This window comes from Acomys russatus, chromosome 2, assembly GCF_903995435.1.
Source record: "Acomys russatus chromosome 2, mAcoRus1.1, whole genome shotgun sequence".
NCBI classification, from domain to species: Eukaryota; Metazoa; Chordata; class Mammalia; order Rodentia; family Muridae; genus Acomys; species Acomys russatus.
Window position 1 is genome coordinate 8,537,728 of NC_067138.1, and position 71,555 is coordinate 8,609,282.

Here is a 71,555-nt window from a genome sequence, read left to right on the forward strand (position 1 = left end):
TTTTCATGGACTGCTAGGTGGCCAGCACCAGCTATCAGTGTGTTATTCCAGCTACGGGCACTATCCCCGCATCGTGCCACTGTGGTGTCTGAGTGAGAAAGGCCCCCATCGGCTTACATGTTCGAATATTTGGTCCCCAGTTGGGAGCACTGTTTGGGAATGGCTGGGAGCCGTGGCCTTATTGGAGGAGGTGTGTCACCGGTGGGGGAGTGACAGCTGAAACTGCCTCTCTTTTTTTTCTTTTCTTTTTTTCTTTTTTTTATTAATTTATTCATATTACATTTCAATTGTTAGCCCTTCCCTTGTATCCTCCTATTCCTCCCTCCCTCCCACTTCCCCCCTTCTCCCCTCCCCTTTCTTGATGCCTCATACCTCTCCTCTCCCAGTCCACTCCAGTGTCTACCATCCAGGAGGCTATGGAGTCATAGACAAAACCCAAATCAAACCAGGAGGATTTACGAAGAGAAGACTCAACCCTCAATGCCAAGGAAGCAGGTGCCAGAAGAAACGGAAAGCATGCCAGCCTGCCAGTGTTCACCTCAGTCCCCAAACGCCACTGATGCTCGGGCTGCACAGATAGCACACTGCCTAATGCCTGACCGTGAACTCGACCAGCCCCACTCTTTCCTAGGCATTTGCCAAAGATGTACCTGATTTATTCACAGACATGGCCATGCTGTAATTATAGGAGAAATGTGTTGGCTGTTTAGATGCCAATCAAAACCAACAGAGAACTCAGAGCCTAGATGGACACCAGGCCTTCATGTCCAAATGACCAAAGAACTAAAAAACTGGGGTAAACTAAGGAAAGGTACCACCCACACACCAGAACATTCTAAAGACAGTGAGATAAAGAAGGCAGAAACCAACGCCCACTCGCTGCCCTGAGACAGTCTCAGGAGAGAGAAAAGAGGAAGACTTAATTTCTGAAACACCCCTCTTCCATCAGTAAGCCAGAAAGGTGGGACAGTGAGGGCGTGGGTGGGGTGCGGCGGGGGGGGGGGGGGGGGGGGGCAGGGTGGGCGTGGCAAGGCGGGGAGGAGAAGGCAGAAGAGGAGTGGCAACCCAAAGCGTTAGCACTGTTGGAGGAACCATATCTTCCTAGGGTAGCATGACAGGTCCGGAAACCATGGTCAGCACTGCCTAGAAGCTGGACAGGAATCGGGGGCACTTCCAGAGATCTCCGCTCTGTGAGGCCTCAGGCAGGAGCAGGCCCTGAACTTCCTACGGGATTGAGACCAAGACAAATAGGTACTGCTGCAGGGCTTCCTGCCTCAACTGCGGCTCCAAAGCCTTAGGCACTTGGGAGATTTGCCAAATGTCCTGAGGGAGAAAAGAATCTCTGTGGGGCCTGGGAGGAAGTGTCTGTGCATTCCCTCAGACTCAGAAAAGACTTCAGGAACATGCCAGGGGCTCCTGAGCCCAGAGAAGCTACACACTGAGCCCAGGGCTCTCTCCTTGGCCATGCTTGTAGTCAGCGAAAAAATGCCATGAAGTTCCTGACTGCACAGCCGAGTGCTCCGTGTCCAGCACAGCGACAGCAAAACTCAGATCTGAACGTCCTGTCCCGGGCAAGCCCACAGATAATTGATACAGAGGGAGATGTTCCTCAGTGATTAAATGCTTAAAGTTCTGTAAAACCCCTCTTTCACCAACACAAAATAAAAGAGGCCATTAATTCTTCACCCATCTAATGTGGTGAGGCCCAGAGTCAAAACTAAGGCAACAGGGTCAACTGAGAACTTTAAGTGTACTGGGTCCCATGTACCTGAGTCAGATTCGCTGCAAGTCTGACCTGTGCTCTCATAAATTTCTTCAAAAATTAGTTATAAGCTAGGCACAGCAGACACTTAGGAGCATGAGACAGGAGAATTAGCACAACTGCGAGTATAGTCTGGATTAACGACTAAGTTCCGGTACAGCCTAGGCTAGTGTGAGGCCCTGTCTTCAAAAACAAATAATACAGCCCAGTGATGGCAGTGCACGCCCATAGCTGATAACAGCCTCCGGAGAGGGCGCGTAATGTTTGTCAGCTGGAAACAGACTCGAGAGAGGGCCAAGTGATCTTTGTCAGCTGGGGACTGCCTCATGCAGGGGCGTGGTCTTTGCCAGCTGGGAAACATCCTGTTGCTGATTCTGAGCGGGTATGAATAAGAGCCCAGAGACAGAGAGAGTTCACATCACTTGACTTCACATCTCTTTGCTTCACTTCAGAAACAGAAACACTCCGGAGAAAACTTGGAAGAGGCTGCTGGTGATTTGGTCCATTGTTGCTGTTTCTGTTTACTGTTTCCAGTTTGATGCTGCTGTTTACTCTTTGACTGGACTGCTGTGATCCTGAAGATGAACAGTGGAATCACCCCCAAGGAACTGAATCTAAAAAGGTCTACATCCCTTGTCCTTCCTAACCCTACCTAGGGTCTGTGGGTTGGAAGGGAGAAAGAGGCATTAAGAAACCCCAAATAACATAGATTAAAAAAAAAAAAAATAGAAGCCTACACCTCTTGTAACCTGTACCTGCTCGAAAGGGACAAAGGGCTAAGAGATTTGTCTGTACTAGAAACAAGTCTAGCTGAGACCTAAAGGGACTAAAAAAAAAAATGACGCTAACAGAAAAGAATGTTGTGACAAAGTTATGGTGACAAGAGTTGAAAAGAAAGGGCTGGAGATGTGTCCGTGGTTATTGTTGCTCTAGCAGAGGACCTAACACCAGCTCTCGGCACTGACATGGTGGCTCACAACCATCCATAACTCCAGGACCTGATGGACTCTTCTGACTTCTGCTGACGCCAGGCACGCACAGGGTACACATGCACACACAAGCAAAATGTTCGTACACCTAAAACCAATAAGCCTTAAAAAAAAATTTTTTTTTTTTGAAGAGTTGAAAAGATTGCAGAGTAGAATTAACACAGCAGAAAACTAAATCGGTGTTTGGATCATTCTGAGATGTTTCTCAGAAATGTTAAAAAAAAAAAAAAAAACAGGAACAGAATTTTTTTTTAAAAAATGATGAGAACAGAAATAGGAATCACTAATGGACATCCTGGCAGCCACCTATAATCCTAGCAGAATTGGGAAGCAGAAGCAAGACAGTCACAGGTTCAAAGCCAGCCTGGGCACTAGGGCTAAACTCTGTCAAAAGGGGGGGGGAGGGTGTTATATGACCTACTTAGAACAGGACCAGAACCTCAGTACTTAACTTGTATACCTAAGGAAAGGACCAAAGGGGGTGGGTGGGGGCAGGAGGGGGGTGGGGAACAATCCTTATGAGAAAGGAAAAACTTGTTTGAACTGGGAGCAGGGAGGGAACTACATGCTCTTGGAGAAAAGGACTCATTAAGAGTCACATAGAATTAATGACCAAAGGCTAACTCCCAGATTTTTGAGGATACAAATAAGGAATTTCAAGATAAATCAATCAGTGAAACATCAGGGAATTAAAATCAATGTTTCTCTGCAAAGAAAGGACAGTGAAGCAAACTTTTACCACAACACAAAAACCAAGAGATCAGAGGGTGAACATTGTAATTCAGACACTCCCCACTGTCAAGCTGTGTTTCCCAAGAAAAGCAGCATGCCTTGCTGAGATGTGCAAGGCCCAGCAAGGACACTACCACCTACACAGCCTTCCCTGGTCACTCCTCAGCAAGCTGCCTGAGCGGACAGACAGAACGCAGAGCCTGGGAAGTCACAGGAAAACCAGACCATGGTGACCACTGTAGCAGTGACAGGACAAAAGTTCAAATAATTTTAGATGTGCTATTTATTCAAAATGTCAGGGCTATAAAAGATGCACAGTGTGAGAACTAGTATCGTAACTCGGTCGGTACACTGCTTCCCTCGCATGCACAAAGCCCTGGGTTCAGCCCTGCACAAACCAAGGGGTGCATGCCTCTACCCCCAGAACTCACAAAGATGGAGGCAGGAGGATCATCAGTTCAAGGTCATGCCCAGCTACATAGTGAGTTCAAAGCCCATACAGGTGACATGAAACTTGTATCAAAACAACAACAAAAAATATGGTATTTTACATCATTTACTTGTAAAAAAAACATACATGTAAATGAGATTCTGAATTTTTCAGGGGTGAGTGAACATGTTTCATGTTCATTTATATAAGATTTAATAATGAGAGGGGGGAGCATCTCATGCTATAGGAGATCGATTTAAAATCATCTGAGACTACAGGAAAGTTTGGGCTGTTTTTGTTTTGTTTTATTTTTTACCCTGAGGCTCATTTCAAGTTAAATAATGTGAATTTCTGCCACAACCATACTTTACTAAAGAAATATAATGCACTGTGCAAATATTAACATACAAACATATATGTGTCACTGCTATTGTGAGAAAATTTTAAATTATGAGCATATATGGAACAAGAACCCATGCTTCAGAAGGTATACACTGTTTGAAAACACAAAGGGGCAGACATCCCATCATGCTCTGCTGTGTGGAATGGCTCCAGTCTTTCCCATAGCAAAGTGCCAGAGACTGCTTAGTTCAGATAGCTGCTAGGAAGCCCATGATGAAGGTGATGGGAGATTTGGTTCTTACGAAATGTCTTCATCCTCACTTAAAGACAGCTAGCTGTCTTCTCATGATGGGCTCATGTGGACTTTCCTTGATACATATACTTGGAGAGAAAAATCTCTGCCTTTGCATGCGCTTGCATTTGTATGCATGTGTGTGTGTGTGTTCCTGGGGACTGAACTCAGGGCCTTGTGCGTGCCAGACAAGCACACTACCTCACACTGAGCTACGTTCAGTGGGGGGAAAAGGGGCAGTTACTCTGCAGGAGGGGAAGGGGAAATGGGCTTCAGTGAGGCAGGAATGTTGCAGTCTAGCCTAAGCATGGCTTCTGTCCCTACAAGGAGAAAGGCACCCAGTCAGCCACCTACACAGATGACGCCAACTGCGACCAAGCTCATCTGTCTTCAAGCCTAGAGCGTAGGAGGGAAAATGGAGGGAAAAAAAGAGAAAGAAAAGCTGGGGAGAGGGAGGTCCTTCTGCCCTGGGTTTCTCAGGGGGGCAGAGGTGACACTGAGAGCACATGTGCAGGAAGCAGCACTGAGAACACACGTGCAAGAAGCAGATGCCTGCTCTTGGCCATAGGTGCTGACTAAGCTTACAATGAGTCTGTCTTGTGCTCTGCCTTACCTTTAGTTTAGCTTACACTGTAAGCTGGGGCTACCCATAACCAAGCAACAGGTCAAGAATTACTCTTTTGTATTGTAGAATACAGCTGTATGCCACTATTGTATAGAATCTACTAGTGTACTGTTGTAGAATAAGCCTGGTTTTACATTTTTATGTCAAGTTTCATGACAATTCACCTTTAAGCCAAGTGTCCCAAGTCTGCAATGTGTTACTTAATATCATTTTGCTAAGCATGGGGCGGGGCTGCAGCTCGATGTGGTAGAACACAGGTCCTGGGCTCAGTCCCCAGGACAACAGTGACTACAAAAGTCATCGCTGAGAATCATTATCCTTCATCACTAAAACAGACATTAAAATAATGTAATTGTCCTGGTTGGTGGTTTTGTTTTTTTTTTGTTTGTTTTTTTTTGTTTGTTTTTTTGTTTTTTCAACATGACACAGCTAAGCTCTCAATTGAGAAAACAAAACTGGCCTGTGGGAAGCCTATGAGGCTTTTCTTTTTTTTTTTTTTTTTTTAATGAATGATGTGGCAGACCCAGCCCACTGTAGGTGGTGACCTCTAGGCAGGCAGTCCTAAGGTCTATAAGCAAACAAACTGAGCGAGCCAGAGAAGCAAGCCAATAAACAGCCCTTCTCCACGGTCTCCATCCTGACATCCGGTCCTGACTCTAGGACCCTATCTTGAGTTCCTTGCCCTGACCTGAAGGCTCAATTTTCTTAACAATTATACTTTATTATGAACTCATTAACAGAGCGTACCTCATTTACAACCCGACTAACCCAAACAATAGGAAAAGGAGATTAAAGAACACGTAAGGATATCAGTTCTCTCTAGGAGTGTCTGTCTCCTAATCCCAAATCCTCTCTCAAGCCTCTTGTTTTGCTCATATATATATATATATATATATATATATATATATATATATATATATATATATATATATACCTGTGTGTGTGTGTGTGTGTGTGTGCGCGCGCGCGCGCGCGCGCGCACGCATGCGCACAATATATATATATATCCTTTCCAAGTCTCTGCTAGGATGTTTTCGGCTGGCAACACCCAAGCTCCCCCACAAAGTGGTTTGACTTATAAGGGCTTAAACATCCTGCTCTCTCACAAGTCTGTTCTCCGTCCCACACTTGGGATCAATACAAGAAACATGTTTATGTCTTTTACAGTGATCTCGTTATTGTAAGTTGAAACAAACCCTCTCCCCCCCAAGTTGCTTTCAGGTCATGGTGTTTATCACAGCAAGAGAAATCAAAGTAAGACATTAGCATAGATAGTGCAGTGGTGCAGTAATTGTAGCACTTTGGAGGCGTGAGTTTAAGGTCATCCTAAGATACACAGCAAATTCAAGGCCAGCCTGGGCTACAAGTGATCCAGTCTCAATAACAACAACAATAATAATAATTTTTAAATATTGAAAAATCTCTCCCAAGCACTAGATACAGTAAATGAAGCAAAGAGTTTATTGCGTGAACAAGAAAGGAACGAGCAGGAACGTTTAGCAGAAAAGCCCTAATAAGCTCGGCAATGGTGGCCATGCCTTTAGTTTTAACACTCGGAGAAACAGAATGGGTCTCTGTGGATTCAAGGCCAGCCTGGTCTACATAGATAGTTCTAGGACAGCCAAGGCTACACACACACACACACACATACACAAAAAGTGCTTCTCAAAAACCCCCAAAAAAAAGAAGAAAGGAAGGAAGGATGGAAGGCAGGCTTTACTCTTCATGGGTGTTGGGGGCTGGATAGCAGATAGCTAAATCTAAATCAAAACAAATGCTCACAGACTTCTGAACATTCGATACAAAGCCAACAAGCATTTTTGTCTCTTCTTGTAATTTTCTTTTTGAAGAACATATGTAATTTTCTTCCACAAATCAGTTGACATAATTAGAAAATAACATAGTTCCAAGGTACAGGTAGCCTCCACACTCTAAACCTATTCCATGGCATGAAAGGCAGGGATAGTTTCCCTTAATTAACAAGCTCTGAGTAGAAAAATAGAAAACAAGAAGTCAAGCCTTCCATACATATCTAAGTCTGTGGGTCAAGACAGAGCTATACAATATTACAGTTGTATTTTAAGGTGTTCACAATATGTTGGCAAATGGGCATTGGATGGGAGACAATAAAAATCAATCACTATCAAAAAGGAAAAACTCATCATGTCAGTTTGCCTAAAATCTTCAGTACAACTGCCAAGCTACCAAAACTAACCAAGACCCACACTAAGAAGCTAGCTGGAAAATGAATTGCCCAAATCAGTAACTTTTCTATAATGAACAATCAAGCAAATATGTGCTTAAACCAAGATCTGAGAAGATGGCCCATAGGAGCCATCTGGGTTCCCCAGCTCCCACAGAAAGCCAGGACCGCAGCACTGGTTTGGAGGCAGGCAGATCCTTGGAGCTAGGTGTCAAGTCTAGCCAATCAGTGATCTCTAGGTTCAGTGGGAGGCCCTGTTAATAATAATAATAATAATAATAATAATAATAATAATAATAATAATAATAATAATAATATAAAAATTTGAGGAAGAGATTCTGAATTTAGCCTCTGGCCTCCATGTGCACCCCCTTGGGCAAGCACACATGTGCACGCACATGCTCATGCATGTATACACACACACACACACACACACACACACACACACACCAGTTTAAAATATAGATCTATAAGATACCTTGGTAGGAAGGGGTGCCTGATACCTGAGTTCAGTCCCTGGCAGCCTCGTAGTGGAACACAAGAACAGGCCAAGCACGTTGTGCACTGACCTCCATGTGTGTACTACACACTAAAACTAAAATTTAAATTTGCTAAATTTTTTGTTGGTTTGTTTTGTTGTTAGTTTGTTTCGAGACATGGTCTCACTGTATATATATCCCTGGCTGTTCTGGAACTCATTATGTAGACAAGGCTAGACTTGAACTCAACTTCAGAGATCCATCTGCATCTGCCTCCCAAGTGCTTGAAAGGCCTGTGCCACCACACCCAGCATGAATTTACTTTAAATATGAAAACATGGATGCTTCAATTGCCACACTATCCCTTTGTATATAACGAATGACCCCCTGGAATAAACTTAACAAGAAATGTAGAGATTGTAGAGTGAAAGAAAGTACAAAGCTGGGTCACTGCACAAAGGAAGATTTGAACCTGTTGTCATGGGAGTCAATAGATACAAAGATGACACCTCACAAGACCAAAGGTAGTGACTGATGCCAACCCCAAGAAACAGAGATTCCTGGGGGGTTCTAATAATCATGAGTCACTGGACATTGAAGCAGATAGATCTCTGTGACTTTTTGTGCCACGTGCCTTAATGCCAGCACTTGGGAAGTAGAGGCAGGTAGCGCTCTGTGGTTTTTGTGGCCAGCCTGATCAACACAGAAAGTTCCAGGTAGCCAAGGCTACATAGAGAGAGACCCTGTCTCAAAGAAAGGAAGGAAGGAGGGAAGAAGGAAAGGAGGGAGGAAGGGAGGGAAGGAGGGAAGGAGGGAAGGAGGGAAGGAGGGAGGGAAAACTTAAAAGTAAAACTACATGACGCAAATATCTCACTTCTAGATGTATTCTGCCACAGAGATGCTTACACACCCATGTTTATTGCTTCATTCACAATAGCTAAGAAATGGAAGTAGCCTAGCTGTTTGTCAACAGATGACTGGATAAAGAACACTTCTCACATATGCACAACGTAATTTTATACATCCATAAAGAAAACGAAGTCATGACATTTGCAGGAAAATGGGTAGAACTGTAGATCATCGTGTAAGCAACAGACTCAGACAAACACCAAACGTCGTTTCTCTCATATGTGAAACATGTGTGTGTGTGTGTGTGTGTGTGTGTGTGATGAAATTAAAAAGGGAACCATACAAAGAAAAGAATAAGCCTTAAGGAAGGATGGAGAAAATGAAGTTAATGGGATTTATGTGCTGTAGGAGGGGGAAGGGGCCAGGCTGGATGGGGGAGGGCATTGTGGGAGGCGGTGAGTAAGAACAAACTGTAATTGTGTATGTATGTGTGTGTGTGAAAATACCATAATGAAATCCATCTATTTTTTAACAAAATGATTTTTAAATCCTGTCATCCTGAGGGAAAGAGAGAAGAGGCAAATAGAGAGGGTCTCTGTCATCTTTCATGCATGGTGAAATGGTTTGAATGAGAATAACTCTCTCCCCGGATAGCTCATATGTTTGAATACTTGGCCCCAGCAGGTGGAACTGTTTGAGAAGGATTGGGATGCCTAGGCTTGTTGAACAAGGTGTGTTTTTGGTGGCCGGACTTGAGGCTTCAGTGTGCTCTCTGCCTCCTCCTTGTGGTTTGAGATGTGAGCTCTCAGCTGCTCTTGCCACCTTGTCTTCACTCCACTCTTATGGACTGGAAGCTCAATTAAACTGTCTCTTTTATAAGTTGCCTTGGCCATGGTACTTTATCACAACAATAGGGGGAAAAAAACAATACAATCCAATGGCTCCTCTGGTTGCCACGGACATCAACATCACGCAAACAGGAACACATTTTTTAACTTTTTATTGATTTTTTGTGTGTGTGAATTTCACATCACTCACCCCAATCCCACTCATCTCTCCCTCCCCTTGTATCCACCCTCCACCCTTGCAACCTCACCTCCCCCCCCCAACAATAAAAAAGAAGTCTTGTTTTGAAAGCTGTAGTGTGTCACAGTGTGTCCCACCCTCCTGTCTACACTTCTTTGCTTGCAAATGTTCATTGCAATGACTCTTTGGTCTGTTTCGAGGCCTCTGGCTTCTATCAGCACTGGAACCGCACTGGGACTCCTCTTAGATACCCTGCTGTTGCCCTGTGTCTGGGAGACCCGTAGTGTAAGACTGAGACCTCCAGAGAGTTCTCTAGTCTATACCCAGAGTCCCCAGAGAGAAACGGAGTCCGATGTCGATGCAGTACACACAGGAATTTTATTGAGTCAATGTGCATCGAGGTCTGACAAGCTCTTTCAAGCTGCCGACCCCTGAAAGCAGGTGCAAGTGCTTTTTATATCTTTTTGTAAAAGCAGAATTTAGCAGGCTAGCTAGGAGGGGTAAGTACATTCCAGGGGTAGGGGTAGTGGAATATTTTTAGATACAGCTGGACCCTCAGCATAGGTTGGCTAGCTTTGAGTCAAGCTGGACCCTCAGCATAGGTTGGCTGGCTTTGAATCAAGCTGGACCCTCATTATTTTTATACGGCTGCACCCTCAGCATAGGCTGGCTGGCCTTAAGTCAAGCTGGACCCTACAAGGGGCCTAACAGCTACAGAACACACATAGTGATTTGATATTGATACCTTGGTTCAGTATCAATATTGCTTCCTGGCCCCTCCATTTACCCCATTTCCTATTGTAACTATTTCAATCCTGAAATAGAAGTTATGGCTCATTTTTACAGATGAGCCTCATTATCAAGTTTGAAATATTGTTGTCTTAAGATCATGACCTGTACTGTATTTATGCGTTCTTTGATAAAGGCAAGTAACCGATTTAAAATGTAAGGTCCAAAGGTCACCACAACTAGAATGACGAGAAGGGAGCCCAGCAGGATAGAAATCAGTGTAGTCAGCCAAGGTGAACTGTTGTACCAGGATTCGAACCAACCTTGGGAGGCCTCACGTTCTTTTTTCTGTTTGGCTAGTCCCTCCCGCACCTTGGCCATGGAATCTTTAATTACTCCAGAATGGTCTGCATAGAAACAGCATTCTTCTCCTGGCCCCTCCAGTAGTTACGGGTCTACAGTGTCTCCGTGCACTCCAGCAGTTCATCGATGGGACAGACGTCGGGGTGGGCCTTGGACGTGGCTCTGAGAGGTATCTGAGCTAGTCAGCCAGCTCTCCCAAGTGTTGCAGCCAGTGAAAAATGTGGCCAGTTCTCCCATTCTCATGAGCCTAGGGCCAGCCCTCCCACTTGCCACAGATGGCAAAAGGCACGGGTGGGACAGAGCATCCCTCCTGTGCTCACACTGCCACACAGCAGACAAATTGCAGGGCCAGCTGTCCCACACACCCACACCCCTGCTGCTAGGGTCAACTCTACTGTGCTGCGCAGGTGAGGCGCAGGGCCTGCTCTCCTGAGTGCTGCAGCGGCAGGTGGAGGGCAGGAACAGCTCTCCTGCTCTCATGACCCCATAGGGGCCAACTCTCCTGACTGAGGGGAGGAAGAAAGGGAGAGGAGCTCTCCCTCTCTGCACAGAAGGCAAGAGGCAGGGCTGGCTCTCCCCTGGACTCCAGCTTCTCCCAGCATCCCTCAGTCCTACCTGTTACAGGGTATGGCTGGCACACCCCACGCCCTACCCTGAACTCTCCTGTACAGGTTCCCCTTCTTTTTGTACCCTTGGGCCTCCTGGCTTCTGCACTTGGTCCCTCTCTCCCCTCTTCCCTTCCCCTCCCCCTCCCCACAAGGCACAGCTCAGTCTGTCATTTCTACTCTGGACTCTCCTACATGTCTATAGTAAACTATCTCCTCCACCATGCCTAGAAGCAGTCATGTCCTTCCCTGAGTAAAGAACAAAAATGTTCATCATCTGGTGAAGTGGAAGTTTCTGGTTTCTTTGAAGACTCAGTTGTGTCACATGGTATTTTGCTAGGAGCTGTCTTGTGAGAGGGCACAGGATGTTTTTCTGGAAGATGTCTGTCTTGTGGGAGGGCACGTGATGTTTTGCTGGGAGCAGACCTGCACGTGAGAGGGCACGTGATGGTGGGAAGGAATAAATAGAAGCCTGTGGACAGCGGGAGGACGCTTTGTGCATCACTGTGCAGCTCTTCACTTCACAGAGAGAAATGTTCCAGAGAACTGGCTGGTTCCGGCCACTTCCATAGACTCGACTCGACAGCGCTTATGCTGTTCCTGCTGGATCCTGCCACTGCTACGGATCCCTGTTCCTGTTTGGTGTTTGCTGCTGGACTGGACTGCTGGTATCCTGACAGTGCAGAGTGCAATTGATCCAAGGAACTGCATCTAAACAGGTCCACAGCCCCTTTTTCATATTAATCTTCTTTCTCCCCTTCCTCTGGTTGGTGGGTTAGTCGTGAGGGTGAAGTGTTTAAGAACCTTACTAAATAAAGCAGGTTTTGAAAACGCTAAACCTACAATCTGGACTCTTTTTTTTTTTTTTTTTTTAATGTGATTTGATTTTGACTGATTTTTTGTTTGTATTTTTCTTCTGTTTTTAACAGTTGCCAATAAACAATATGTTGATTTATGATATGATACTAGGAAAGAACATAAACCATGCCTCAAAAAGAACCACTTTACAAATAGTTCTATCTGTAGGGAAAAAAAAAATGTTGAAATAAAACAAAACAAAGCTTGGAATATTGCGTAGCAAGAAAACAGACCGGCAACATACTCACACATAAAAATAAAAGCAAGCCGTAAAGTGACTACTGTGGTAGTAATCCTATTTTTAAGAAAGAAATGCGTATGTTTATATATACATAGAAAAGCTATAAAGGAACTGAGAGTAGTTCTTTCTGGGGCACAGAATGACTGAGAACCTTTACCTCTAATGCATTTATCTGTACAATGTTTGGCTAATGTGTAAAAGTATGTTGGCTACTGCTCTATCGCTGTAAAGACAACTTATAAAAGGAAGCATTAGCCAGGCGGTGGTGGTGCATGCCTTTAATCCCAGCACTGAGGAGGCAGAGGCAGGTGAATCGCTGTGAGTTCAAGGTCAGCCTGGTCTACAAAATGAGTCCAGGACAGCCAAGGCTACACAGAGAAACTCTGTCTCAAAAAACCAAAAAAAAAAAAAAAAAAAAGAAAGAAAGAAAGAAAGAAAAAAGAAAGCATTTAATTAGGGCCTTGCTTACAGTTTCAGAGGGTGAGTGTCGTTCAGGGTCCAGCGGCTAACTGGGTTCCGCTTCTGGTGGGGCAGATCCAGGCACTGCTTGCTTCCGGATAAGAACAAATGGACCTCAAGGTCAAAGGTTCCATTTCTTAGGTCACTCAATGAAGCCCCCTGCTCTAGACGAGGTTCCCAGTCTCACAGGAGTTGACAGAAATGAGTTTTCCACAGGGTGCTACAGAGTGCTTTTAGAATGTAATAGCCAGTCTCAGGCAGCAGCAGGAACTCTGGCTTTCCGAAGGCCTGCGATGACATCACAGTGCTGCAGCTCTTTAGTTGAGCTTCTGTGCTAACCGTGGCAGTGGACACCCCTGAAGGCAGGTCCAGTGAGATGCAGACCTGGTGAGTGCTTCACACGAAGTCACCACCCATCTCGCCTCAATGGAGCCAGCTTCACCAGCAGTGACTTTTTTTCCCCCCAGAATAAATGGAGTCTCAGACAGTCATGGCAGAGGAATGGCATGACCGTGAGAGAGAGCAAGCCAGCCTTTGCTAGTGAATTGGGAATATATAAACCTTGGGCAGCGGGAAGGGGTTTGAGGATGAATGTATCTGATTTACATGCAGTGGTACAGCACCTCATTTACATGCGGTAGCACGGGGTCCTATCACAAGAAGGAGAACACAGTACCTAATTATCCTATGGGTGGGGGAAGAACTTCCAGATACAATTAAAGGTCATTTGCTGAAGGCTAAGATCTCTTCAGCACAAGGTCCGGCATTTCTAGGAATCCCCAGGTGCTTTCTGAACAGGTTCTATCAGGAAATCTTCTCTGCTGGCCATGTGACACTCCTTAGAGTTTCTAGGGTTCAGAGAGGGGACCCCCGCTGAGAAATGGAAAGTTGTTGCTGTCTACTGAGCTCAGAGGCTATTCAGAAGTGCCAGACTTTGACCTCTCCAGAAGAGTCCCACGTCTACAATTATCACAGCAAGAAGCACAGAAGCAGGCAGGGGTGTCGCGCTGACATTCTGGTCTACAAGCAGCAGGCAGAAAAAGAGCAAGGCTGAGCCTGGTGAGAGCTTTCAAAACCTCAAAGCCCACCCCACCCTCCAGTGACACGCCTCCCAATCCTTCCTAAACAGTTCTACCAACTGGGAAGAAAACATTGAAACATATGAGACTGGGGGGGGAGGGGGGCGTTCTTATTCAAGACAGCACACCCATTCTTTGTAAATGTAATGTGACAGTTTACATGAGAAATGTCCCCCACAGACGCCCTGGGTAGTGGCACTGCATCCTTATGTGTAGATGATGTGGTCTTTCCAGGGGGAAGTACATCAGTCGGGGTGGACTCTGAGAGCTCACATATTTACTCACTTTCAATTCACTTTCTCTAATATGTGCTTCCAAAAAGAGATGCGATCTCTCAGCTTCCTTCCTCTGCCACCATGCTTGCCACTTGCTTCTAGGCCATCATGGACCTTTATCCCCCTGGGAACACAAGGCAAAAGATGCTCTTTTAGTTGTAACAAGAATAGATTAATAAAAAAAAAAAAAAAAAAAAAAAAAAAAGATGCTCTTTTTTTTCTTTTTTTTTGCAGTAACACCTTGGTCATGGTGTTTTATCACAGCAACAGAGAAGTAATTAATACACATAAAACCAGTAAGGATGCCAACCACATTCAAGCTTTCACCTAGAAGCTTCTGGAAGGTTTAATAACAGCTAAGTGCCCCTCTTCATGCTGCCTTCTAACAAGCACTGGCCCTTCTTATGTCAGGACAAAAGAATATTGAACTCAAAGTCAGTGTCACAGCCAGGGAAGTTTCAGGAACTGTCATCCCCCCTCCTCACCCTACCAGGAGTCTTTGGCCCAGGAATCTGCTGGAAATTTCATTAAGTGGAGTTTCAAGAGCAGCCAAAGCCTTCATGAGCTGTGATAATGAGAGCCATCACTAAGCCACACCGGAACGACAGGGAAAGGTGCATAGCTGGAAATCACCCTAGAAAAACGCTAAAGGTGTTCTGAGATCTGCTTCCATTCCTGATGGAAACGGCCTTCGTTCAGTACACAAAAACAAGTAATGCCACAGAAAGAAAGAAAGAAAGAAAGAAAGAAAGAAAGAAAGAAAGAAAACGCTGTTTAACAGATTACCCCTCTTTTATTAGTGTGTTCTCTGTTGCTGTGATAATACACTGACCAAAAGCAACTTGGAGAGGAGAGTGTTTACTTGATTTACAAATTACAGTCCGTCAATCAATGCAGAAACTTGGAGGCAGGAACGAGGCAGGAACACTGCTTACTTGGCCCACTTTCCCTGCCTTGCTCTGCTAACTCTTATATAATCCAGGCCCACTGGCCCTGAGCTGGAACCAGATCTGGACGGTGGGTTGGAAGGGAGGTAGAGGCATTTAAGAACCGTAAATAAAGTACATTTTTGAACAATCTAAGCCTACAGCCAGTCCTAAAAAACAGCGAGACAGAGCAGTGTATCCCAGTAAGAAGAAACAGTTACATGGGAAGAAATAGGACCATAAAAAGGAATGAAGAATTTGAAACAACAATGAAGTCCTTCAAAACTCGTGTGACTTCACTGCTAATCAATAGCACAGTAACATCTCCATCTTTATATGTAGCTGCTCTTGAAGCACTTCAGGAAGAAGAAAGGAAAAGTGAGATTATTTTGGACACATCTCAGGAAAGAAGGAAAGGCTGAAACAGAACATCCTCCTGAATGGAATTCTTTAGTGGAAATTTAGAATTTAAGAAAAGCTACACAAGAGATAAAGGACTAGAAAATAAAACAAAACCCAGACAAAGACACATTTTTAAGAAAACTATGCAGAGAAGTCAGGCATAAAATGTGTTTCTCTGAAATACACATTTCATTCTTGCATGATCACCTGTGTCTATCATCTGTTATTGATGATTTAGGGCTCTCAACCTTCCTAATGTTGTGACAGGTTAATGCAGTTCCTCATGTTGTGGTGACCTCAAACCATAAAATTAAAAATTTTCGCTGCTTCATAACTGTAATTTTGCTACTGTTACGAATAACAATGCAGATAATCTATGTTTTTCCATGGCCCAAGTGACCACTGTAGAAGAGTCATTCAACTTGCCCCGGGGGACATGACCCTTGCTTGGGAACCACTGCTCCAGAAAAATAAATGTGTGCGTGCGTGTGCATACATGCAAACAATTCTTTCTCAAACTAAGCAGATAAGTGACTCCTTAGAATTTAAACCTTGAAGACAGGGAAATCAAATTAACTTGAAAATCTCACTCATGCCAGGCATGGTGACGCACTCAGGAGGCAGAGGCAGGTGGATTGCTGTGAGTTCGAGGCCAGCCTGGTCTCCACAGAGAAACCATGTCTTGAAAAAAAAAAACTCTCACTCATAGGCTATAAATGGCTCAGCAGTTAAGAGCACTGTCCACTCTTGTAGAGGAGCCAAGTTTAGTTCATAGCACCCAAGCACCCATATGGCAGCTCACAACCATCTGTAACCAATTCCAAGGAGTCCAAGTCCCTCCTCTGGCCTCAGTGGACACCAGGCATGCACATGTAAATGCATACATACAAGCAAATCACTCATACACATAAAAATAAAAAAATAATTTTCTAAAAGCTCACTCCTATAGCTGCTCGGAAAAGGCTGTCTCATGATTGCTACCTCTGAGCCCCTCACGGTTGCTCCACATCCATGACCTCTCTGAATCCCCTCTCACCCATGTGTTCTCTAGCTCATGAGCTATCCTCTCGTCTCACCAGTGTTGTTGTATAAATGAACCAAAGCTGATTGGCTTCTTTCATTATCCTTAATATTTTAGTTTATTCTTTGACAATTTGAATATGTATATGGTACATTTGATCATATTAAACTCCCCCCCTCAGACTCTTTTAGCCTCCTTCTACTTTCTCTGGACCTCTTTTTCCTAATTATTTACCCCCTTTTAATTAAAGAATGGCTCTTTTCTGTTCCCCAGATGTGAGAAGAATGTATAAGAGCAAGCATTAAAGATGCCTCAAAGAGAATAATAAGCATGCATCATTCAGGAATCTAGTACCTAAAATCATCTTGTGAAAATTACTGTTACTATGGCAACCTTTAACTGGGTATTCTGTGGCATTAACATTTTAATGTAAACCTAACTACATTGTTTATTTGGCTTTGATTCCTTTTTAAATACAGACTAATTGGTCTTATAGATTTACTAGACAAACGCTATCATAAAAATCTTGTTGAAATCAGTCCATAACACCAAGAGAGAAGCACCCCAAATTCGTATTTTTCTCTGAAACCAATCTGAAAATACAAATGTTGTAAAAAGCACTATTTATCCTGGCTCAATCATGTAATGACTAGAAAAAGCATTTTCTTAAACAACAACAAACAAACTACCTGGCTTTCATGGTCCTGGAAGGTGCTATGTATGTATGTATGCATGCATGCATGCATGCTCCTGTAGGAGAAAAGTGTCAGTCTTACCCACCTGTGAGCCCTGCAAGCTGTAATAATGAACATTCTGGAAAGACACACTCACTGGCACAATAGTGACATGAACGCCACAGAAATGGCAACCACTTTCTGATTGGATTTAAGACCCACTTTACAAATTGAAACCCGTATCTGTACCTGCCACGGTTAGAGCCAAGAGCCCGCGGCTGGACAGGGCGTGTTCCTGTGGGAGAACCTACCACTGCTGTTTCGGTAAACGGACACAGTCATGGTCTGACCCCTAACAACTCATCCCACACTACGGGAGCCTCACTAACGTAATGGCTAACTTGGAATCAGTCAGCACCCTGCCACGCCTTCACTTCCATGGATGCCGTATGCCCACTTGTTCAGGTACTTGTAACTTTGAGATTTTAAACATTTATTTAAATAAATGTTACTCCTTATAAATGTGCTGATTTGATTCCTGGATTTTGTTTTAAAACACTACATTTCAGGAGGGAAGGCGGATAAGACATAATAAAATGACGGCAGAATGTTGGCCATTCCTGCAGTGGCTGCTGGGTGCTGTTCTCTGAGCTCTTGTGTGTGTTCAGATGTTTTGACGTTATACTCCCAAGTAGTGTAAGTTTTATCATTATTTTTTAAAGTACCTTTCTACTTTCCATTTCTAAGTACAGATTGTTAATACAGAAAAAAATGATGTTTTTTGTTTATTACCTTGAATCTTTTCACTTTTCCAAAATTAAATAAACTCTAATTATTTGTGGAGTTCCTTGAGTTCCTAAAACAAATAACCAAATAATAAACAAGACAAAACATTTATCATTTCCTTTCCAAAGCTTATGGCAACTACTTATTTTTCTTACCTACCTATACTTATGACATGAAACCTAATAATGACAAAAAGATGTCCCTGCCACCTGAGTTCAGTGAGATTGCATCAAGGTTTTGCCATTTCAAAAAATATCTGTCACTCTGTTTGAAGTCATGTTTCTAACATTCTTACTTAACTTAAAACTTTACAGCAATTGCTGTTAAAAAAAAAAAAAAAAAAGAGCTTTGGTTGAGAAACTGTCTGGATCAGGTTGACCTGTAGATGTGGGGGAGGGACTGTCTTCATCATTGATTGGTATGGTATAAGCTACTCTATTGTGGGCGGCACCATTACTGGACATACACTGGACATAAGAATAAAGTCTTAATCCTCCAGCCATGCCATGGTCTTTCTGGTGACCAGCCTTATCCTGAAGCTATTTAGTACTGTAGAAAACACTAAACATGTCTTTGGGCCGCATATCACTTTTCTTTCTTGGTACTAAGGTACTGCACAGGCTAGCATATGCCCTATCTCTAAAGTACATATCTCAGCTCCAGTGTTTAGGTTAGGGTTTCTATTGCTGTGATGAAACGCCATGACAGAAAGCAAGGGGGAAGAAAGGGTTAATTTGGCTTACACTTCCATATTGCTGCTGCTCCTCATCAAAGGAAGCCCGGACAGGAACTCAAATAGGGCAGGAACCTGAAGGCAGGAGCTGATGCAGAGGTCATAGAGGGGTGCTGCTTACTGGCTTGTTCTTCATGGCTTTGTTCACCCTTCTTTCTCCTAGAAGCCAGGACCACAGCCCAGGGGTGCCACCTCCCTGCCCTGGGCCCCCTCCCATCAATCACTAATTTAGAAAATGCCCTACAGGCTTGCCTACAGCCCTGCCCTGCAGAGGCATTTGCTTAACTGAGGCTCCTCCTCTTGGAGGACTTTAGCTGTGTCAAGTTGACATGAATTTTCCATAAACATATGCAAGAGATAATGTATTCCCCCTGCTCCATGGACATAAGGATTTGTGTAGCCCGCATTTGATACTTTGTGGGTTCTTCTTCCTCTCATCCTTCTCCACTCCTTTTCTTCCACCCTTTTAGCCCCCTAACACTGGATAACAGAGAAAAAAGGACAGAGAGGAAAGGAGGCCACATTATCCTTAGACCAATTCCTGCTCATTAGGGACATGAAGCTACTTGGGGAAAATTTGATCTTTGCTGTCAGGAGATCTAATTTCCCCCCTTCCTCCTCCTCTTCCTCATGTTCTTCTTGTTCTTGTTGTTGTTGTTGCTGCTGCTCTTCTTCTTTTCTTCTTCTTCTTCTTCTTCTTCTTCTTCTTCTTCTTCTTCTTCTTCTTCTCCTTCTTCTTCTTGTTTCTTCTTTGTACACAACTATTCAGCAAGTCACTACCAATAGCAACCAACAACCAAACCCACCTCTCAGGGCCCTAGCATTTATATACCCGCTGAAAACTTCCCAGAATTCCAAGAGTCACACAATCACAGAAACTATCTGCAGCTGGGAAAATGACCTCCCCTACCAGAGCACAAGGCAAATTATAGTCAGCTGAAGAAAAAAAAAAAAAAAACCCATACCTCCACACCTGGGATTCAAACAAAAATAAATTCTTATAATATTTCTGTGTTTTTAATGAACACAATCAAAATTTCTGACTGCAGATTATTTCTTCCCTGTCTATCTGAGTACATAGGTGCACACACAGGCACATGCACACAGGAGTTTATCATAGTGTTTAATTCTTGTTTCCTTTATATTAATTTATTATGTGCACATATACATGCCACAATCAGTGTGCAGAGGTCAGAGGACATCTTTGTGAAGTCGGTCCTCCCCTTCTCCCTCTCTGTGTGTTCCAGGGTCAGACTGAGGTCGCCAGACATGTGCCGCCTTTACCCACTGTGACATCCTCTCAGCTGCCAGACGTGTGCAGCCTTTACCCACTGTGACATCCTCTCGGCTGCCAGACGTGTGCCGCCTTGCCCACTGAGGCCCTTGTTTAATTCTTTTATGTCGTCACATATTTTTGTCTCCTGAAAATGTCTCATTTTGATATGTATTCACAAAGATCTCTCCTATTGTTTATCTCTCTAGTCAGTGAGGGTTATAATTAAGGAATTTTACAATAAATTAAGATGTAAGCGCTAAAGAGAGCCCTTTGTTAAGCACCGCATGAATCCAAAAACAAAAAAAGTAAATAAATAAAAGAAGTCCACTCATGTACAACTAAATGGAGCTTAATACACAGCAGATTCGATTACAAGAATTTTTTTCTTTATGCACACACATGCACACACATGCACACACATGCTTCTCTTTCTGTTGGTGTCAAATCAGGTCCCTCAAGACCCAGAACTGACTACCATGTCATTTGCTTCATTACGGCCCGAAAATCATAATTATTTCCCTTGATTGATGTTGGCTTTTGTGTGGTTGAACATGATTATAATTAAGTAAATCTGTTTTTTTTTAAAGTAGGGCTTTCTCTCAAGAAACAAAGCCATAATTAATATGGTGATGAGAAGCTAAAAGGCAATTTGAAAACACGTTTTATTAAAATACGAAGTCCTGCTACACAGGACTACAAGGTAATCATGGGGAGAGCCTGCCTGTATTGTTCCTCGCTAATGAGCTTTCAACCCTTCTATTTGATAACTCCTGCTTCGATTTTAAATAAAGGAGAGATAATATGCAAATTGTAATTACAAATGCCTGTGGTGGTGTTAGCCAGACAAAAAGCAGTGAGGCAAAAAGAAAAGAGGCCCTGACCACCTTGGCTATTAATCACACTGGTTTAAGTTTCCTAGGTTTGTGGGGGACCAAACAGGTGGAGACTGAGAGGAAAGGCCCCCAGACATGAGTATTATAGTAAACTCAGGTGCTTATGCTTTATAAAGCATTTCCTTCCCCAAGAGTACAACAAACCAGCCGGGAGGTTAATCTACACCTGACCAAATGGCTCACTGTTATAGCCAGGCCTGGTGGTGTACACCTGGAATCCCAGCACTCAGGGAGGCACAGGCAAGAGGATCTCTGTGAGTTCGAGGCCAGCCTTGTCTACAAAAAGAGTCCAGGACAGCCAGGGCTACACAGAGAAACCCTGTCTTGGGGGGAGGGGAGACTCACTGTTGCTCTTAAACTTACTTGTCACTCCTGTTGTAGTACAAGAATTACTACACAAACTGTTAGAGCATCAGTCTCAGTGAGATGTTGATGGTTTGTTGAGTGAACGCACACCCCAAGACGAGGCCGATTGTAATCAGGGCCACAGACATGACTCGGGAGCCCAGCTGTGATGCTGGCCTGTTTCTAAGGCGGGCCCTTTTATAAGAAAAACCGTAACCAGGTAACCAGGTGGGAAGCAAGGAGAGGGCAGCATTACATCACTGACTAGCTAAACACAAGAGGAATATGTAAGCAGCTGGACAAAGTACTTCAAGCTGATTAGCTAGGATAAAGGCTTGGGACTTTGCAGTTCCCCTTAGTTCCAGGAGAAAGGAACATAGCACAGTGTTGTGGTTTTGTTTAAGTTAAACATACATCATTAATTCAAGCAGAATGTTCATCAAGTACTGAATTGTAAGTAAAAGGCTATTCAAGCTCCCAGGCAGGCGGAGCCTGAGAATCTAAACTTAATTTCACCTTATGATCAAAATGGAGACTTAAAAAACAGAATAGCTTCTGTTATGCTAAAGACGAAAGCAGGTATAAGCAGGTGACAACAACCCACACACACTTGTGAGGAAATTCACCTCTCAGGTTGTTTCTCCACTTCAGAACGTATAGTCTATATAATGTAGAAACTATGCTGTGTTCTTAACTTTGGAAAGGAAGATAAAAATACATTTTACAACTTTGGTAGCTGAGAAAATTATCTATTTCCTTTAGATTTTACAAGTTGACAGAGTACAGGTTCCTAAAGTATGTCCTTATGCTTGCCTGGGTCTCCTCAGTGTCTGGTATTGTGTCCTCTTTTGTCTCTAATTTTGCTAGTTTGTATCTCCTCTCTCTGCCTTTTAGTTGACTAATTTGGATAAGAGCTTGTAAATCTTAATTACTTTTATTAAAGATCCAACTTTTTTTTTATTGATTCTGTTGTTGCTGTTTCTATTTTCTTGATTTCAGCCCTGAGTTTGATTACTTCTTGCCTTCTACTCCTATGGATTTATTCTTCTTTTTGTTCTAAAGCTTCCAAGTGAGTCATTGAGTTACTGATACGCGATCTCTGCAATTTATATGTATATAGTTATTTACTGATATGAACTGGCATCTTGGAATTGCATCATTGTGCCGCATGGTTTGCCTGTGTTGTTTTCATTTTCATTCAATTCTGAAAAGTGTAATTTATTTCTTAATCTGTCTTGACCCTTTTTTTGTTTTGGTTTGGTTTGGTTTGGTTTTGGTTTTTCAAGACAGGGTCCCTCTGTGTAGTCTTGCCTGTCCTGGACTCACTTTGTAGACCAGGCTGGCCTTGAACTCACAGCAATCTGCCTGCCTCTGCCTCCCAAGTGCTAGGATTAAAGGCGTGCGCCACCACCACCCAGCTCAAAGATTTATTTATTAAGTATACAGTGCTCTGCCTGCATGTACACTTGCATGCCAGTAGAGGGCATCAGATCACATTATAGGTGGTTGTGAGGCACCATGTGGTTGCTGAGAATTGAACTCAGGACCTTTGGAAAAGCAGGCAGTGCTCTTAACCTCTGAGCCATCTCTCCAGCCGACCCATTTTTAAGTTAATAATGAGTTGTTCCGTTTCCATTGTCTGTAAGCCTTCTGTTGTTGGTATCCAGCTTTTATCTGTGGTGGTCAGATAGATTGCAAGGTTTTATTTCAGTTTTCTATTGTGACTTGCTTTGGGTCCATATATATACACAATTTTGGAGAAACTATCATAATATGCTGAGAAGGCATATTCTTTTGTATTTGGGAGAAATGTTCTATAAATATCCAAATATTCACCTGGTTTATGACATCACTTAGCTCCAGCAGTTCTTTAGATTTTGTTTGGATTACCTGTCTTTTGATGAGAGCAGAGTACTGAAGTCACCTACTACCGCCACGATCACTGTGTGAGGGTCAATTAGCTGCAGCAGTGTCTCCTTTATAAAGCTGGGCACCCTTGTGATTAGATGTTCAGGGTTGCAATGCCATCTTGGTGGGTTTTCCCTCTCTTGGTTAGGGGTCTGTTTGTGAGGTATTACACAGCTGCCCTGCCTTGCCTCTTTGGTTGGACGTCTTCTCCACTCTTCTACCTAAGGTCTATCCCTGGTGCTGAGCTGTATCTGTTGGGTGCAGCAGAAGGCTGGATCCTGCTCTTCAGCCCAATCTGTTCATCTGTGCCTTTTTACAGGAACCGAAACCACTGATAGTAAGAGTTTTCAATGATGTTTGTTGACCCCCGTTATTTTGTTGTGGTCACGTGAGTTTTCCCCTCCTCTTCTCATCTGCTGATCTGAGAGTCTTTATTTATTGGTTTTGAGGGGTTGTTTTGGTTTGGTTTTGGTTTTTGGATGTGGTTAACCTCTTCAGGTTGAGGCTCTCCTACAACGGGGGACACAGAGAGGAGGGTGGGGCCAGATACTGCAGCGGGAAGGATGAATATGGTCAAGATGCACCATAGGTATGGCTGGGCGCTGGTGACACAGACCTTTGGTCCTGGCACTCGGAAGGCAGAGGCAGGTTTCAGGACAGGCAGGGCTACACAGAGAAAACCTGTCTCAAAAAAACAAAAGACAAAGTGTCATAACAAAACAATTACTTTGTGCAATTTAGGTATGCTGATAAAAGACTTAAAATATGTATATATTTTACTGTAAAGTGTTGACTCTGAAACAGGAGACTTACATAATAGCTTCCCCCACAACCTTAGGCCACAGATGGTTAAAAATTCTTTGTTCACATGCTGCCACCTGGTGGACAATGTGAGAAAACTCTGAACCGCTACCACAGCAGCAGAAAACCCCTGCATCACCTGGTTTGTTGTCTTCTTTACATCCCCCCCCCCCCACCCTCCTAGCTGTAACAGATACTTTGTCTGTACACAGTGGCCTCAAAAGGCTTAACAGATGAACAAACGGGCTGACAAGACAGCACGCTTGCTGGGTGCATTCCAGCACGAGAAGTCTCTTTATTGTTTGCTTGCAAAGCACACGACACTGGTTTGTTCCCTCAACAAAATCTCCCAGTGTCCCTCATTTCCAGGTAGTCCAAATTCCACTGTGAGGGTGATAAAGGGCCCGTGGGAAACAAACAGGATCCCACCCTGTAAGGTCACAACTCAAGGGAGCTCAGATTAAAGCCTTCCACGTACGACGGGCACCTTCCTCTCATGAAAGATGATGCATGTGGACTGTCAGCTTGTCAGAGGCAAGTTCAGTCAGGTTTACATACTGAGGCCTCCTCCTAAAACCCTGCGTTTCTTCTCAGCCCTGGCCATGGGAATCTGACCTCTTGTAGCTGGAGCCTCAAAAGCTAAAGTGAGTCCCCAGCTACCATGAGTTAGGGAGTGCCTGTGGTGTGGGAATGCTGGCAGAAGCTGCAGGGAAGGACGCACTGGCTCTCCACACAGCCCCCAGAAGCCCCTCCTCTGCTCTGGGCTCCACCCTTACTTGCAGGGTCCAGGCACAGAGAGGTTAGCGGACTGGTGGCCCACGTATGCCCTGCAACCAGTACTCTGAGGACACTTCCTAGCCGGGCATGGTAGCACGTGCCTGTGATCCCAGAACTTGGGAGGCTAAGGCAGGTGGGTCTTGAATTCAGGGGCAGCCTGAGCTACATGAGTTCCAAGCCAGCCTTGGCGACATGGTAAGACCTATCTCAGAATAAGTGTTGTCTCTGATTCTCTGTCCCATGTGGCAAGTAGGCTTTGTGCATGCTTCTACCACTGCAATACTCTGCCTCACTGTGGGCCTAGAGTCAGGACAGGCAAGAACTCTGAAAGCACCAATGTGTGCCCATGGTTGTGCATTTGGTTGCTTTTGTTTTACAGGATGATCTCCAGTGTGTCTGTCTTCCTGCAAAGGACACAATTTCATTCTTATCTATGGCTTAAATAATGTTCCAATGTACACCTCCAAAATTTGAATGCTCTGGTACACAATAAGATCTGAGTGACAGCCAACCCCACAGCCACAGAAGCTGAGGCCTGTTATTCAGTGCTAGAGTCCTAATTGTGGCATACTCAAACACTTTCCTTGAAGAGTGACACCAGGAGCTGGGGCATGTGAGCTGGGTGACACAGTTTCAAGTTGACCTGGATGTGAGGTTAACTAATGCATTATCAACATTCAAAAGGAAAGAACCTTCTAGAGAGGCTCCCACAAAAGGATGCCATATTTCATGATGATATTTCACTCAGAAAACACTGAATTTTATTTAAATAGACAATGTCTACCTAATCCTGTATATTAGTGTGTGTGTGTGTGTGTGTGTGTGTGAGAGAGAGAGAGAGAGAGAGAGAGAGAGAGAGAGAGAGAGAGAGAGAGAGAGAGAGAAACTTCAGAATTAAGTAATTACTTTTTTTAAAAGAATACTTCTGACTTACTGGAGCTCAGTGGGTAAAGACAGTTGCAGCCTGAGTTTGATCCCCAGGACCCACATGGTGGAGGCGACTGACTGACACAAATTGTAGGGAAGGCAAGATGGCTCAGTGGGTAAAGGCACTTGCTACCAAGCCTGATGACCTCAGTTTAATCTATAGGACTGGCATGGTGGGAAGAGAAATCAGCTGCAGAAAGCTGACAAAGTAAGTAAATAAACCCAAGTCCATGTTCATGTACTTGAGATGTGAAACAAATAAATGTTTAAGAAGAATGCCAGAATGCCTACTAAGCCGGGTGGGGTGGTCCACACCTGTAATCCCAGCACTCAGGAGGCAGAGGCAGGACGACCAGAGCATCAGGGTCTGAGGCCAGCCGACACTGCATGAGACCGCCTCCAAAATCAAGAAGTAAACCAGTATTTGTTGGGGTTAGGGATGTGGCTCAGTTGGTAGAGGGCTTTTTTAGTATGCACAAAGTCTCGGGTTCCAATCCCTGGCATTGCATAAACCAGGTATGTAGGCACATGCCTGGAACCCAGCACTGAGACGGTATCCTCAACTATATAGGGAGCTTAAGGTCATCCTGAGACACTTGAAACCCTTTTTTTAAAAAAAGCACAAACAAGCCGGGTGTGGTGGTTCACGCCTTTAATCCCACCACTCAGGAGGCAGAGGCAGGTGGATCCTGTGCGTTCGAGGCCAACCTAGTCTACAAAGTGAGTCCAGGATGGCCAAGGCTACACAGAGAAACTCTGTCTCAAAAAACCAAAAAAAAAAGCACAAACAGCCAGAGGGTGGTGCACACCTGTAATCCTGGCACCAGGGAGGAAGAGACAGGTAGATCTTAGTTCGAGGACAGCCTGGTCTATGGAGTGAGTTCCAGGATAGCCAGGGTTATACAATGAAACCATCTTGAAAAACAAAAACACGGAGGGAACCTGGCCCAAGATGTGGGGCTGCCACTGCTGCTGCCACTCTTGTTTCTTACCCTGCTTGGGGGAGAAGAACGAGGGACTGCCTGAGGGCTTCAAACCAGATGGCAGGCTGGCTAGAGCAGCCTGAGCTCTCACAGGCCCTGCCAGCGATATGCTGCCCAAGCCCAGGACTGCCCTGATTCAGAGCAGCAGCAAGATCTCTGAGGTGAAGAATGGCTCACTTTCTAGTTAAGGTTCGTTGAAAGACTTCCATGGTCCACACTGCCTCCAGAGAGCACACAGACGTCCACGTCCATGATCCTTGCAGCTGTCAGAAAGCATGTGAAGTCATGACCCACGCTGTCACTGACTGCTGTGGAGAGGGAAGCTTTCATCTTTTCAACACAATATCTTTATTAAGTATTTGGGAATTTCATGTCATGCACTCCATCACATTCACTTCCCAGTCCTCCTGGGGCTGACACCCCCACATAACATACCTCTGTGACCACCCCCTGCCAAACAAGGGAGAAAAACAAGTCTAATTTGTGTTGTCCATATATTCACAGGAGCATGGTCAAACTCCTGGTGTCCTGACCCTTAAATAAACCAGAGCCCTTCCCCTCCCACACCCCAACTAGAAGCCACCAGCTGTGGGGAAATACACTTCAGCATGCTTATCACAATTTTTAAGAGTTCTCTCTGATGGTTTCCTGTTTAGGCTGTTACTTTGGGGGGGGTGGCTAGGGGGTATCATAGAAGCCGTCTATGGCCCTCTTTCTCAACCATGAGTCTGCAGTCATCAAAACCACTGCAAAGGTAGCTTCCTCGCCCCTTAAAGTCAGCGAGAGCCCTGGCCATAGACTCGGACACTGTCTCAGTACCACAGACTCAGAGCGGCAAAGAGACCACAGACATCGACACAGCCCTCAGCAGCAGCACAGGCCGCACACGCCATCACAGCCCTCAGCAGCAGCACAGGCCGCACACGCCATCACAGCCCTCAGCAGCAGCACAGGCCGCACACGCCATCACAGCCCTCAGCAGCAGCACAGGCCGCACACGCCATCACAGCCCTCAGCAGCAGCACAGGCCGCACACGCCATCACAGCCCTCAGCAGCAGCACAGGCCAAGGACATCAATATGGTCTCCAGGGCAACAAGAGCCACAACCAATATGATCCCTGGAGGCAGCGTAGCCCACAGACATCGACATGGCCTCAGGTGGCAGCACAGGCCAAGAACATCCACAGGCCACAGACATCAACACTGTCCCCAGCTGAGGCAAACATGACCCTCAGCAGCAGCATGGACCACAATCAACAAGGCCACAGGTGGCTGCATGGGCCACTCACATTCTCACATCAAAGTGGCCCCTGGTGGCAGCACTGCCTGTGGGCCTTTGGTGGCAACACAAACCATGGGTGTCAACACAGACATCAGCCCCACCTTCTAATCCTGCTAATCCTTTCAAAACAGTCTCATTCCCTGGTGACTAAGCATGCAAACAGATGAGCCTACAAGGGCAATTTTTTTAAATTAATTTATTCAGATTACATCTCAATTGTTGTCCCATCACTTGTCCTCCCATTCCTCCCTCTTGCTTTATCCCCTCCCCTAGGTCTGTGACCGAGGGGGACCTCCTCCCTCTATCAAGTCTCATCTTGGTAACCTGCTATCCTTCCTCTGAGTGCCACCAGGCCTCCCCATCAAGGCGACGTGGTCAAATATGGGGCACCAGAGTTCGTTTGAGAGCCATTCCCCGCTCTCCACTCAACTGTAGAGAATGTCTTGTCCATTGGCTAGATCTGAGAAGAGGTTTGATGTTTACTGCACATATTGTCCTTGACTGGTGCAGTAGTTTGAGCAGGACCCCTGGGCCCAGATCTGTCATAATGTTCTTGTAGGTTTCTAGGACCCTCTGGATCCTTCTATTTCCCCATTCTCCCATGCTTCTCTCACCTAGAGTCCCAATAGGATGTCCTCTCATCTATCCCATTTCCTGTTAAGTGAAGACTTTCATGGGACATGCCCACAAGGGAAATTCCTATTCAAAGCGCCACATCAAACAGACCTTTCCACACATGAAGTGGCTGAGTTCATGGCTTCACTGTGCCTTCACTTATGGGAAGGAAAGAGTTTGTTTGCCTTACACATCCTAGTCATGGCTTATCACTGAGGCAAGTCACGGCAGGAACCTGGGGCAGCAGCTGAAACAAAGGCCAGGGAGGAATGCTGCTTACTGGCTTGCTCCTCACTGCTTGCTCAGCCTGCCTTCTTACACTACTCAGGCCCACCAGGCCAGGGCCGGCACCACCCACAGTGCACTGGGCCCTACTATGTCATTCACTAATTGCCTAGAGGCAATCTGATAGAGGCAAGTAACTCTAGATTGTGTCGAGTTGACAAAACTAACCAGTACACAGTAACTATTTGATTACAGTAAGTGATGTCGTTTTTCCTCCAGTCAATGCCAAACAGCATAGGTGAAAGGCACAGGTAATAGACCGCCAACTTGGAACCTACAGCTTCCAGAAGTGGTCTTAGATCCCATGACACCAGCACACAGCCAAGGGAGCTTCTAGAAGCAGGATGATGTGTGCATCCCATGTAGAGTGTAAACATACTCTAGAATTGCTGTCCCTAGCCCCTGTAGCTCTAGGGACCCATTAGTCCCATGATCCTCCACTCTTCCCCTCCAGGTGGTCCTGCTACTTGTGACATCCAGAATGTGTCACCCTCCAGACACACAGGGACTAACTCAGAGAGAGGTGGTGACTCTAGCAAAGGATCTAAAGTTTTCATTGTGCTTTGTTAGCAAGATGGCCGTCTGCCTCAGCCCCTAAGTATTTCTGTGATGAGAGACACTCAAAGAACTCAGAAATGGACACAGAATGTTAATCGTGGCGTGTCGATGCTCAGACTCGGCTATGTCCTTCATTCCCCGCCACGGGTCCAGTAGCTAGAGGGGCTGATAAGACCTTTATACACTGACTCTGGGTTCGATGAGATGGTTCAGTGGAAGGTGCTTATCACTAAAGCAGATGACTTGAGTTTGATTCCAGGGAGCCACATAGCAGAAAGGGAGCCCTGGCTTCATAAGCTGTTCTCTGACATACCCTACACATGAGCGTGCGCGTGCACACACACACACACACACACACACACAGAGAGAGAGAGAGAGAGAGAGAGAGAGAGAGAGAGAGAGAGAGAGAGAGAGAGAGAGAGAGAGAGAGAGAGAGAGAGAGAGAGAGAGATGCTTTTCTTTTAACTTACTCTATAGGTAGAGGCACAAATATAAAGAATTTCTGAAACTTAGGAAAATTCATCTGGCATAGTGTTCTTTGAAAGAAAGACCCACTGGGAAGACCTTCCAGTGAGGAAAAATTATGTAAATTCTGAAGATCTACCTCTTACAACCAGGAGGAGGCTGCTGGGAGGAAGGTCCCTGTGGCTCCAGAGATGGCACAGGGAAGACATCTTTAAGCCTTTCAGCCAGCCTGGGAAGGACATTATTTTTGTTTTGTTTTCTGAGACAGGGTGGCCCTGGCTGTCCTGGAACTCACTCTGTAGCAAAGATTGGCCCTGAACTCAGATCCAGCACTGCCTGGTGGGAGGGACATATTTTAACTTCATTTCACAGATAAGAAAATCGAAGCCGGGGAAGTTAAACGCTTTCCCCAATGTTCCACAGCTAGCATGTAACAGAACTGAGCCTCAGATATAAGCCTTCACTCTTAATTTGTTCTCATTTATCTCTTTATGATGGGTATAACCCTCAAAAGCCTGCTCCTGGACACCCACTTCTCCCAGCCAGGCTCCACTTCCTAACGACTCGACAGCCATCTGAATAGCACCGCAAGAAGAGGACCTGCCACTCCACACAAGAGCCTGTGCGAGTTATTCCAGACGTGAACCTTAACTGCTTTGATAAAACTGTCCTGCCTGGCTACGATGGAGCCAAGGTCAAATGAGCAAAATAATATGCTTTGGCACCTCACATATAATTTTATTTCCCCCTCTTAAATTATTTACTTATTTACTTATCTGAGACAGGGCCACAGATAGCCCAGACCTCAAGCTTACCGTATAATCAAGATGACCTTGAACTCCTGATCCTCTCGGCTCCTCCACCTCATAAATGTGGGGGTTACAGGAGAGTGTGCCACTATGCAGCTTTACCCAGGGCTGGCTTTCTTCTAACCTGCATTCTCCCCTCGCCCCTCCCACTGATTGTGAAGTCAGGTCTCACCTAGCTGTGCAATGATAAAGCTGTCAAGCAACCCAGAGTTCAGAAGGTCTTTGCCCCGCTAAGAGATCTAATTTTTTAAAGATTTTAATTGTGTACGAATGTGTGTGTCTGTATTCAGGTTCCTGCACTTGAATGCAGTGCCCCAAAAGTCAGAAGAGGGTGTTGGGTGCCCTGGAGCTATAGGTGGTTGTAAGCTACCTGATGTGGGTGCTGGAACAAAACTCAGGTCCTCTAAAGAGCAGTGTGCACTCTTACCCGTTAAGTCATCTCTCCAGACCTAGGAAGCCTATTTTGGGCAGAATGAAGAATGTAGGCATGGTCACCTCACTCTCCGAATGTTTGTCATTACATCTGACATTCCTGCAGTTTATAATCAAATATTCATTTTAGTATTGATTGCTAAACTACATAGCATTAGGTAAAAACTAAATGAACTCTTTGTAACATCTGCTTTTTTCAAGGTACACTGGGGAAAATTTATCTGAAGTTTGATTAAATGTTCTATAACGCTCAAGAGAGAGGCTGAAATGGGCCTGGTGGCACATGCCTTTAATCCCAGCCCTCCGGAGGCAGAGACAGGAGGATGTTTATGAGTTCAGGACCAGCCTGGTCTACAAAGTGAGTCCAGGACAGCCAGGGCTCTGTTACACAGAGAAACTGTCTTGAAAAAACAAAAACAAAAAAAAGGAAAAAAAAAAAAAAAGAGCCTGAAACTGGCAGTACACATTACCCCAGGCTGCTCTCAGCATAAACTGCCCTGTTAACATACTGCACCCAAGCATCACCATGTGCTCTGCCCTGGCACAGTCACACACAAGTCCTCTCTGTGCAGACGATGGCCACACACTTTCACTTACACTCACCCTGGTACAGCAGATTGGAAGGCTCACGGAGGGAAGCAGACTATCATAGAATAGACTGAAGTCGGGGAACGAGGCCCCCTCAGCACCTCAGATACCTTGAAGAAAAGAAACCACATGACCTGGGGCAGGGCAGGAACAAACTATACTTTCAGTCCTGTGCTTCCATGTCCTTCACTTGAGTCTCCAGCTGGCTTTGCCCTCATTAGTCAGCCTGACATGGTCCTGGAAAGGGTGATCAGGCAGGGCTCAGCCTCCATCACCAGAGTGCACACCTATAGAAACCCAAATTCCCAGTTCCTGAACTAACCAGAGTCACCCTATGTGTGGCCGCTCAAGAAGAAATACGCTTTGCTTTGGAAAGCTGTGTGCTTTAGTTCAGGACTGAACGGAGCGCAGGCAGATGCTAGCACTGCACCCAGTCGCCAAGGAGTGCGTCACCCGCCCCAGTGCTTCCTCAGGTGATCCTTCAGCTGTGGGATGGAAGGCAGCAGCTGCTGACACTCATGGCAACGAAGAGGAAGCTTCAAGAGCTCACCAGTCCCATCTTGAACAGTCACTCTGCCAACTTCTTGAACCATCTTGATCACAGCTGCAAGCAAGAAGTACAGTTCAGATCCCTGCCACTCTGGACAGCCAGTAAGACCGCAAGAAAAGGCTAAAAACCCTGACTCTGATCAACACATCCAGTGCTCTAAAGATTGTAAGCTTGAAGTTAGACTTCACCCTGGAAAACATGTACGTGTCCAGACTCTGAGTCTGTCAGCCTCCCCGTGAGATGATGCACTCCTGCAGGACACGTTCCCTGCTACCACACCACAGCTTATTATCCTGCTTTCCCCACGTAGCTCTTTGCAAATTGGCAGCTGCCACGTTCACACTGCGGCGGCACTGAAGCTGCACAGCAAACATAATGGGAAATGCTTACACCCCAAATACACACAGCATCCATGAGCCACTGCAGACAGCAGAGAGCCCCAAACTCATGTTCACCTCCTGCCACAGAAGAAAGAGCTACTGAGATCCTCCTCACCCAACAACTCTTCAACACGTGGACAGGAAGTATCCCCTGTAAAGCCTCATGTATTCAAAGTGGGGACCCCAGTTCTTGGGACTGCTCGGTGAAATGGTACAAACTACAGGAGGTGGGAGCCAGCTTAGTTGCCTCAGAACCCCCACATACTGAGCAGCCATGAACTCATCTGCTGTCAAAAGGAAACTTTTGGCCGTGGCGTAAGAGCTCACTTGGTACCTCCAGGGTGCTTGCAGCAAAGCAGCTGGCAATTCTATTATAATGAAACATCCTTATCATTTCAGGAGTGCCTTTTTATAGAGATCACTAAACACACGCGGGTCATTTCAGGAGTGCCTTTTTATAGAGATCACTAAACACATGCGGGTCATTTGAGGCCAGGTTGTTACTTAGAGAAACAACTGAGTCAGACAGTAAACAGCTAAGAAAATGAAAAAAAAAAAAAAAAAAAAAAAAAAAATTTAAAGCCAGAATACTATTTACCTTGTGATTCCATAAAGTATTCTGTATTGAAAGAATTCCAGTGCTTTTTGTTTTTAAGGCAAGGAGAATCAAAATCCTGGCTGATCACATGAAGGTGTACATGGCTAGGTGAAAGGTGAAAAAGGAAAAAGAGCTGAGTGCTAAAAACCATGGTTTAATCACAGTGACCTCAGTCAAAGCTGGCACAAGTACATAAAGTTTTGCCACCGCGTTCATTCAGTGCAGCCCACCCAGTCAGTTAGCTGAGAACAGTTAGTGCTTTCCACATGTGCTGGAGAGGTTATGTCAACCCGACACAAGCTGAAGTCATCTGAGAGGAGGCACCCCACTTAAGCCTGGTCTGCAGAGTGGGTTCTGGACCAGCCACAGCTACACAGAGTAACCATGTCTCAAAACAACAACAACAAAAGAAGGAAAATGCCTCCGTAAGATCAGTCTAAACGAAAGCCTATAGGGCATTTTGTTAGTTAGTGATTGACAGGGGAGGGCCCAGCCCATCGTGGGTTTATGCAGTGACGCACAAAAAGAACATTTCAGCAAAGGCAGGTGAGAGTCAAACAAGTCTGTCATCTAGTCAGTGGTGGAAGCATGGCAGGTCGTTGCTTCAAATTTTACATTTTTTAAAATTAAAAATATTGCTTTATAATAGGAAAATGAAGAAATCTCAAAAAATGTAAGTACTTATCTGGGTACAGTAGGAAAGACCTGTGGCCCCAGCCTCAGGATGCTGATGTGAGAAGAGGTCAACAAAATAAAAACCTTTAAAGTGTAAGGGTTTGGTTTGGTTTGGTGTTTCAAGACAGGTTTCTTTGTGTAGCCTTGGCTGTCCTGGACTCACTTTGTAGACCAGGCATCTACCTCCTGAGTGCTGCGATTATAGGTGTGTGCCACCACACCCAGCTAAAATGTAAGTTTTATGTTGATTATTGTAATTTTTGAAAGCTGGGACTGAGGGTGTATGCCAGTGTATAGCCCGTGCATTATCTTATTGCTTGAACCAAATAAACTAAAGGAGTTTGTCCTGCTTGCCTTCCAAAATTTACAGCTTATCCCAAAGTCTTCTGCAAATAAGCCAATGAAGAGCAAACGCCATCCTTTTCCCTCATTTTATTTGAAACTATACATACCCTGAGCTTATATTTATAGAAGTCTATGATTTTTTGTTCCTTAGCTATTTAGGACTTACAGACAACTCCAAGAGTTCTAACAAGCCACTGACAATAAGATTTCACCCAAGATAGAGACGCTATTTCGTCTAGTTTGCATGTTAGAAAGCTTAAATTTTGAGAGAAATTAAAAACTACAAGGGACTGAATTACAGGTAGAAGCAGGAACTTAGGCAAGTGAGGCAGGTATAGGATTCGGCCCACCTGCCTTGGAAACATCCCACCTACTCCCCTGGGCTTGGAACTACCCAACGCTCAAGTCCAAGCTAGCCACCTGGACCAGCAGCGTGCAGCACCCCAGCCCAGGCTCACCTCATGCTGGGAATGGCATGGTAACCCAATCGGAAGCGCAGTTTGCTGGGTCCAGAAAAATCTGCAATCACCTTCTCCCCTACAGAGTGCATATGTTTGAGAAGTTCAAGGTGTTCACTGGTCACAACCTTCAGACTGGAAATGGCAGCCCACGGTAAGACCAGCCAGTGATGACGGGCCTTGGGATATTTATCCTTAATCACCACCACCTGATCATCTTTGTAAACCTAGCAGAGAGCACAAGGGAAGGAAAGAGGCGTCACTGAGAATCTTTGTGCATGTGGGGTCTACACACTCACAAAACCTTGTACAGCATATGTCAGAGGTGAGCATCTCACACCAGTCACTTCACTGCGCAGTGAGGAACCTAGGGTTCCAACCCAGATTACACCTTCAGACACTACCTGAGCTGCCAAGGGCTCGGTGCTAAAATCTCTGCAGGTGGAACTCAACCCCAGCCTCTCTAACACAGACCTGGATGGAACAGGTGTGTGTAGACGTCACCGAGCTCTTACTGAAATAGACCTCAAAGGCCCCTCCAAGGATGAAGGCTGATTTCTGGCATGAAGAAAGCATTACTACAGTCGCCACACAGTATCTGATGATCCCCTCAAAGGGACTGTGCACAGGGTAGCACAATTTCCCTTTTTAACATTTGCTGTTTATGTGGGGCGATCACAGAACAACTGAAGGAGTTGGTTGTCTCCTTCTACCACGTTGGTGCCAGGGACTGAACACAAGTAATCAGCCTTGGCAGCAAGTACCCTTACTCACTAAGCCATCCTGCTGGTCCGCAATGTCTCTTAATAGCACCCAGACGTTGAAAAGAGACAAAGCAAACAATATATTCATCTGAGAAGTGAGCTTCTCCCCAAAGACCTCTTACTGCTTTTTAAAATGTTATAGAATCACTTTGTTGTTAACAAACTCACAAATAAAAACCATCACACAGATTAAGGTAGCCCACCTATTAGCAAATGCTGTACAGCCCAGAAAATTCTTCAACAGCCAGAGTGGCAGTTCTGAAGCTGTGGAGCTATGCTTAGGGTTTAACACTTTCAGTTACAATTTTATGTACTTATCTACAACAAAAAAGAAAAGGCTAGGAGAGTTCAGAGGAGAAAAACAGTTCATATGCTCTGTCATGACTCACATGTCCATCAGCAGGTCAATGGATAATGAAAATGTGCTATATATATAAATGAAAAAACAGTCAGAAAATGGGGAGCTGGCTGTGGAGTCACGCTTTTAATGCCAGCACTCGGGGAACAGAGGCAGGCGGAGCTGTATGAGCTGAGGACACCCTGGTCTACATTGCAAGTGTCAGAACAGCCAGGGCTGTAGAGAAACGCTGTCTCCTGAGGGGGAGGGAGGAGGAACCTGGAAAGATGACCTGAAGAGCACTGACAGCTCTTGCAGAGGAGCCAGGTCTGATTCCCCATACCCACATGGTGGTCCACAGTCATCTGTAACTGGAGCCCCCCCCCCCACAGGATTCTCCTGGCATCCTTGGGCACCAGGCACATACATGGTACACAGATGTACATACAGGAAAAACACCCTACACATCAAAATAAATCATAAAATTTTTTCAGAAAGAAAAGTGAAATCACAAAATATACAGGAAAATGAATGGACTTAGTAAGCATACTATTAAAACAAGGTGACCCAAAAATCAGAAAGAGAAAAAAGAAAACACCCACATGCTCTCCCATATATGGCTCCTGGCCGATAATGTATGCACATATATGTGGCAACAGCTATTAAGTGTGAGTACGGGGGCTGGAGAGATGGCTCAGAGGCTGAGAACACTAGCTGTTCTTCCAAAGGTCCTGAGTTCAATTCCCAGCATCTCCATGGTGGCTCCCAACCATCTGTGGTGAGATCTGGTGCCCTCTTCTTGTGTGCACATGTACATGTAGGCTGTATACTTATACATACATAAGCCTTTTTTTTTTAAGTGTGAGGAGTATGGTATAACATTTAGAAAGGAGACCAAGAAAACAGTCGTGTTAATGAAGGACAGAGTGCAGGCAAAGGGATAGAGTCTGTTACTACTCCAGTAGCAACATGGAAGTCACCTGTTCTCACAGGAAAGCCCAGTAAACAGAGCCCACTGGGAAGAATTGCCATCCTTTGACTTCATTTTATAATTATGACATTGGCACAGTAGTCGTACAGTAAATGACAGATACTAAACTATACAATTTTATACTGACCTGCATTTTGGGGTCTTTCATAGAAATCTTCAAGCCTTGACTCCAGTGGCCTGGTGCTTCCTAAGCAAAAAAAAAAAAGACAGTGTAAATGTAAATGCCAATAATCAAATGTGGTTAATGCTGCATGACAGCGAAGTCCAAACAACATGGAAGTAAGGTTGGCTGTTGAGAATTAGAGCAGACTCCCTTTAGAAGCACAGCCTCCATGTGATCTAAGGATGAAGGCCGACAGAGGACTCTGTCCTAGGCAAGGACTGCTGTCCAGATAAGAGCAGCTGTGATTCTGAGCAAGACTGGACCAAGCAACACTCCTGTGTTTGGGGGTCGGGAGGGCTCAGGAGGCTCCTCCCCTCCCAGAGGACACACAGGCAGCTAGCAGCTGCTGGAGGGAGGCTCCGCTTTGATGGGCAGTCACACATAAGTTGCCCGCGCTGCTGTAAGTAGCCACAGCTAAACTCACTGGCTCACCACGTTAGACGTGGGTGCAATAGTTGGTCTGTCATCAGTGCCACATCTGGAGTGAACAGACACTTGCTCACATCTCCCCAGGAAAAGTTCTGTAAAGCCAAAACTGCCAGAATATGGCCCAGCCTCCTCTGCCCTCCCACACTCCGGCTGCAGCCTACCCTAGTTTCTCCTTTGACACCAACATGTGAATTCCATCGGCTGTGAAATGCTGTAGTGGTAGCCAATAGCTAGGCGAGCAGATGACCCACAATTACGGGAGTAAAGGAAGCCCTGAGTGAGTGTGTAAGGAGTGGATAAGGTCCTAAGTGAGTGTGTGCTGTTGACAAGGCCGGCCATGTCTAGGACCTCAGTGCCCAAACCCGTGGAAATGGCCAAGCCTTCCTGCGGTCCACATGCCAGTGCTTACAAATGGCTGGCTATGCAGGCTACACAGAAACCACAGACCACGGCGCCTCCTCCAGGATGTTACAGCCTGAGCCTGCTTCCTATAGAGACCTCCTACCAGCGTTAGCTAAGCCTGCCTCCTTGTTCAGCCTTATAAACAAACCCGCCTCCCCAATTCAGACATATAAAATAATCATCTGAGTTTCTGGGCTGGCGGCGGTGCCCCTCCACTGCAGAGCACAACCCGCCCAGTTCCAGCTCTTCTGGAAGTGTCCCTGACCTTTCTTCATTCCCTTGTTGCCCAGTTAGGTCAATCACTAAGCTGGGAGGGCGTGGCACACTGTCATCACTGACTTCCTTGCCTTCCTTCAAGTGGCTTACCCCAGGAATTTAATCAAATGGCATATAAAGGGGCATTCACCAAGGGATTCTCAGAGTGACTCTCATCATGGTCACCAACCCTCATTATGATTAATACCACCTCACTGGCAATTAAGCAGTCATTATATCTCAATTCGTCTCCTCCTCATCTGGCAATCACACCAATCTCACCTGTTTGGTGGCTCCGTCCCTGCCCTTCTTAGGGGGCACAGAGCACTGGCCATGGCTGTCCTCAGGTGCCTGGGCAGCACCCATCTCCTCACCATCACTGTCTGACCTCTTTCTCTTCCTTTGTGTTTCTAGGTCAGGGCTCTTTGCCACTTCCTCAAACTCTACAATATACGGATACAGTTCATTCACCAGGCGGAGAATCTGGCCAGGCTGCAGCTTCATCTCCTGGTCCTTCCCAATGACCACCGAGTCGATGCTGGTGGGATTGACCCCCACCTGTGGATAAACGATCTTAACGTAAATAGAACAGCAATGGTAATAGACCTGGGAGCTGTATTAACCCCTCGCTCTACAGTCACCCTGCCTACTATTCACGCCGTCACTTCCACCCATGACAGAGGAGCTTTCATTAGCTGGCACAGACAGTCAAATGCAACAGTATAAGAAAACTATCAAAAATCAGGCATGGTGGCTCATGCCTTTAATCCCAGCACTTAGGAGGCAGACGCAGGTGGATCTCTGTGAGTTTGAGGTCAGCCTGGTCTACAGAGCGATTTCAGGACAACCAAGATAATATAGAAACAAAAAAAAAAAAAAAAGAAAAAGAAAAAGAAAGAAAGAAAAGAAAACTATCAAAGCCAGGAGGTGGTGGCACATGCCTTTAATCCCAGCACTCGAGAGGCAGGCAGATCTCTGTTTTTGAGGCCAGCCTGATCTACATAGTGAGTTCCAGGACAGCCAGGGCTACACAGAGAACCCTGTCTCTTAAAACAAACAAACAACCCAAAAAACCTATCAAGTATAAGGTGGAAATACGAGTCACAAGCACACATACCTGCTTCACTTTGACATATCCCTTGTCACACTCTGCTTCCAATTGTACTAAAAGAAATAAGACAGCATTAAACAGACGTAACCCAAACCAGGTACTCTGTTCTCCCTAGAGGACAACAAAACCCAACCGCTGCAGGCAGCCTCAGCCGAGCCTCCTCTGCTCATGCCTGGGCCTGCACATACCACTCGTTTCTAACAGCTTCAACCCTTCCATGAAATGTCCATCCGTGAGCGAGGCATGGCGGCACATGCCTGTAATCCTAGGCTGGAGAAATAGGGTCAGTCCAAGGCTAGCCTTGGCTGCACAGCCAGTGTGCAAGGTCAGACCAGAATATGTAAGGCTATCTTAACCCTCACTTCTCACAAAAAAATAAAAATAATAAAATAAATTATAGCAGTACATATACTCCCTTAGCTACTACTAATATCCTGGCTGAAAGCCTGGGGGCGGCAGTGAATCTGATGCCACTGGCTTCTACAGGGAATTGAACTCAAATATACAAACACACAGATAAGCATATAATTTTTATTTATGTATTTATTATGTATTCAATGTTCTGCCTGAATGTACACCTGCAGGCCAGAAGAGGGCACCAGATCACATAATAGATGGTTGTGAGCCACCACGTGGTTGCTGGGAATTGAACTCTGGACCTTTGGAAGAGCAGTCAGTGCTCCTAACCTCTGAGCCATCTCTCCAGCCCTAAACTAAATGTTTTGGGTTTTGTTTGTTTGTTTTTGGCTTTTTTCAAGACAGGATTTCTTTGTGTAGTCTGGGCTGCCCTGTACTCACTTTGTAGACCAGGCTGTCCTCGAATTCACAGAGATCCGCCTGCCTCTGCCTAAATCCCTTTGTTTTTTGTTTTGTTTTGTTTTGTTTTTCGTTTTTTTGAGATAGGGTTTCTCTGTGTATTCCTGGCTGTCCTCGAACTCACAGAGATCTGCCAGCTTCTGCCTCCCCACTGCTGGGATTAAAGGCATGCACCACCACTGCCTAGCACACATATAATTTTTTATGTGCATTGGTGTATTACCTGCACATATGTGTGAGCATGTCCAATCTTGGAGTTACAGACAGCTGTGGGCTGCCATGTGGGTACTGGGAATTGAACCCAGGTCCTCTGGAAGAGCACTCAGTACTCTTAACCGCTGAGCCATCTCTCCAGCCCCGAATATAATTTTCTAAATTAATAAAAATAAATCATGAAAACAAACAAATGTGAGCTGGGCTATGGTGGCGCAAGCCTTGAATCTCAGCACTCGGGAGGCAGAGGCAGGCAGATCTCTGTGAGTTCGAGGCCAGCCTGGTCTACAAAGCGAGTTCCAGGATAACCAAGGCCACATGGAGAAACCCTGTCTCAAAAAAACAAAAACCAAAGAAAGAAAGCACTGCTGGACTGGACAGTATGAGTGTGTGTGGAAAGGTCAACTGTAAGCACTCATATTCAGACAAGTCAAGAAACCATGTGGGGTTAAGGCAGGGAACAAGAGGGGCACCACAGTTGCTCAGCAGAGGCCAGGCAGAGAGCTAGAGAACCCTGCTTGCTGCTGTAAGGAGGGGGACAGACAGAAGCAGGCCTGTAGCCTGGGCCTACTCAGCCCAAACACTCCAGCTCCACTTGGACTAACTCATACAGTGAAGTCTGTACTCACTGCTACAGACCCCAACTCTAAATTCAGACCCTTAGGGTCATGGGAGTCACACTACAGGGAGTGGTGAGCATGCCACAGTTTGCACGAAAGTGTCTGTGTGTATGTGTCTGTCTGTCTGTGTGTGTCTGTATGTTTCCATGTGTCTGTATGTGTGTGTCTGTGTCAATGTGTGTGTGTGTGTGTGTCTGTGCGCGTATCATCTGTCTGTGTGTGTGTGTGTGTGTCTGTGTTTGTGTGTCTGTGTCTGTCTGTCTTTGTGTGTCTGTATGTTTCTGTGTGTCTGTGTGTGTGTGTCTGTGTGTGTGTCTGTGTGTATGTGTCTGTCTGTCTGTCTGTGCATGTTTCTGTGTCTGTGTGTGTGTGTGTGTCTGTCTGTCTGTCTGTGTTGTGTCTGTGTGTGTGTTTGTCTGTGTGTGTGTCTGTGTGTGTCTGTGTGTCTGTGTGTATATCTGTGTGTGTGTATATGTCTGTGTGTGTGTGTGTATCTGTGTGTGTGTGTGTCTGTGTGTGTATGTCTGTGTGTGTGTGTGTATGTGTCTGTCTGTGCATGTTTCTGTGTCTGTGTGAGTGTGTCTGTGTGTCTGTCTGTGTTGTGTGTGTGTGTTTGTCTGTGTGTGTGTGTGTCTGTGTGTGTGTGTGTCTATGTCTGTGTGTGTGTGTGTGTGTGTGTGTGTGTGTGTAAGACAAGCTGGATGCCAAAGTCTTACTAAGATCTTCCCTCTGTGTAAGGCAATATATAAAGGCTGGCACCACACCACTGTGTCTCAGACATGGTTTCAGCTTGAAGATTCCAGAATTTGCTTGTCTTTCTGCTTAGTGGATAACCACTGGACAAAGGAGGGTACCAGACTCAATCCTGCCAGCCCGCAGTTAGAGGGCATCAGGCACCTGCTCCCACCCTTTACTGAGCTGCCTTGCGTGTTACTGCATTGTGAAGGAGAACCCAGGAAGAACCAGCCCAGGTGCTCACGAAAAGAACATGACTTATGGGTCTTGTTTCGGGAATACAAAAGGCTTTCCATGAAGAACAGCAGAAAATGTGTACCTCTGGCTCTCACTACCCAGCCCCCCCCCCCCCCCCGTAGCTAAACACAGTCATCTCCACATTACTATGACCAGTCAGTTACCTTGCTGTCGGGAACATTTCTTATCTGTGATCTTGGTCTCTGGGCTTCGACCAATCACAACTGCTTCCAAATGGGGAAGTCTGATTCGCTGGTGCCGGCTGTCCTGTCTCACCAACCAGCACAGTCGCATCATCACTCTGAAAACAGAAGAGCATCACTGAAAAACAAATCACCCAGGCCACGCCCAGCCCCACCACACAGGACTGTGAGGATGGTCACAGGTGAGTGACTTCACTTCCTAGTCTCAACTTCCTCAACCCATAAAGCTGCGATAATGACAGGATTCAGGAGGCTACTGAGGATTAATGAGATAATGCAGGTAAATATTTACCTGGCAATCATGCTAAGCATTCAAATCCTTCTTATACATTTGTTGAGATCCTATGCTGGGTATGAGGTTAAATTTAAGTGTAGAGGGTCCTTCAGAAGCGAGTGAAAGACTGTCTGTGTAACTAGAGGAGCTCAGAGGAGGGCGTGTGAGCAGACGGTCCATGCTCTAGTTACTGTGACGTGGTACAAGCACTCTAAGCAAATACATGAGCGCAGTGACAGGACGGACTCTTTAGAGTATTAAAAGAGGTTTCATGAAGAAGGGGTATGTTTGAGGGTTTGGGGTTGTGAAGGAGTGTTCCTGTCAGAGAACCAAGAACTGAACAATGAAGCTGTGGGACCAGGAGAGATGGCTGAGCTGTCAGAGCACCTGCAGCTCCTCCACAGGGCCTGTGCTCGGTCCCCAGCACCTGCATCGTGTGTCACAACATCTGTACCGCCAATTCCAGAGAATCCAATACCCACTTCTGACCTCCAAGGGCCGTATGCACATATGGTGCACTGAGCCATATATAAGCAGAACACTCTCACACTTATCTTTCAAAGGGAAAAGAAACCTTCTTCAGATCTCTGGTGTCTTTCTAAGTATCTAAGTATTCTAGGTCTTTCTCTCTTTTCTCTTTGTTTTGGGGGAGAGAAGTCAGGGCTTTGCACATGCTAAGCAAGTGTTGTCCCACTGAACTCTATTCCTAATCCTATTTGAGAAAGAGAGCATGTGTGTTTGTCAGCGTGTGCACCGCATGCACGCAATACCTGCAGGAGCCAGAAAAGGACATCAAATCCCCTGGAACTAGAGCTACAGGTCATCACAAGCCGCCATGTAGATGCAAATGCACTGACTGTGAAGCCGTCTCTCCAGTCCCACTCCTTTTTTCTTTTTTCTTTTTATAAAGACAGGGTCTCACTTGAGCACTGGCTAGCCTGGAACTTACTTTGTAGACAAAAATTCTCAGAGATCTGCCTGCCTGTCTAGAAGATATACTTATCTTCTGGTGACATTTGGAAAATAAGAAAGGAGTAAAGAGATATCAAACAAAAGATCTCTTTTTTTTTTTAAAGATTTATTTATTGTATATACAGTGTTCTGCCTGCATGTACACCTGCAGGCCAAAAGAGAGCACCAGATCTCATTATAGATGGTTGTGAGCCACAATGTGGTTGCTGGGAATTGAACTCAGGACGTTTGGAAGAGCAGACAGTGCTCTTAACCTCTGAGCCATCTCTCTAGCCCCCTTTTTTTCTTTTTTTAACATTTATTTTATTTATTAGATATACAGAGCTCTGCCTGCGTGTATGCCTATACACCAGAAGGGGGCACCAGATCTCATTATAGATGGTTGTGAGCCACCATGTGGTTGCTGGAAATTGAACTCTGGACCTTTGGAAGAGCAGACAGTGCTCTCAACCCCTGAGCCATCTCTCCAGCCCCAAACAAAAGATTTCTAGTTTAGCCAGACATGACATATGGCTTTAACCCCAGCACTCAGGAGGCGAAAGCAGGCAGATCTCTGTGAGTTCGAGGTCAGCCTTATCTACATAACGTTACAGGACAGCCAGGGATACATGAGACTCCGTCGCCAAAAAGGGAGGGAGGATCTAGGGTTCTTCTTGTTTCATAATTTATTTATTTTAATTTTATGTACATTTGGTGTTTTGCCTGCATGTATGTCTGTGAGTATTAGATCTTGGAGTTACAGACAGTTGTGAGCTGCTATGTGGATGCTGGGAAATAAACCCGGGTCCTCTGGAAGAGCAGCCAGTGCTCCCAACTGCAGAGCTACCTCTCCAGCCCAGTGTCTAGGGCTCTATTTGGAAAATACCATTAGACAAACTGACAGATTTATAGGAAGACACTATTTATAACTAGAAGTGAAAGTACAGAGCTTGCTCAGGGTTAACAGCACATACTGCTCTTGAAGAGGCACCAAGTTTATTCTTCAGCCCCAAGTAAAGCAGCCTGCAAGCGCCCTTAGTCCTGGCTGCAGAGGACCTGAGACTTCTGCCTCTGTGAGAACCTGCATTCACACGTATGCCCACCACAACACATGCACACACGCCTGTGCACGCACACACGCCTGTGCACGCACACACATGCGCACCTGCACGCGCGCGCGCGCACACACACACACACAATCACACAATTAAAAGCAATAATAAACATTTAAAAAAAAAAAAGAAAGAAAGAAAAGAGATGAAGGAGCAATTTCACATTGGTTCCCTTTGCTATTTGTTTTGTTGGGTAGGGTGAGTTTGGTTCTTTACTTTTTGTGTGGTTTCTGTGTGCTGTGCCTCGTGGGCGGGGTGTCTTTTGTGACGCTTATTTATGTTCGCGTGCGTGCGTGCATGTGTGTGTGTGCATCTACTAGAAATGAAGCCCAGGGCCTTGCCGTTGCTAAACAGGCACTCTACTACTAAACTAAATCCGTAGCCCTGAATTTTATATCGGAACACAATTAATTGGCTCGGCTTGTGGAAGCTCCAAGAGCCACGCTGAGACACACATGTAGGGCGCTCAGGAGAATGGATGAACTGGGTGTATCTGAGGGAGGCAGAGAACAGCAGGGCAAGGCTAGGACTGGGTCTTTAGGATGTCTCTCTAACGTCTACAGCAGTGGTGCTCAATCTTCCTAATGCTGCAGCCCTTTAATACAGCTCCTCGTGTTATGGTGACCTCCATACAATTGTTTTTGTTGCTACTTCATAACTGCAATTTTGCTACTGTTATGAATTGTAATATAAATATCTGATACGCAATATCTGACATGTGACACCCTGTGAAAGGGTTGTCAGACCCACCCAAGGGGGTGGAGAGCCACAGGTTCCGAACCACTGTTCTAGAGCCTTACTGCGGCTCAAGCTTCTAACAGCACAGGGAAACCGTGCCTGCCGCCCGAGAAGCAGGAATGCCTCCTGTACACGTGCTGTATCCGGAACAAGGAACACTGTTACCATCTGCAGAGAGGAGGCAGTGCAAGGCAGGATGAGCCGGAGGTGCACAGCCTCAGGAACCGAGGAGTATGAACTCATGCAGGCCAAGGAGGCGCAAAGTCCTGTCAGCCACGGAAGGCCTCCAAAGCCACCTGGTCAGAGAAGGCCAGGAGCCAGGGGGACCGATTAGGAAGGACTAGGAGAGGCAGCTAACTTCAAAGAGCACAAGTGACAGTACAGACAGAAGTCCGCGAGGGAAAGCATGGGCCAGGAGAACACAGGCTGCACCCAGGAACGCACGCTAGGCTGCACCACAAATGCTGCCTCAAGGGTCACTCAAAAAATGGCAAAAAGTGATGCCAGGCGTAGTGGCGCACACCTTTAATCCCAGCACTCGGGAGGCAGAAGCAGGCGGATCACTGTGAGTTCGAGGCCAGCCGGGTCTACAAAGCGAGTCCAGGACAGTTAAGGCTACATAGAGACACCCTGTCTTTAAAAAAAAAAAAAAAGGGTCAAAAGTAAGGGCAGAGCACCAGGATAAGAAGCTAACCTTCAGCCGGGCGTGGTGGAGCACACCTTTAATCCCAGCACTTGGGAGGCAGAGGCAGGTGGATTGCTGTGATTTTGAGGCCAGCCTAGTCTGCAAAAGTGAGTCCAGAGCTACACAGAGAAACCCTGTTGGGGGGGGGGGGCGGAGCTAAGCTTCCACATGATCAGCAGGAGACAACTGCCAGGTTTTAGATGAAACAACAGACGCCCAAGATCAATCTGGCCAACAGCTGTGTGTAGACAGAGGAGCACAGAGAGCTAGGGTCAGAGACTAATCTAGAAACTGCTACTGCAACAGAGGCCAGAAAGTCCAAAAGACAATTCAACAGGTCTCTGCGAGGATTTGATGTGAGTATAAAGTCAGCTGTTCATCTCAGATCCTAAACCAGGGCCCACTTGTGATGGTACTACAGGCAGGTCCCATTTACAACGCTGTGCTCCATGGGGCATCTGTTGAACCAAGACCCACTTGTGATGGTACTACAACAGGTGCCATTTACGGCGCTGTGCTCCGTGGGGCATCTGTTGAACCTGCTACAAACTGACGGATGAGCAGGCAATGGGCAGGGAAGTGACGCATGTCCTTGCTGGGCATTGAGGAAAGCCCTGTGGTGGGAAGCCAATGCAGTCAATGCACAATGCTCACACAGCGTACCTTCCACAGTAGCTTGGCCCATTGGGACATCCAGACCCAACCTGTAGAATTTAGTGACTTTAGAACACTGGGAACCCAGGAGCACGGGTGCTCCTCAGTCTTAGCCAGACCCTCCAGTAATTTTCCATAAACACCAAGCATCATGACTGCACAAGGAACTGAATTTTTTACTTTAGACTTTGTGCCCAACTAATTTAAACTCAGTTATGTAACCTTAAGTGATTGTGGACCACTACTGTCCAACACGGACTTGGATTTAAGACTCTCAGCTTCTAATTCCTCAGAGGCTACTTACTTCACAGAACTGGCCTACCTATCACCCTTCACACACGCACGCACGCACGCATGCACGCAGGCGCAGGCACCCTTACCCACACATATCCTTCAGGCTCCTGAGTAAGTTACTCTAAACAGGTATACTCACGCTGACTTATCCTCCTCTCCTTCCCAGAAACCCAAGTCTTCGATTTCAGGTCCCATGCCCTCCGAGGCCAATAGAGTCGCCATCTTGTACATCTTACTGAATACAGTACAACTTTCCCAGTCCTGAGAGCCTAGGGAGTAGTAGGGACTGCATCCCCGTTCAAGAAGCATGGAAGACAGGCCCCTGGAAAGTACTGCTGGCTTGGTCTCGTAGCCCAGGATCCCCAGTGTTCAGCGTAACGTATGAAGAACATACTCCATGGGGGCTAAGAGATGGTTTAGTGGTTAACAGTAATGACTGCCCCTGCAGAGGAGCGAGGCTCCATTCCCAGCACCCACATGACAGCTAGCAACTGTAGCTCCAGTTCCAAGGGGACCCAACGCCCTCTTCTGGCCTCCACAGACACTGCATGTGCATGGTAAACACTCATGCATGCAGGCAAAACATTCAGGCACAAAATAAAAATAAATAATGTAAAAAAATTTTCTTAAAGAACATAGTACAAGGTGGGCACTACGCCAAATGTCTCCTTTACATCCTCTCATATTCACCCTATGGAAATTAAGGCTTAGGCCGGGCGAGGCAGCGCACACCTGTGATCCCAGCTCTCAGGAGACGAAGGCAGGCAGATCTCTGAGTTTGAGACCAGTCTGGTCTGCAAAGTGAGTCCAGGACAGCCAGGGCTGTTATACAGAGAAACCCTGTCTTGAAAAACCAAGGGAAAAAAAAGAAAGAAAGAAAGAAAGAAATTAAGGCTTAGACAAATAAGTACCACGTCAAACAACAGAGACACTGTATGCCAGAGGTAAGATTTGAACTTCTTCCAAAGAGTAAGTTCTTAACTACCATACAATATTATTTTGGGGCTCACTACTTGTTTGATTGAGATCATTTCATACCTACTACATGCTTCATGCTAACCTAGCACTGGGACTCAAGACCTAACAGATATGCCCTCCCTCTGGGACTCAGAGGAGACCCAGAAATAATTATAATCAGTGTGGTACCATGTAAAGGACGGTGTCCTGGAGTTGGGTGTAAGCTGAGCCTTACAAATCTGGTTAATCTGGTAGAGATAGGCAGCCTACTGGAGCAACAAGAACCAGAAAATGCAATTAGGAAGACATTTCTAGGCAAATCAAACCACTAGGGCAAACACACAAAGACCAGGCACACACTGGGCATGGAGAAAGGTTAACCCAAAGCTTAAAGCAGAGGCGGCCAAGAGACCAGACAAGGTCCAGATAGCGCAAAGCCCCGAGTGACTGGCTAACAAGCCGAAAATCTTAATTTGCAAGTTTCAATAGATTTTGTAACTCAGGAGACCCTGAATGCTTGCTGAAAGGGTGGGAGAGGACAGCTATATGAGCAGACAAATCAGAAACGACCAAGCAGGAACTGAGCAAAGATCCTCTTGGGAAAAAGTATAAAAAATAACCATAAGATAAATAAAAATAATAAATAAATAAATAATGACCATGCATTTCTTCCCTGCATGAACAATTCTGTATAAAGATTTCTATGACAGAGACCTGTAATCTCAGTACTCAAGCTGCAAAGGCAGCAAATCCAGAAGTTTGAGGCCAAACTAATCTAGATACTGTGACCCATCTTGTAAAAAAAGAGAAAAGCCCCCCTATTCAGATCCAGCCAATGGACAGCACATTCTCCATAGATGTGTGGACAGTGGGGACTGACTCTGACATGAACTCTGGTGCCCCTTATTTGACCACTTACCCTTGGTGGGGAAGCCTGGTGGCACTCAGAGGAAGGGGAAGCAGGCTATCCGGATGAGACCTGACAGGATGTGATCATATGGTGGGGGAGGAGGTCTCCTTGTGTCACAGGCCTATGGGAGGGGAATAGGGTGAAAGAGGGAGGGAGGGGGGAACGGGAAGATACAAGTGAGGAGACAACAATCGAGATGTAGTCTCAATAAATTAATTTTTTTTAAAAAAGAAATTAAAAAAAAAAAGAAAAAGGAAAAATTGTCCAAGTTCAGTGGCATATGCCTATATCCCATCACCTGGAACTGGAGACAGGAAGATCAGGAATTTGGGGCCAGCTAGGCTACATGAGACCTCTCAAATTAAGTGGGGCGGGAGGGGCTCTATGAAATCCCCAATATATGTCTAATTCTCAAAAGTAATTCCCCGTCACTTCCAAATGGGTGTTATTTCAAATACCCCTTCCTTACTGAACCAGTCTCTGCACTACATGAGAAAGGCCTTCCTGCTTCCAGCATTCGAAGGCCCGCTGAGGACAGCGGTAGCGCACCTCAAGTTACTCTTAGAGGACGTTTCCGGCAGAAACACTTTCCCGACAGGCTGAACAGCCCCGTTGGCATGGGCAGTGTCCACTCTTATCTGTAACTCTTTTCGCGCTGATCTTGCGGCCAACTAGCTACAGGAGTCAGGATGGGGGTGGGGCGGGCGGAGGAGAACGGAACAATGGGGCGGAGACCAGCATGCCTGAAACACGCCCACCGGAGCCTGCTCGGCCTAAGCCTCGACCCTCAAGGCTACTTACTGCTCCTGGTTATGGCTACTTGCCGGAGCCAAACGCCCCTGCAGCTTCCGACCCAACCAGCTAGGATGGCAGGCCGACCACTAGCTTACCTCGACTGCAGACACCTACAAACCCCCCACGCGACTCCACTGAGCCTCGCCGCTTCCGGTGCCGAAAGATGACGTCACAAATGGCTGTCTAGCAACCAGTATCTCTTCCAGAACTGGCTGAAACTTTCTCTCGCCCGAATCCCAGGTCCACAAGGGGGTGACTCCCAACTAGCAGGTAGTTGTCCCCCTTGAGTAGAGAGCTCCTTTGCCCCCCTGTCTCCGAACCCAGATAGGTTTCAGGCAGCAATCTTCTGTGGCTTATCTACGCAGCCATGTCTTAGCACTTCCTCCTCAGGAAGCTTGCTATGTTTTTAAGGCCATCTTTGAAAGGAAGGAGCGAGGTTGTAGGTAGCGAGACAAACTCGCTGTGTAACCCAAGCTGGCCTTGGACTCGCGAAGATCCTCCTGCATTAGCCTCCCCAGTGCTGGGATTGCAGGTGTGAGACACCAAACCCAGCTTTGAGGCCATCGTTCAAGTGATTGCCTTGAACCACCCACGTTCAAATTACACTTTGCTTTCTCCCTTTAAGGAAGACTCAAGAGAGAGACAGAGAAACCCTGCTAAGATTTTTTTTTTTTTAATGATGTCTTCACTAAATGAACTGAGGGCAATCAGAAAAGCCGGGAGGTTGGAATGACATCTTTGTACTGATTTTTATAGCAATTCCAGTAAATTCCCTAAAAAGTCTTGTGTTGTAAATCACAAAAGACTGCTTGGCAAATGAAAGAATTCCTATCTCCTGAGTAAATCCAGCGTGTACAATCTGAAACGCAATAGAAACTGAACCTTAGCCGGGCGGTGGTGGCGCACGCCTTTAATCCCAGTATTTGGGAGGAAGAGGCAGGCGGATCGCTGTGAGTTCGAGGCCAGCCTGATCTACAAAGTGAGTCCAGGACAGTCAAGGCTACACAGAGAAACCCTGTCTCGAAAAACTAAAAAGAAAAAAAGAAAAGATAAAGAAACTGAACCTTAAGGAGTGACCCCTCTTTTCTTTCTTCCCCCCCCCCCCCTTCTTGGTCGATTAGCCAAGATCTCACTGTACCCTAAGTTGGTCTCAAATTCAAGGTCCTCTTGCCTTTACCCCTGAAATACTGGAATCTCAGGCCTTCACTACCATGCTCAGCTTGGAGCTCTTTTGTTTCTCCATCAAATTGGTTACTATTGTTTCCTTCTGTGGAAGGCAGACTACACCACCACCCCCATCTGAGAGAGCTGACAAGGCAGGAGGGGAGATGTTCCCAGGAACACCGGAGAGGGATGCTTTTGTCACCAGAGAAGATGCTGCTGTGTATTAAGATCAGAGCAGGAGGGCAGGGGGCATCTCAAGCTATACAGCTTCCAGGCTGAGAATGTAGTTAACAGCTGCTTACGATACTGAGGAAGCTGGCCAGTCAGTGGTGGCACAAACTAATCCCAGAACTTGGGAGTTAGAGGCAGGTGGAACTCTGAGTTCAAGGCCACTGTGATGTACATAGTGAGTTCCAGGACAGCCAAGGCTAGACAGAGAAACCCTGTCTCAAAAAAACAAAAAAAAGATATTGAGGCAGCTCTGGTGATCTAGCAGTTCGGGTTTTCCCTCAAGATTAAGCCTCTTAGCCCAGGCTTCTGTGTGTCTTACAGATTGAACTGGGTCATTTGTACAAAATTGGGCAGTGTTTTCATAGCCACTGTATTAGGTCTAACCCATTGTCTGCAGCACACTGAGCAGAAAGGCAAGATTGTGTGGAACAATGCGTGGCTAAGGGCATGGCAGGCACTTAAGACGTGCACTGGTTTCACATTGTCAGGGGACTAAGCACCATAAAAATGTCAACTTCTCTATGAATCAAACAACTATCTCCCTAAAGCCCCACTATTCTGCTTTTAGCTTCTGTGGGTCCGACCAGTCTGGGAATACCGTTTAAATGATCACATGATGTTCGGTTGCCTCTTGGCTACTGTGGATAATGCAATGCTTATGAACGTGGATGTTCAAACGCCAAGATCTGCCTTCAGTTACTTTTGGAAAATGGGATTGTACGGTGTGTGTGTGTGTGTGTGTGTGTGTGTGTGTGTGTGTGTGTGTGTGTGTGTGTGTGTTTTAGTGTGCACAAGTGAATGTGTAGGCCAGAAGTCAGTATCAAGTGTCTTCTTAAATCACTCTCCACCTTAATTTTTGTTTTTGGTGTTTTGTTTTGTTTTTGAGACAGGGTTTCTCTGTGTAGCCTTGGCTGTCCTGGAACTCACTCTGTAGACCAGGCTGGCCTCAAACTCACAGAGACCCACCTGTCTCTTCCTCCAAGTGCTGTGAGACGACTCCATGACCATGCCGAGCATCCATCTTAATTTTAAAGATGGAGTCTTTCACTGAACCTGGCGCTCACCAGTCAGGCCCTTAGCTCTAGAATCCTCCTGCCTGCCTCCCCAGTGCTGGTGCCACAGGCACAAGTGGCTGCACTGGGCTCTTTAACATTAGTGCTGGGGATCTAAACCTGGTGCTTCAGGGACAAGCAGTTTACCGAGTCAACCCTGATCATTTTATTTTTAATACTTTGAAAACTTCCATAATGTTTTCCATAGCAGCTGCGTGGTTTTATATTCCAGTAACAGTGCCCAGACACTGTTTCTCTGTGTGCTTGTCAGCACTTATTTGTAGCTGTTTCTGTTGTTAAAGCAGCCACCTACCGTGGTTTTGATTTACAATGCCCTGATGACTGGGGATGTCGCTTTTTTTTATATGACTATTTTCCACTTGTGTATCTTCTTTGGAGAAATGTTCAAAACTTTTGGCCATCTTAAAAATCAAGTTACTGACAAACCCAAGGCCAGCTGGGGCTGTTTCACAGTATATAGAATACCCTTTATGTTGACAAGTGCCATGGGGCAGAATCAAGCTGGGAAGGAAGCAAGGTTACCCCCAGAAAAGGGCTTCAGGTCTCCCCCCTCCCCCACTAGGACTGAGCAAACAGGGCAGTACAGAAACCTGGGAAGGCAGGCTGGCCTTTGCCAATGGGCAATCTCAGTATATGGAATGTGGAAGCCAGTTTCTTTTTTTTTTTTTTAAGATTTATTTATTATGTATACAGTATGCATCAGATCACATCATAGATGGTTGTGAGCCACCATGTGGTACTGGGAATTGAACTCAGGACCTCTGGAAGAGCAGTCAGTGCTCTTAACCGCTGAGCCATCTCTCCAGCCCCGGAAGCCAGTTTCAGTCAGCTACTTAGGGGGTTTGAGACTGGTTTAGACTACATGAGCCTCTGAAATAAATAAATAAATAAATAAATAAATAAATAAATAAATAAATAAATAATCAAGTTCTTAAATAAATAAATAAAATCAAGTTACTAGTGTTTGTGTCATATTGTGGGCATTGTGGGGACTACTAGGTGATACAGCTCAGTGGTAGAGCATTTGCCAAGACTATGTGAAGCCCTCGGTTCAAGCCACAGCCACACACACACACATAGTAGGACTTTGTACATATTCTAGATGTTATCCCCTGATTCAATTGACCAGTATTTCTTCCCATTTTTCAGGTCGCCTTTTCAATATGTTAACTATAAATTTAGATGCGCAGGAGCTTTTTATTTTGTGTCTCACTTACCTGCCTGTAACGCTGCTGCCTCTATCAAGTCTAAGAAATCACTGCCAAATGTGCCATGAAGTTCCCTGTTCCATTCGAAGGACTTTGGAGCCTTAGGTCTTAGGTTAGGCCTTTGGCTCATTCTCTGTGTGTGTTACCCTGTGTAAAGCAGAATTCTAACTGCATCTTTTCCTGTGATTACCATCTTCCCACTGAAAACTCATTTCCTCATTGGTTTTTGTCATCCTTCTTAAAAATGCACTTGCTCATGTATGAAAGGACTGATGTCTAGGGCTCCGGTGTGTCTGCTTTATGTGGGCGTCTCTGTGTGCTTGCTCCAGAATCACACTGTTCCAGTTGCTACAGCTTCATCGTGGTGCCTGGAATCTGGAACTGTGAGATCTCCAACCGTGTTCCTGTTCGAATTGTTTTGCCTGTTTTGCTCTGAATTTTGCTGTTTCTGTCAAACAGAAATGAAAACCAGCTTGTGGTTTCTTGAAAACAAATCAACAGATCTAGCAAGTTTTGGCAACACACAGCTACAGTAACGCACATGCTCTCTAGAGATTACAGATCGCCTTTGAGCCTTTGGGTGACCTCAAGAAAAGTCTAAGAGAAAGACAATTGCAGCCAGAGGCTGTGGTCCAGTGGTCCACAGACTTGCTCCAAAGGAAAGTAGAGAGTCCTGAGAAAGAATACAGCTGGGGAAAGTGTATTTTGTTTTGGTATTCAGGGAGGCTATACAAAGATTCTCTAGAGAAACAGTAAAGAGAAAAAAGGATTAGGACAGTCAAGAAAACCCTGTCTCAGTTGGGTGTGGTGGCCCACTCCTTTGATCCCAGCACTCGGGAGGTAGAGGCAGGTGAATCGATGTGAGTTCGAGGCCAGCCTGCTCTACAAAGTGAGTCCAGGACAGCCAAGGCTACACAGAGAAACCCTGTCTTGGGGAAAAAGAACCAAACCAAAAGCAAGCAAACAAACAAACCCTGTCTCTTGCTGAGTGTAATGGTATATAAGCCTGTTACACCAATGCTCAGAGGTATAGGCAGAGGCATCGTGAGTTCAAGTCCTATGTGACGTAAAGCCCAGCTTGAGCTGCAAAGTGAAACAATGGCTGGAACGAGAAGAGGTGCAGGGCTGAGAGTGTAGTTCAGTGACAGAGTGCTGCCAAGTATGTGCTAGGCTCTAGGCCTAGGGGCAGGGGATGAGGAAGAGAAAAAGGGAGCACAGGATTTATAAAGAGCCCAGAGCAGGCCTCTCAGCTGTGACAGAAGTCGAAGGAAACTGAGAGTGTGTGGAGTTGTTAGTGTGAAGAAAATGGTCAGATCTGAGCAGGGATCAGGACAGTAGATGCCTTAGGAAGGGTACGTGGGCTCGTCACTCAGTGACCACAGTAAAACTGGAAAGGGGCTGAGAAGGTGGCTAAGCAGTAATGTGCTTGCCCTGAAAGCACAAAGACCAGAGCCTGGACCCCAAGAGCACATACAAGAGAGCCTGGTGATGTGGCAGTGGACAGACAGCCTGGTGATTGTGGCAGAAACGGGGCCCCTGAAGCAAACTGGCTGGCAGGACCAGCCAAATCAGCCCTGGGCTCAATGGAGAGACCTTCCTTACCCTGGTTATAAAGTTTATAGCGAGCTATCAGTTGAAGACACTGAGGCCAGTGTGCACAAGTGAACATGAATACATACACACACACACACACACACACACACACACACACACACACACACACACACACACATTAAAAACAAAACAAAACACCAATGGAGAGTCAGCTGGGAGTATCTAGGTTTGCTTTCTATTGCTGTAATAAACAACATGACCAAAAGCAACTTTGGGAGAAGACTGCTTTGTTTCAGCTTAAAGCTTTTGGTCCATCAGGGAGGGAATGCAGGGCAGCAACTGAGGTGGGTAGGAATCTAGACGCAGGAGGTGAAGCGGGACCGTAGAGGGATGCTGCTTGCTGGCTTGCTCCCCTTGGCTTGCTCAGCTACCTTTCTTGTATAACCAGGACACCAAATCATTTAAATTATCTGGTAGTGATGGCCCAAAACTTACTGAAACAAATTTAGGTCCATGTTTCATACATGTGATTCTGCCGGCATGCTTCCTCTGGTCCTAGGGGTCCTCTCTGACCACATACATGTTAGAAACGTGGGGGCTTTATGTTCTCCATAGCATTAGTGAAAATGACATGAAGAAGCGGATAAACATTTCCTTGCTTCGGGTGGCATAAAGTTGAAGCCTACAGCATACTGTCTCCCAGAGGACCCAGGTATCCAGAGACGTCACCTGCACGTTTTCCCGCCCTGTGCATCTCTCTTCCCGTCTCTGCCTCACTGTGTTTCTCTCTTTTGAAATGTCTTTGCCTCATCTCTGAACTTTTTTGGATATGTTTTGTTTTGTTTTTGTTTTTCGAGACAGGGACTCTCTGTGTAGCCCTGGCTGTCCTGGACTCATTTTGTAGACCAGGCTGGCCTCGAACTCACAGTGATCCACCTGCCTCTGCCTCTGCCTCCCGAGTGCTGGGATTAAAGGCATGCGCCACCACCACCCGGCATCTCTAATCTATTAATGCTCAGATTCTCACATGAGGATCTGCTTGTGGAGATGTCTGACCCAAGACGCTCCTCCTGACCAGTCTCCATGACGATGTGCTATCTTTTAGACAATCACTCCTACTGCTTCCCAGCTGTTTCATGCCGTGACATAAAGACAAAAATACAACATTTACGGAACACACTGTGTGGGGTGTGGTGGTGCACGCTTGCAGCCCCAACACTTGGAAACTAGAGACCAGAGGGTCAAGAGCTCAAGGACAGCCTAGGCTACATGAGGCTCTGTCTTAAAGATTAAAAAAAGAAAAAGGCAAGGCTTGGTGGTAAACAACTTTAATCCCAGCATTTGGGAGGCAGAAGCAGGTAGATCCCTGGGCTCAAGGTGAGCCTGGCCTGCAGAGTGAGTTCCAGGACAGCTAGGACTACACAGAGAAACAAACTCTATCTTGAGAAAACAACAACAACAACAAACCTGAACCAGGCCGTGGTGGTGCACACCTTTAATCCCAGCACTCTGGAGGCAGAGGCAGGTGGATCTCTGTGAGTTCAAAGCCAGCCTGGTCTACAGAGTGAGTTCCAGGACAGCCAAGGCTGTTATACAGAGACATCCTGTCTGAAAAAGAAAAACAGCTGGGTGTGCTGGCATACGCCTTTAATCCCAGCACTTGGGAGGCAGAGGCAGGAAGAACTCTGAGTTGGCAGCCAGCCTGGTCTACAAAGAGAGTTCCGGGATTGTCAGGGCTACACAGAGAAACCCTGTCTCAGAAACAAACAGACAAACAACAAAAAACCCAAAAACCAAAAACAACATAAAACCTGAAATAAGTTAAGGAGACTTGAATCTCTGTACGGGTCCTGGAATCTAGCTCAGGTTGTCAGGCACAAAGATAAAGTGGAGCATTTACACAGCACACTGTAGGGCACCTACTGAGCCATCTTGCCAGTCCTGTTAGAAAGTGTTTCAATCCAGTAGTCTTTATTTGTGTAAACTGTACATGTTGTCGTCTAGATTAAAATTTCTTGTGAACATTAAAAATGACGCAAGAAATAAGGGAAACCGAAAACACCAGAATCTTGTCTGACCACACCCATCTGCCTTCCACCGGCTTTTTGTTGCAGGGTTTGTACAAACAAAGTGGGACTTCCTTCCCCCCACCTCCCAAGCCCTCTATCAGTTATTGGCGTCTGGTGTTCTGCAAAGTCTTTTTTTCTCCATAATTCATTCTTGGCCCTCGAGTCTATTGATCGATACACAGTAATTAGAGCGCTTGTTTCAAAACACATGATCTGGTCACTTCACACCCTATACTGCCATCCCTTCACAGACCTCAGCTGTGCGCTTTGCACATAGAGCCTAGAAAAGCTCTCCAAACCCCCACCCGCCCTAACACAGGAGCTTCGTTTCCATTTCTTCTTCTTTTTTTTTTTTTTTTTCTTTGCTTTGTTTTGCTTTTCAAGACAGGGCCTTGTAGCTCTGGTTGTCCTAGAACTCACTCTGTAGACCAGGCTGAAACTCAGAGATCTGCCTGCCTTTACCTGTGCTGGGATTAAAAGTGTGACTACCTTAAAGATGAGTGATGCTGCCTTTTGTACCACCTCCAACTCATATGCTTTCTGCACTATCCGTCCTCAGCCTCAGGAACACAGATCACAGTAGTCCTCAGTACAGGTGAACCTGGGTACTGTCAGCTGAGCTCCTCCCACTGCTCTAGTGGGAGGGGCCGGCTCTCAGAGCCAATATGGATACCAGCGTCCCATACTCTGCAGGGGCATCTTGGCCTCCAGCCAGTTGAATGCGGCCCTTAATCTCCACAGGCTGGTATATTTATTGGTTTGTTCAACCCTAAGTTCCCTGTATTGTTCTAAGAGCTAGGGCTGTCATAGGAAACAAAACAAAATTCCTGCTTTCAAAAAATTTACAAGCCAGGCATGGCAGCATATACACCTAAAATCTCAGCCAGTACTTGGGAGGTAGAGGCAGGAGGATCTGGAGTTCAAGGTCATCCTCAGGTACATAGCAAGTTCAAGACATTCGGTACATGCTATGCTCATAGGATATGCTATAGGTGAGGAACAGGGAGATCATGAGTTCAAGGACAGCCTGGGCCAGCAAGATGGTTCAGCAGGTAGAGACACTTGCTACCCAAACCTGACAGAGTTTGATCCCTGAGTCCCACTTGAGGGTACTCCCACAAGTTGTCCTATGACCTATATGGCACTCTCACCCACACAAATATGCCACACAGACACACAGTAATTTTTAAATAAAAGGTGGCTGCCCTGCTGAGGCCTGCCCTAGGTGCAGAATGTCAAGCAGCTAAAAAAAAAATTTTTTTTTAAATTTTCAAGACACGGTTTCTCTGTGATAGCCTTGGCTGTCCTGGACTTGCTTTGTAAAACAGTTTGGCCTTGAACTTACAGAGATCCGCCTGCCTCTGCCTCCCCAAGATTAAAGGCGTGCGCCACCACTGCCTAGGTGCTAAATATTGTTTTATATCACCACTTTTGGAGGCAATATGTTAAACAACATTAAATAATCAGTGTCAAAACAGCATTAAATAATGAGAGAGAGACAGAGACAGAGAGAGAGAGAGAGAGAGAGGAAGAGAGAACTCATTGTGCTCCCACTGTTCCATGGGTTAAGGCTAAAATGTCTGAAATTTGAATCAAGGCTCACCTTAAGATGAAAACTGTCTTAGATACCTGCATATATGTCAGTTTAGCAAGCTATGGTGGCTTAGGAAGCAGAGATAAGAGGATTTTTGGCAAAGTGGCTTACATAACTAGTACCAGGGCAGACAGGGCTGCAAATGATCATTTCTATAATTAAATAAATAAATGTCAGTTTATGTCCATGCCGACTCATCTGTACATGCATGAGAGAGAAGACTACGTCTAGAAAAGACCCTGGCATATAGTAGGCAATCAACATTTTAACCCCCTGGCTGAGTGGAGGGTTCACGGGAAAAGCGCATACATGCAGAGGGCCCTGGGATTAATCATTAGTGGAAAGAAACTTAGTAAATCAGTACTGATGCACTAGGTCTATCATCTCCTCTACCCAGATGAGATTGTTTTCTTTTAGGTGTGTGGATGTTTTGCCTGCATGTGTCTCTGTGGCACCATGTGAATGCAATACCTGCAGAGGCCAAAAAGAGGGAGTTTGATCCCCTGGAACTAGAGTTAGGACTATTGTGAGCCACTCTCAGTAGGAGAACCCAACCCAGGTCCTTGGGAAGAGCAGCCAGAGATCTTAACCACGGCGCCACCTCCCCAGCCTCCAGGATGATCATTTTTGTAACTGTTACTATTATTAGCAAATGTAGTGTCTCTTAACAACAGGCACATGCCCTAGGATGCATCATTAGGTGATTTTGTCATTATGGAAAAACTGTAAGGTGTACTTAGATAAACTGAAATGACCACAGCAATGTAATCTTATGGAAGCACTGTTCCTAACCAAAACATCATTATATAATAAGTGGCTGTCTTAATTCACTTAGTCCTCATAGTAATCCAGTTAGCTTGGAGCTATTATTATTCCCTGTTGCAGATGAGGAAACCTGGGCACAGAAAGTATAAATAACTTGCTTATGGCAGCTTCCAGAATCTGTAAACTAGGCTGTCTTCAAATCGCCATTCCTCTGCTTCAGCCTCCCAGGTGCTGGCATTAGAGGAGGGCACCACTGTGCCCGGCCTCTAGAATAAATATATTATTTCTTAAGAATTCATATGTTACGCCGGGCGGTGGTGGCACACGCCTTTAATCCCAGCACTCGGGAGGCGGAGGCAGGTGGATCTCTGTGAGTTCGAGGCCAGCCTGGTCTACAAAATGAACCCAGGACAGCCAAGGCTACACAGAGAAACGCTTTCTCTAAAAGGAAGGAAGGAAGGAAGGAAGGAACCCGTGGGCTTAGCCAAACCCGTCTTCAGAAAGGAACGGAAAGTTCTGATTCTGTAGCTGCTGACCCAGATCAGCTCTTATGCTGCAGCCTAGGCACAGAATCTGATAATGAAAGAAGAGTGGCTAGCCCCCGCCTGGGAAGCCCGAAAACACCACTTCACATCTTAAAACAACAACACAAACACAAAACACAGAGCCCTGTAAGCAAATACCAAATGATTTTAGCAGTATGGATGGTACAAATGGCTTCTCTGAAGTCCATAAAACTCTTCGAAATGCACTTCAGAGATAGCCCTGTCTAATGGTACCTGCCCTGCCCCCAGAGATGGGATTATACACCCCTGAGCAAATGACAAAGAAAGAAAGAACAAAGAAAGTTAAATTATAAGCGGTCCTGGTGTAGCATTAACAAACGCCATCCTTGGAACCCTACCCTTCCTGCCTCTCTGCTAGGACACATGCAGGAGCCTAGATGTAAACCTTTAATCCGAGCACTCGGGGAGGCAGAGGCAGGCATATCTCTGTAAATTAGGCCAGCCTGTTCTACAAAGCAAGTCTAGGACAGCCAGGGCTGTTACACAGAGAAACCTTGTCTCAAAAAGCCAAAAAATAAAAATAATTAAAAACAAACATGCTGTGCTAGACATGTAGCTCAGTGGTAGAGTGCTTGTCTGGTACATGCAAAGCACTTGGGGCGGGCAGGGAAGACAAATGGAATTTAAGAATTTAAACTATCCAGATCAGAGGTTTTTTGTTTTTTGTTTGTTTGTTTTGGCTTATATCCGTCTGTAACTGTAGTACCGGGGGTCCAGCACCCTCTTCTGATGAACACGTGTCCTAGTTTACTTCTCTGTTGCTATAATAATATAACCCTGGACCAAGCAACTTGGGAGAGGAAAAGATTTCTTTAGCTTTCAGGTTCGTGAAGAAGTCAGAGCAGCAACTGCAACAGAAGCTACGGGGAGGTGCTGCTTACTGATTTGCTCTTCATAGCTTACTCAGCCCGCTTTTTTGTACCTTCCAGGACCACCAGGATATAATCAGGGTGGGACCAGCCACAGTGAGGGGTGGGGCCAGCCACAGTGAGGGGTGGGGCCAGTCACAGTGAGGGGTGAGACCAGTCACAGTGAGGGATGGGACCAGCCACAGTGAGGGATGGGACCAGCCACAGTGAGGAGTGAGGCTAGTTACAGTGAGGGGCGGGGCTACTCACAGTGAGGGGTGGGACCAGCCACAGTGAGGGAGTGAGACCAGTCACAGTGAGGGGTGGGACCAGCCACAGTGAGGGGGGTGGGACCAGCCACAGCGAACACACACAGTGAGGGGGCCCTCCCACATGAATCATTAGTCAAGACACCCTCCTAGACTTGAATACAGGCCAAGCTTACAGAAGCACTTATTCAGTTAGGACTCCCTGTTCGTTCCTAGATACACCTGGGATTGTGTCAAGGCGACAAAAGCCATCCATCACACCTAGCTTTTTTATACAGCCCAGGCCCTCATGCCTGAAGATGGCACTGCCCACAGTTAGCTGGGCCCTCCTGCATCAGACATGCCACAGCCAATCTGACTGAGGCAATCCTTCACTTGCGGGTCCCTTTACCCAGGTGTGCCAAGTTGACAACAAACTAACCAGGGCATATGCAAATGGTCTGTGGGTGCTCTGGGGAAGCCAGGGGCCCGTGTGGGGTGTCCCCTCTGTGGCTCTGCACTTTCAGTTTTTGACTAGGACCTCTCCTGGAGATTTCACTAGATTCCTGACTTGACTAGACTGAGCTCCTGGGATCCTCCTGTCTCTGCCTCCGCCTCTACAAAGCTGGGATTTTGGACACAAACAGCTACACCCACATTTTCCTTTTTTGTTTTTGGGACAGATAACCTGGAACTCAGAGAGATCTGGCTGCCTCTAGCCAACAGCGCTTGCCCCCACCCCCAGCCAGTTCTGCAACTAAAAGCATGTGCCACGAAGCCTACCTCACACCCAGACTTTATGTGTGTGCTGGGGATTTGAACTCAGGTCTTCACATATACAGAGCAAGTTCTCTCCCCCAACAAACCATCTCCCGACTCTGCTTTTTCTGTTTGAGATGGGCTTTTGTTATGTAACCCAGGCTGCCTGGGCCTAATGCCATCATCACCACACTAAGGACTTGAATTCTTTCTCTCTTTTTTTAGTGTGTGTGTGTGTGTGTGTGTGTGTGTGTGTGTGTGTGTGTGTGTACACGGACCATGGCTTTCATACAGAGGTTAGGGGACAACATGTGAGAATTCTCTCCTTCCTCCATGTGGGTTCTGAAAAGCAAACACAAGTCGCAAACTTGGCAGGAAGTGCCTTTACCTACCGAACCACCCTGCCAGCCTTTGAGTTTCTTTAGTAGTGTGCTTAATCATATCTTAAATGTTTACTGACTCGTCTATCAATTGTCCATTTATATTATTTGGCCATTTCCTGATAAGTGATACCCATTTTATAGTAGGCATAGTAGATGCTTATCATGTGTTGCAATTTTTGTGTATTTTTAGCTGTTTATATAATGTCTAGATCTACTTATACTTTTTGGCCATATAAAGAAATAAGGGCCATACATCTATCTTCTGTAACCAGGCAAGGCTTCAAGTGGAGGGATTGGGACAGCAACCCAGCCACAAAACCTTTGACCTACAGTGTGTCCTGCCTGCAGAGAGACCAGAGAGACTTCTTCATCCAGTGATTGATGGGAGCCACTGAAGCACAAACAAACCTTAGGAGGAGCTGAAGGAGGTTTGCTGAGGAGGAAGAGGGAAGACTGGAGGAACCAGAGGGGGCAGGGACACACCACCACAACACAGCCCACAGAATCAACTGCCTGGGACTCGTGGGAACTGCAAGATCAGGGTATCTGTGGGAGTCTGGCCTAGCTCCTCTACATGTCTGTTATGGCTGAGTAGCCTGGTGTTCTTGTGAAAATCCTAACAGTGGGAGTGGGGTGGGAGTGGGGGGGCTAGGGTGGGGGAGGGTTGTTTCTGACCCTTTTTCCTACTTGTGGGAACCTTCCCCCACCCCCGCCCCGCCCTACTGGGTTGCCTTGTCTACTTTTGGTGTACTGGAATGTGCCTGGTCTTACTGTAGCTTGTTTGGTTGATGTCCCTAGGACTACTGCTCTTTTCTAAGGGCATGGGGTGGGGGTGGAGAGTCGGGGTGGGGGATGTAGAGACGGGAAACTGTTACTGTTGTTTGGATATAATATATGAGAAGGGGGGCCACCAATGACTTTAATCTCAGCACTCAGAAGGCAGAGGCTGGTGGATCTATGTGAGTTCAAAGCCAGCCTGGTCTACAAAATGAGTTCCGGACAGCCAGGGCTCTGCTGTACAGAGAAACCCTGTCTCAGAGGAGGGGCAGGGGCGGGTAGTGGCTGAAGGAGGCATATTTCAATGGAGTACACTATAACTCGCAGTAACCATGTGGCCAGATCACAAGCAGCTGGAGGTGGCTGTGAGCAGAATTCAAATCGTAATGATTCATGCTCTGTGCTAAGGAATAGGACTTTTATTTCCAAAGCTCTGGATGATTTTAGGTATTAATGGAGTGCTATAAACTCTAACAGATGACTCCTTATTTGATGCTGCTAGTGTTAGGATCTCAGGTATGCTAGGTGAACACCCCTGAACCGTACCCCAGATGCATCACTTACCCCATATATAAGCTATTAAATAAAAGAGAAGGTGGTATTGAAGGTAAGACTCAGGGGCAGCAGCATGTGCTTAGGAAGCCTAAAGCTTCAATTAAATATTTAGCAGAACAAGAAGAACAAGAAGGGGATGGGGGGGTGAGAAAGGAGAGGGATGAAGAAAGAGGAGGTTCTCTACGGCTCAGAACTAAAGGAGGTCACGAGTACACAGGAGTACATCTGTCTATCTTTTTCCTCCCTTTAAAGAAAATACAGGGGCTGGAGAGGTGGCTCAGCAGTTAAGAGCACTGGCTGCAGCTTCAGAGGACCCAAGTTCAATTCCCGGCATCCACATGGCAGCTCACAACTGTCTGTGACTCTAGTTCCAGAGGCTCCATCCCCAGGCATATGGTGCACACATCTGTGTACACAGGCAGAATACCCATACACATGAAATGAAGTAAATAAATATTAAAAAGAAAAGGAAAGGAAAGGAAACATTGTATTGTTGATGCCATCATGCCAAGCATTCTTTAAACTCCTGGGCACCAGTGATAATCCTACCAAACCTAACCGTAACATTAGCACTAACCCTAAGCCCTAACTCTACAAAAACCCTAACCCTAATCCTACACAAACTCTAACACTAGCCCCAACATGAGCCCTAACCCTAACCCTACCCTAACCCAAACCGTCACCATAACCTAACTCTGACCCTCACCATACCCTAGCCCTAAAGCCTAATCCTAACCTAACCCTAACCTAACCCTAACTTGACCCTAACCCTAACCCAACCCTAACCATAACCCTAACCAAACCCTAACCCAACCTTAACCCTAACTCTAACCGAACCCTAACCCTAACATGAGCCCTAATCCTAACCCTACCCTAACCTAACCCTGACCCTCACCCTACCCTAACCCCAAGCCCTAATCCTAACCTAACCCTAACACTAACCTAACCCTAACCTAACAATAACCAAACCCTAATCCTAACCCAACCCTAACATTAACCTAACCTAACCCTAACTTAACCCTAACCCTAGCCCTAACCTAACTCAAACTCTAACCCTAACCGTAACCTAACCCTAATCTAACCCAAACTCTAACCCTAACCTAACCCTAACCCTAGCCCTAACCTAAGCCAAACTCTAACCCTAACCCTAACCTAACCCTAACCTTCAGTAGTTAGGATGACAGGTGCCCTCTGCCACCACACCTGACAGTCTTTCAAAGAGCAACAATAACTGCAACCCCAAAGGTGTAACTTCCCACGCTGCCAGAGAGTGAAAGGATGCAGAGTGAGCACACTGATCGCTTTTTCTAGGCTGTAAATACTTAGTTCGTGAGACCTTAGCCTCGTTCTGGAAGTTCTCTGTGTGCAATTTGTTGACACCTCTTTATATTGCTAAAACTCTTTAAGAAAAGGAGGGAGACCCAAAAGGCCACGAGACAGATGCTTTTCCTACAGAACGCCTGTGCCAGAGAGCCGGACCCGGGCATGCCTAGGGCCTCACTACAGTTCTATTCAGTTCACAGCCTACAACCACCCAGTGCTCATCTGAGATGACGGGGACATGCTCAATATGCTTATCTGCCCTCAGGAGCCCAGAACTCCAGCTTGGGGGGGCTGAGGAACCTATGGACACTGCCCAGACAGTCCTCTCTCCTGGGGATTCAAGGTCATCCTAAGCTATGCGCCAAATTCAAGATTGGGGCTAGCCTAGGCTACCTGAGACCCTGTGCCAAAGGAGAAAAGACTAGAGGTAGGCGTAACTTAAATGGAAAGTCAGTGCTGCTTAAAACACTGTAGACAAATAGAGCTACAGACATTCTCTCACCCTGTCCTCACACAGGCAAACTTGAAGGCTGAGGCTCTTTCTGTAAGGCAGAAAGGTCCTGAGTTCAATTCCCAGCAACCACATGGTGACTCATCACCATCTATAAGGAGATCTGGTGCCTTCTCTTGGCAGGCAGGACATTGTATACATAAAAAAATCTTTTTTTAAAAAAAGGGCTGGAGGGCTGGAGAGATGTCAGTGGTTAAGAGTGCCGCCTGCTCTTCCAAAGGTCCTGAGTTCAATTCCCAGCAACCACATGGTGGCTCATAACCATCTGTAATGTGATATGGCACCCTCTTCTGGCTTGCAGGAGTACATGCAAGCAGAGCACTGTATACATGATAATAAATAAATAAATCGTTAAATAAAAATAAAAATATTTTTAAAAAAAGGGCTGGAGAGATGGCTCAGAGTTAAGAACATTGCCTGTTCTTCCAAAGGTCCTGAGTTCAATTCCCAGCAACCATATAATGGCTCATAACCATCTATACTGAGATCTGGTGCCCTCTTCTGGAGGGCAGGGGCACATGCATACTTAATAAATAATTTTTTTTTAATCTTAAAAAAAAAAAAAAAAAAAAGACTAAAGCTGCAGTGGGAGGAAATTGAACACAAGAGCCAGGCATGGTGGCTCACACCTGTAATCCTAGCATTTGGGAGGCTGAGGCAGGAGGACTGACCTAAGTTCAAGACTACAGAATAAGACAGAAATATGGGATTTATGTATTACTTTATGTGTATGTATGCTTTGTCTGCATGTACGTCTCTGCCTGTACATACACAACATACAAAGAAAAAAACTTCAAATTAAAACCATTGATATTAAGTTCTCACATACACCCCCAGACAGAGTCTTAAATATCCCAAGTAACCTCATACGTTCTATGTAGCTCCAATTGGTCTTGATCTCCTGATCCTCCTTCTATTTGTAAGGCTGGCAAATATTTAGCAGCATAAGAGAGAACAAAACAAAATCCACTATATTTGCAAGGCCCATTCACACACTGCTGGAAGCAGTGCAAATCAGCATTAAAAAGTCAGTGTAATTTTCAAGCTGCATTAACATCAACTCAGCAACTTCAGTCCTCGTTGCCTGTCCAAAAGAAATATTTGCAAGCCTTTAATCCCAGCACTTGGGAGGCAGAGGCAAGTGGATCGCTGTGAGTTCGAGCCAGCCTGGTCTACATAGTGAGTCCAGGACAGTCAAGGCTACACAGACAGACCCTGTCTTGAGAAAAAAAAAAAAAAAAAAACAGAAACAAGAAACAAAAAAGAAATATTTGCATACAAGTGTAATCCCAGCTCCTTCCAGGGAGAGACAGGTGGATTACACAGGACAGCCTGTGCTCGATAGTTCTAGAACTTGAGTGTGGTACCTTTATGATGGTAAAGGACAAAGGGTTGGTGACCTAGAGCCTCAGGTGAACAGAGATCTACCCGGTTTTTCCCTTTTCGTTTTCACATCACTTCAATCAATTCTGAACTAACAAAGGGGATAGTGATTTTGAGGCTGGTTTGCACTACACGGGGGGATTAATGCCAACCTCAACCATACGAGGGTTTGTATCGAAAAACCACAAAAGAGCTGGGCATGGTGGCACACATCTTTAATCCCAGCACTCAGGAGGCAGAGTTCCAGGCCAGCCTAGTCTACACAGCGAGTCCAAGACAGCCAAGGCTACACAAAGAAACCCTGTCTCGGAAAAAAAAAAAAAAAAAAAAGACTTGCCTGGCATACAAAGTGAGTTCCAGGACAGTCAGAGCTACACAGAGAAACCCTGTTTCAAACCACCCCACCCCCTCTGAAGGGGGAAAAAAAAAAAGAAAGAAAGAAGAAAAGAAAAACCACAACAGAAAAATAAAGTTTGTATGAGTGCCCAAAGCTGCATTTGGAGAGCTTCAGCACTCAGCTGTAAGTCATTGGAACCTGCCGAAACAGTCGACAGGGAACAGGCAAACCGTATCAAAAAAACCAAGGCTGATTTCTTTACCCCCAACAAAACAAGTGAAAAGACAGGTTGCAAACAACACGTGCAATATAGTTTGCTTTCTTCTTTTTTGCAGTCCTGGGAGGAGGCTAAGAACCATTCATTCTATGAGTCAGACTCGCAGCTCCAAAGACCGTGCTGCAGCTACTTCCAGGTGACCTTGAACTCACTCCCCAGCTGGTTCTGCTCCCTAGCACTAACAGTTCAGGTGAGCCTCCACACTAAGCTCAGCTCTCACTCCCAGGCAAAAAATACCATATACAGAGTTCTGCTAATGTTTGATGCTCTGACTGCCCTGGAACTTGCTATATAGACCAGGGTAGCCTCCATGTTACAGAGATCTGACTGCCTCTGCTGTCAGGGTGCTGGGATTAAAGGCAGGCATATTCATCAGCCTAGCTCTGTTTTATTTTATTAATTCTTGGTTTTGCTTTTGTAATCTCTTATGACAAGTTAAGTTCCTTGAGAGTAGAAGCCATGGCTCACAAGAGTTTTATGTTGGCAAGGCCTAGAATATTTCTGGCAGATTAGATATTTTACTCAAAAGTGTTGGTTTAAAGCAGCAGTTCTCAATTTGTGGGTCAAGGTCCCTTTGGCAAACTTCTATCTCCAAAAATATTTACATTACAACTTATAAAAGTAACAACATTACAGTTATAAAGTAGCAATGAAAATAATTTTATGGTTGGGAGGTCACACAACATGAGGAACTGTGTTAAAGGGTGAGACCACTGCTCTAAAGATAAACCTATTGTTAGGCATGACAGAGAGGGTAACACGTAAGATGGGGAAAATCGATGTTTTTTCAGCCAAAACAAAAGCACATAATAAAAAGTTTGTAAGGGAATGAGCCGGGCGTGGTGGCATACACGTTTAATCCCAGCACTCGGGAGGCAGAGGCAGGTGGATTGCTTTGAGTTCGAGGCCAGCCTGGTCTACAAAGGGAGCCCAGGACAGCCAAGGCTACACAGAGAAACCCTGTCTTGAAAAACAAACAAACAACAACAACAAAAAAAAGTTTGTAAGGGAAGTGGTGTAGCTTTAGTGACTGAAATAGAGTTTTCTGAAAGCCATAAGGCTGAAAAGACAGAAAAGCACAAGGTTGAAATTTCAAAATCCTTAGCTTAGGAAGACCAAGAGGTAAAGACATCTTTGGATAGGCTTGGAGACAGCCTTTGCAGCTCCCTTAGCTCTGGCTATATCCAGACCTCTGATCTCCTTAAGACACGGAGACAACAGCTCAGCCGGTAAAGCAGGAAGGTGGTGAGTTACACGCTTAAAAGCAGGAGAGAACTGCAATGGCCCAGACGCCCAAACACAACACAGTCGCACTCCAGACGCCAGGAAACGTGCTCACCTGTGTTTTGTGATTTCTCTTGTAATCTGCTGACTTGTTCAGCTTCCAACAGAAGTCTAAGCAGGAGGCTGGGGAGTCTTCACAGCTGCTTGGAGGCTGGAGAGTTCAGGGCTGGAGGTCAGCTTTAGCTACAAGGAGAGTTCCAGGCCAGTCTGGGGTACAGGAGACAAGACCCTGTCTCAAAAACACAGCCAAGGAGGGGAGAGATATGGCTTCTCAGTTAAAGGCCCTAGTTGCTCTTCTAGAGGCCCCAGGTCCAGCTCCTAGCACCACGTGGTGGCTCACAACTGCCTGTAACTCGTTACAGGGGAGCTGACTCCCTGTCCTGACGTCCGGAGGCATCGAGCGCACGTGGTACACATACATACACACGTGGACAAAACACTCAGATACGTACAGGAAACAAAAAAGTAAAAATTTTTTTTCTTGTTTTTAAAGATTTATTTATTTATTATGTGTACAGTGCTCTGTCTGCATGTACACCTGCATGCCAGAAGAGGGCACCAGATCTCATTATAGATGGTTGTGAGCCACCATGTGGTTGCTTGGAGTTGAACTCAGGACCTCTGGAAGAGCAGTCAGTGCTCTTAACCTCCCAGCCATCTCTCCAGCCCCAAAAAAGTAAAATTTAAAAGGCCAAACAACAAACAATAAAATATATGATTTTAAGTATAAAAGTTATCTGACACAGTCAAATTCATGTATTCCCTGCCTCTGGCTTCCTTGGGCACCTATACACAGAACTGAAAATAAATCTTTTGTTGTTGCTGCTGTTGTTTTTTGAGACAGGGTTTCTCTGTGTAGCCTTAGCTGTCCTGGATTTGCTTTGCAGAGCAGACTAGCCTCGAACTCACAGCGATCCCGCCTGCCTCTACCTCCGCCTGCTTCTGCCTCCCGAGTGCTGAGATTACAGGGGTGCACCACAACGTCCGGCTGAAAATCAATCATTATAAAATACGTGCGCTCTACTTTTTCCAGATTCCTTGATGTATCTATTGGCTTACTGAATAGGAAAAACACTCCAGCCAGGCATGGTGGTGCATGCCTTCCTTGTTTTATTTTATTTTTGGTTTTTGTTTTTCAAGACGGGGTTTCTCTGTGTAGCTTTTGCTTTCCTGGACTCACTTTGTAGACCAGGCTGGCCTCGAACTCACAGCGATCGATCCGCCTGCCTCTGCTCCCGAGTGCTGGGATTAAAGGCCAGCGCCACAACGCCGGGCCTGGTTGTTCCGTATGTTCTAGGCCAGCTTGGTCTGTCTACAAAGAGAGTTCCAGGATAGCCAGGACTACACAGAAAAACCCTGTGGGGGTGGGGAAGGGGAGGGGAAAAACCTGCATTTCTCACTGTCTGTTGACTCTGCTAACTATAGATTTTGATTCACTGACTAGAAAATTAAAACGATTAGCTAGAAAAAGAAAAAACAATTTCATTTCTTTCCTTTTCCTGCTACTCTGTAGTCAAACTTGATGGAAGACTGACTAAAAAGGAAGAGTCAATGGCCCTCCGTTTGCAAGAGGCAGCCTACAATGTTTCCCTGTTTGCTGCACTCTCAGGTTCCCTCCCAAGCCGTTGTAGCCAAAAGGATCTGAAGCTGGGGCTCAACCAAAAAGCTCTGACAGATGTGCACTTGGGCGAAACCACTGGATCGCAAGTGTGCACGGTTGGCCTGGGGACGAAGGGCTGCAGAAAATCAGACTTTGGATAGGGTGAGGGTTGGGTTCCCACAGCTCCCCTTCCGCATAGCGCCTGCAGCACACATCCCGGTCTCAGGAGGCCATAGCTCCCGGACATGACCTCTCCTCCTCAAGACTTCCGCACGCTGGGCCTCAGCAGTGAGGAGCCGCCTCTAGAAGATTCCAAGAGCCTCGGAACCTGGGCCCGAGTCCACACCCACAAGGCCCTGGGGCGCAGTCACTCCCCGCCTCCCGCGCCCCCGCGCCGTTGCCCGGGTAACCAAGGGGCGGTGGCAGCGGCAAAGGGCGGGACTTCCGGCGAGTGACGCGCCGGGGTTCGGCTACAAAAGAAGTCGGCTGCGGCGGGCCGGGCGGAACTTTCCAGAACGCTCGGTGGGTGGCGGAGGAGCCGCGTCTGCCTGAACCGCGCTGTACTACGCTCCTCTCTCCGCTCTCCAGCACCGGCCCACTCACCGGTGAGTCTCGGCCCCCGGGTCTCCCGCGGCCGCGGCGTGCGGTCTGGGCAGCAGACTGCCGGGGGAGCCGCAGCCGGAGGCAGTTGGCCCCGCGTGGGCGGGGACTGCGGGTTCGCCGAGCCGGGCTAGGTTTTCGGAGGGCCGCCGGGGATGCGCGGCGCCCTGTCCGCCCTCACGCCACGAGGTGGCCCAAGGCCCAAGTCACATCGGCTCCCGGCTCAGACTTCTCGGTGCGCACCCCCGCGCCGGGCCGCCCGTGCCGGGTGGGCAGCGCTGCGCACGCGCGGGCCGAGGCAGGGGTGAGGGGCTGCGGGAGGAGCCGGGCGGAGGCTGCGGCTTGCGCTTCTGGCTCTCCTCCCTCTCTTTGTTGAGATCCGGCCTTCCCCCTCCGCCTTCTGGATCAGGGTGGGAGGGAGAAAGGAAGGAAACCGTAACGGTCGGCGCCAGGTGCCGGGGAAACCCAGAGAGCGAGTCAGCTTCGCGGGCCTGAGGGGCGAGAGTGGGTAAGCTGGAGCAGCCGCAGGATGGCGACGCGGCCCGGGCACCTGCTCCCCGGGGCTGGTCTCATAGGCCACTCCTCCACCCCCGGGTGCCCGGTGTCTCTTTACGGCGAATGTATGGCCTTTATCAGATGTACAAAGGCAGCGGTAATGTACTAACCAGTGGACAGAGCCCATCATTGCTGCTTTTGGTTTCGGCACAACCTCTGGGGATAGGAAACCGGAAGAAGCCCGATTGTACATGTGTTAGTGCGTAGAGTAGGAAGCAGCTGCTACAAAGGCTCTCGCGTTCCCTGAAATTTATATTTAGTCCGTTAGAATGTACAGCTGAATCGAATCCGGAATTGTTACCTTTTAAGAAGTTTAGGGGAGGAAAAGTTTACGGAAGGTCGTGTTCTCAATATGAGATATGGCAAAGAATAGATTGCTTTAGTTTTGGTAATTTATTAAAAACTACCAATTAA

General features: G+C 46.2%; 2 protein-coding genes across 3 annotated transcripts in view; one reads left to right on the top strand and one right to left on the bottom strand.

The window, feature by feature from the left end:
• Positions 1-32,187: 32,187 nt before the first annotated feature.
• Aptx (aprataxin) lies at positions 32,188-42,396 on the bottom strand. Of its 2 annotated transcripts, none has more exons than XM_051157763.1 (7): positions 42,069-42,396; positions 39,290-39,336; positions 38,644-38,730; positions 37,051-37,110; positions 34,832-35,058; positions 33,354-33,457; positions 32,188-32,429 (listed from the first exon to the last, which is right to left on the bottom strand). In XM_051157763.1, the coding sequence occupies exons 1-7, from the start codon at positions 42,199-42,201 to the stop codon at positions 32,275-32,277; spliced, it is 813 nt and encodes a 270-aa protein (XP_051013720.1). In that variant the 5' UTR covers positions 42,202-42,396; the 3' UTR covers positions 32,188-32,274. The 2 variants fall into 2 exon arrangements, with proteins under 2 accessions (XP_051013720.1, XP_051013717.1); XM_051157760.1 differs by having other exon boundaries at positions 38,455-38,730; positions 42,069-42,240.
• Positions 42,397-70,425: 28,029 nt separating this feature from the next.
• Positions 70,426-71,555, top strand: part of Dnaja1 (DnaJ heat shock protein family (Hsp40) member A1) — a 12,055-nt gene continuing 10,925 nt past the window's right edge. Inside the window, exon 1 of the mRNA XM_051157778.1 lies at positions 70,426-70,591. The gene's annotated coding sequence lies outside the window, so the exon portion shown is untranslated. The remainder of the gene's footprint in view (positions 70,592-71,555) is intronic.

Bases quoted from the DNA above. Each gene is read 5' to 3' on its own strand.
- Aptx (XM_051157760.1), bottom strand. From the start codon at position 42,201: ATGATGCGACTGTGCTGGTTGGTGAGACAGGACAGCCGGCACCAGCGA. The intron at 35,059-37,050 runs GTCAGTATAAAA...GCTCTCTGCTAG, and splicing joins TGAAAGACCCCAAAATGCAG to GTTTACAAAGATGATCAGGT. The intron at 33,458-34,831 runs GTGAGCCTGGGC...CCTTTCACCTAG, and splicing joins CATGCCATTCCCAGCATGAG to CCATGTACACCTTCATGTGA.